The sequence below is a fragment of the Vidua macroura genome, unplaced genomic scaffold (genome assembly GCF_024509145.1).
Source record: "Vidua macroura isolate BioBank_ID:100142 unplaced genomic scaffold, ASM2450914v1 whyUn_scaffold_122, whole genome shotgun sequence".
NCBI lineage: Eukaryota > Metazoa > Chordata > Aves > Passeriformes > Viduidae > Vidua > Vidua macroura.
Window position 1 is genome coordinate 233,259 of NW_026530544.1, and position 71,115 is coordinate 304,373.

Below are 71,115 nucleotides of genomic sequence, written 5' to 3' on the forward strand. Positions count from 1 at the left end.
TGATCTTTGCCTCCAGGGGCCTGTGGCCCTGAAATGGCCGGACACCTCCAAAAATCCAAACGATCGAAGATGTGTCGCAGACCCAAGCTGCCCCCACCTCAAACCTGTGCTGCCCTGACAGTCCCAAGGGAACCCTACAAACTGACATCAGGAACCTGGGCTGGCCACTTTTCTTTCCCAGGGAAAAGGACCGGTCTGTGTCTCCAGGGGCCTGTGGCCCTGAACTGGCCGGACACCTCCAAAAATCCAAACGATCGAAGATGTGTCGCAGACCCAAGCTGCCCCCACCTCAAACCTGTGCAGCCCTGACAGTCCCAAGGGAACCCTACAAACTGACATCAGGAACCTGGGCTGGCCACTTTTCTTTCCCAAGGAAAATGGCTGATCTTTGCCTCCAGGGGCCTGTGGCCCTGAGTGGCCGGACACCTGCAAAAATCCAAACGATCGAGGATGTGTCGCAGACCCAAGCTGCCCCCACCTCAAACCTGTGCTGCCCTGACAGTCCCAAGGGAACCCTACAAACTGACATCAGGAACCTGGGCTGGCCACTTTTCTTTCCCAGGGAAAATGACGGGTCTGTGTCTCCAGGGGCCTGTGGCCCTGAAGTGGCCGGACACCTCCAAAAATCCAAACGATCAAAGATGTGTCGCAGACCCAAGCTGCCCCCAGCTCAAACCTGTGCTGCCCTGACAGTCCCAAGGGAACCCTACAAACTGACATCAGGAACCTGGGCTGGCCACTTTTCTTTCCCAGGGAAAAGGACCGGTCTTTGTCTCCAGGGGCCTGTGGCCCTGAGTGGCCGGACACCTCCAAAAATCCAAACGATCGAGGATGTATCGCAGACCCAAGCTGCCCCCAGCTCAAACCTGTGCAGCCCTGACAGTCCCAAGGGAACCCTACAAACTGACATCAGGAACCTGGGCTGGCCACTTTTCTTTCCCAGGTAAAATGACGGGTCTGTGTCTCCAGGGGCCTGTGGCCCTGAAGTGGCCGGACACCTCCAAAAATCCAAACGATCGAGGATGTGTCGCAGACCCAAGCTGCCCCCAGCTCAAACCTGTGCAGCCCTGACAGTCCCAAGGGAACCCTACAAACTGACATCAGGAACCTGGGCTGGCCACTTTTCTTTCCCAGGGAAAAGGACCGGTCTGTGTCTCCAGGGGCCTGTGGCCCTGAACTGGCCGGACACCTCCAAAAATCCAAACGATCGAAGATGTGTCGCAGACCCAAGCTGCCCCCACCTCAAACCTGTGCAGCCCTGACAGTCCCAAGGGAACCCTACAAACTGACATCAGGAACCTGGGCTGGCCACTTTTCTTTCCAAAGCAAAAAAGCTGATAATTGTTTCCGTGGGGCTGTGGCCCTCAGTGGCCAGCTACGTCCTAAATTCCGAACGATCGAGGATGTGTCGCAGACCCAAGCTGCCCCCACCTCAAACCTGTGCTGCCCTGACAGTCCCAAGGGAACCCTACAAACTGACATCAGGAACCTGGGCTGGCCACTTTTCTTTCCCAGGGAAAAAGGCTAAACTTTGCCTCCAGGGGCCTGTGGCCCTCAGTGGCCAGCTACGTCCTAAATTCCGAACGATCGAGGATGTGTCGCAGACCCAAGCTGCCCCCAGCTCAAACCTGTGCTGCCCTGACAGTCCCAAGGGAACCCTACAAACTGACATCAGGAACCTGGGCTGGCCACTTTTCTTTCCCAGGGAAAAAGGCTAAACTTTGCCTCCAGGGGCCTGTGGCCCAGAGTGGCCAGACACCTCCAAAAATCCAAACGATCGAAGATGTGTCGCAGACCCAAGCTGCCCCCACCTCAAACCTGTGCTGCCCTGACAGTCCCAAGGGAACCCTACAAACTGACATCAGGAACCTGGGCTGGCCACTTTTCTTTCCCAGGGAAAAGGACCGGTCTGTGTCTCCAGGGGCCTGTGGCCCTGAAGTGGCCGGACACCTCCAAAAATCCAAACGATCGAAGATGTGTCGCAGACCCAAGCTGCCCCCAGCTCAAACCTGTGCTGCCCTGACAGTCCCAAGGGAACCCTACAAACTGACATCAGGAACCTGGGCTGGCCACTCTTCTTTCCCAAGGAAAAAGGCTGATCTTTGCCTCCGGGGGCCTGTGGCCCTGAAGTGGCCGGACACCTCCAAAAATCCAAACGATCGAAGATGTGTCACAGACCCAAGCTGCCCCCAGCTCAAACATGTGCTGCCCTGACAGTCCCAAGGGAACCCTACAAACTGACATCAGGAACCTGGGCTGGCCACTTTTCTTTCCCAAGGAAAAAGGCTGATCTTTGCCTCCAGGGGTCTGTGGCCCTGAAGTGGCCGGACACCTCCAAAAATCCAAACGATCGAAGATGTGTCGCAGACCCAAGCTGCCCCCAGCTCAAACCTGTGCTGCCCTGACAGTCCCAAGGGAACCCTACAAACTGACATCAGGAACCTGGGCTGGCCACTTTTCTTTCCCAGGGAAAAGGACCGGTCTGTGTCTCCAGGGGCCTGTGGCCCTGAAGTGGCCGGACACCTCCAAAAATCCAAACGATCGAGGATGTGTCGCAGACCCAAGCTGCCCCCACCTCAAACCTGTGCTGCTTTGACAGTCCCAAGGGAACCCTACAAACTGACATCAGGAACCTGGGCTGGCCACTTTTCTTTCCCAAGGAAAAAGGCTGATCTTTGCCTCCAGGGGCCTGTGGCCCTGAAGTGGCCGGACACCTCCAAAAATCCAAACGATCGAAGATGTGTCGCAGACCCAAGCTGCCCCCACCTCAAACCTGTGCTGCCCTGACAGTCCCAAGGGAACCCTACAAACTGACATCAGGAACCTGGGCTGGCCACTTTTCTTTCCCAAGGAAAAAGGCTGATCTTTGCCTCCAGGGGCCTGTGGCCCTGAGTGGCCGGACACCTCCAAAAATCCAAACGATCGAAGATGTGTCGCAGACCCAAGCTGCCCCCAGCTCAAACCTGTGCTGCCCTGACAGTCCCAAGGGAACCCTACAAACTGACATCAGGAACCTGGGCTGGCCACTTTTCTTTCCCAGGGAAAAAGGCTGATCTTTGTCTCCAGGGGCCTGTGGCCCTGAGTGGCCGGACACCTCCAAAAATCCAAACGATCGAAGATGTGTCGCAGACCCAAGCTGCCCCCAGCTCAAACCTGTGCTGCCCTGACAGTCCCAAGGGAACCCTACAAACTGACATCAGGAACCTGGGCTGGCCACTTTTCTTTCCCAGGGAAAAGGACCGGTCTTTCTCTCCAGGGGCCTGTGGCCCTGAAGTGGCCCGACACCTCCAAAAATCCAAACGATCGAAGATGTGTCGCAGACCCAAGCTGCCCCCAGCTCAAACCTGTGCTGCCCTGACAGTCCCAAGGGAACCCTACAAACTGACATCAGGAACCTGGGCTGGCCACTTTTCTTTCCCAGGGAAAAGGACCGGTCTGTGTCTCCAGGGGCCTGTGGCCCTGAAGTGGCCGGACACCTCCAAAAATCCAAACGATCGAAGATGTGTCGCAGACCCAAGCTGCCCCCAGCTCAAACCTCTGCTGCTTTGACAGTCCCAAGGGAACCCTACAAACTGACATCAGGAACCTGGGCTGGCCACTTTTCTTTCCCAGGGAAAAAGGCTGATCTTTGTCTCCAGGGGCCTGTGGCCCTGAGTGGCCGGACACCTCCAAAAATCCAAACGATCGAAGATGTGTCGCAGACCCAAGCTGCCCCCAGCTCAAACCTGTGCTGCCCTGACAGTCCCAAGGGAACCCTACAAACTGACATCAGGAACCTGGGCTGGCCACTTTTCTTTCCCAGGGAAAAGGACCGGTCTTTCTCTCCAGGGGCCTGTGGCCCTGAAGTGGCTGGACACCTCCAAAAATCCAAACGATCGAAGATGTGTTGCAGACCCAAGCTGCCCCCAGCTCAAACCTGTGCTGCCCTGACAGTCCCAAGGGAACCCTACAAACTGACATCAGGAACCTGGGCTGGCCACTTTTCTTTCCCAGGGAAAAAGGCTGATCTTTGCCTCCAGGGTCCTGTGGCCCTGAAATGGCCGGACACCTCCAAAAATCCAAACAATCGAAGATGTGTCGCAGACCCAAGCTGCCCCCAGCTCAAACCTGTGCTGCCCTGACAGTCCCAAGGGAACCCTACAAACTGACATCAGGAACCTGGGCTGGCCACTTTTCTTTCCCAGGGAAAAGGACCGGTCTGTGTCTCCAGGGGCCTGTGGCCCTGAAGTGGCCGGACACCTCCAAAAATCCAAACGATCGAAGATGTGTCGCAGACCCAAGCTGCCCCCAGCTCAAACCTGTGCTGCTTTGACAGTCCCAAGGGAACCCTACAAACTGACATCAGGAACCTGGGCTGGCCACTTTTCTTTCCCAGGGAAAAAGGCTGATCTTTGCCTCCAGGGGTCTGTGGCCCTGAGTGGCCGGACACCTCCAAAAATCCAAACGATCGAAGATGTGTCGCAGACCCAAGCTGCCCCCACCTCAAACCTGTGCTGCCCTGACAGTCCCAAGGGAACCCTACAAACTGACATCAGGAACCTGGGCTGGCCACTTTTCTTTCCCAGGGAAAAAGGCTGATCTTTCCCTCCAGGGGTCTGTGGCCCTGAGTGGCCGGACACCTACAAAAATCCAAATGATCGAAGATGTGTCGCAGACCCAACCTGCCCCCACCTCAAACCTGTGCTGCCCTGACAGTCCCAAGGGAACCCTACAAACTGACATCAGGAACCTGGGCTGGCCACTTTTCTTTCCCAAGGAAAAAGGCTGATCTTTGCCTCCAGGGGCCTGTGGCCCTGAAATGGCCGGACACCTCCAAAAATCCAAACGATCGAAGATGTGTCGCAGACCCAAGCTGCCCCCAGCTCAAACCTGTGCTGCCCTGACAGTCCCAAGGGAACCCTACAAACTGACATCAGGAACCTGGGCTGGCCACTTTTCTTTCCCAGGGAAAAGGACCGGTCTGTGTCTCCAGGGGCCTGTGGCCCTGAAGTGGCCGGACACCTCCAAAAATCCAAACGATCGAGGATGTGTCGCAGACCCAAGCTGCCCCCACCTCAAACCTGTGCTGCTTTGACAGTCCCAAGGGAACCCTACAAAGTGACATCAGGAACCTGGGCTGGCCACTTTTCTTTCCCAAGGAAAAAGGCTGATCTTTGCCTCCAGGGGCCTGTGGCCCTGAAGTGGCCGGACACCTCCAAAAATCCAAACGATCGAAGATGTGTCGCAGACCCAAGCTGCCCCCACGTCAAACCTGTGCTGCCCTGACAGTCCCAAGGGAACCCTACAAACTGACATCAGGAACCTGGGCTGGCCAGTTTTCTTTCCCAAGGAAAAAGGCTGATCTTTGCCTCCAGGGGCCTGTGGCCCTGAGTGGCCGGACACCTACAAAAATCCAAACGATCGAAGATGTGTCGCAGACCCAAGCTGCCCCCAGCTCAAACCTGTGCTGCCCTGACAGTCCCAAGGGAACCCTACAAACTGACATCAGGAACCTGGGCTGGCCACTTTTCTTTCCCAAGGAAAAAGGCTGATCTTTGCCTCCAGGGGCCTGTGGCCCTGAAGTGGCCGGACACCTCCAAAAATCTAAACGATCGAAGATGTGTCGCAGACCCAAGCTGCCCCCAGCTCAAACCTGTGCTGCCCTGACAGTCCCAAGGGAACCCTACAAACTGACATCAGGAACCTGGGCTGGCCACTTTTCTTTCCCAGGGAAAAGGACCGGTCTGTGTCTCCAGGGGCCTGTGGCCCTGAAGTGGCCGGACACCTCCAAAAATCCAAACGATCGAGGATGTGTCGCAGACCCAAGCTGCCCCCAGCTCAAACCTGTGCAGCCCTGACAGTCCCAAGGGAACCCTACAAAGTGACATCAGGAACCTGGGCTGGCCACTTTTCTTTCCAAGGGAAAATGACGGGTCTGTGTCTCCAGGGGCCTGTGGCCCTGAAGTGGCCGGACACCTCCAAAAATCCAAACGATCGAAGATGTGTCGCAGACCCAAGCTGCCCCCACCTCAAACCTGTGCTGCTTTGACAGTCCCAAGGGAACCCTACAAACTGACATCAGGAACCTGGGCTGGCCACTTTTCTTTCCCAGGGAAAAAGGCTGATCTTTGCCTCCAGGGGCCTGTGGCCCTGAAATGGCCGGACACCTCCAAAAATCCAAACGATCGAAGATGTGTCGCAGACCCAAGCTGCCCCCACCTCAAACCTGTGCTGCCCTGACAGTCCCAAGGGAACCCTACAAACTGACATCAGGAACCTGGGCTGGCCACTTTTCTTTCCCAGGGAAAAGGACCGGTCTGTGTCTCCAGGGGCCTGTGGCCCTGAGTGGCCGGACACCTCCAAAAATCCAAACGATCGAGGATGTATCGCAGACCCAAGCTGCCCCCAGCTCAAACCTGTGCAGCCCTGACAGTCCCAAGGGAACCCTACAAACTGACATCAGGAACCTGGGCTGGCCACTTTTCTTTCCCAGGGAAAAAGGCTGATCTTTGCCTCCAGGGGCCTGTGGCCCTGAAATGGCCGGACACCTCCAAAAATCCAAACGATCGAGGATGTGTTGCAGACCCAAGCTGCCCCCTGCTCAAACCTGTGCTGCCCTGACAGTCCCAAGGGAACCCTACAAACTGACATCAGGAACCTGGGCTGGCCACTTTTCTTTCCCAGGGAAAAGGACCGGTCTGTGTCTCCAGGGGCCTGTGGCCCTGAAGTGGCCGGACACCTCCAAAAATCCAAACGATCGAAGATGTGTCGCAGACCCAAGCTGCCCCCACCTCAAACCTGTGCAGCCCTGACAGTCCCAAGGGAACCCTACAAACTGACATCAGGAACCTGGGCTGGCCACTTTTCTTTCCCAAGGAAAATGGCTGATCTTTGCCTCCAGGGGCCTGTGGCCCTGAGTGGCCGGACACCTGCAAAAATCCAAACGATCGAGGATGTGTCGCAGACCCAAGCTGCCCCCAGCTCAAACCTGTGCTGCCCTGACAGTCCCAAGGGAACCCTACAAACTGACATCAGGAACCTGGGCTGGCCACTTTTCTTTCCCAGGGAAAATGACGGGTCTGTGTCTCCACGGGCCTGTGGCCCTGAAGTGGCCGGACACCTCCAAAAATCCAAACGATCAAAGATGTGTCGCAGACCCAAGCTGCCCCCAGCTCAAACCTGTGCTGCCCTGACAGTCCCAAGGGAACCCTACAAACTGACATCAGGAACCTGGGCTGGCCACTTTTCTTTCCAAAGCAAAAAAGCTGATAATTGTTTCCGTGGGGCTGTGGCCCTCAGTGGCCAGCTACGTCCTAAATTCCGAACGATCGAGGATGTGTCGCAGACCCAAGCTGCCCCCACCTCAAACCTGTGCTGCCCTGACAGTCCCAAGGGAACCCTACAAACTGACATCAGGAACCTGGGCTGGCCACTTTTCTTTCCCAGGGAAAATGACGGGTCTGTGTCTCCAGGGGCCTGTGGCCCTGAAGTGGCCGGACACCTCCAAAAATCCAAACGATCGAAGATGTGTCGCAGACCCAAGCTGCCCCCAGCTCAAACCTGTGCAGCCCTGACAGTCCCAAGGGAACCCTACAAACTGACATCAGGAACCTGGGCTGGCCACTTTTCTTTCCCAGGGAAAAAGGCTGATCTTTGCCTCCAGGGGCCTGTGGCCCTGAAATGGCCGGACACCTCCAAAAATCCAAATGATCGAGGATGTGTTGCAGACCCAAGCTGCCCCCACCTCAAACCTGTGCTGCCCTGACAGTCCCAAGGGAACCCTACAAACTGACATCAGGAACCTGGGATGGCCACTTTTCTTTCCAAAGCAAAAAAGCTGATAATTGTTTCCGTGGGGCTGTGGCCCTCAGTGGCCAGCTACGTCCTAAATTCCGAACGATCGAGGATGTGTCGCAGACCCAAGCTGCCCCCACCTCAAACCTGTGCTGCCCTGACAGTCCCAAGGGAACCCTACAAACTGACATCAGGAACCTGGGCTGGCCACTTTTCTTTCCCAAGGAAAATGGCTGATCTTTGTCTCCAGGGGCCTGTGGCCCTGAAGTGGCGCGACACCTCCAAAAATCCAAACGATCGAAGATGTGTCGCAGACCCAAGCTGCCCCCAGCTCAAACCTGTGCTGCCCTGACAGTCCCAAGGGAACCCTACAAACTGACATCAGGAACCTGGGCTGGCCACTTTTCTTTCCCAGGGAAAAGGACCGGTCTGTGTCTCCAGGGGCCTGTGGCCCTGAAGTGGCCGGACACCTCCAAAAATCCAAACGATCGAAGATGTGTCGCAGACCGAAGCTGCCCCCAGCTCAAACCTGTGCTGCCCTGACAGTCCCAAGGGAACCCTACAAACTGACATTAGGAACCTGGGCTGGCCACTTTTCTTTCCCAGGGAAAAAGGCTAAACTTTGCCTCCAGGGGCCTGTGGCCCAGAGTGGCCAGACACCTCCAAAAATCCAAACGATCGAAGATGTGTCACAGACCCAAGCTGCCCCCAGCTCAAACATGTGCTGCCCTGACAGTCCCAAGGGAACCCTACAAACTGACATCAGGAACCTGGGCTGGCCACTTTTCTTTCCAAAGCAAAAAAGCTGATAATTCTTTCCGTGGGGCTGTGGCACTCAGTGGCCAGCTACGTCCTATATTCCGAACGATCGAGGATGTGTCGCAGACCCAAGCTGCCCCCACCTCAAACCTGTGCTGCCCTGACAGTCCCAAGGGAACCCTACAAACTGACATCAGGAACCTGGGCTGGCCACTTTTCTTTCCCAAGGAAAATGGCTGATCTTTGTCTCCAGGGGCCTGTGGCCCTGAAGAGGCCGGACACCTCCAAAAATCCAAACGATCGAAGATGTGTCGCAGACCCAAGCTGCCCCCAGCTCAAACCTGTGCTGCCCTGACAGTCGCAAGGGAACCCTACAAACTGACATCAGGAACCTGGGCTGGCCACTTTTCTTTCCCAGGGAAAAGGACCGGTCTGTGTCTCCAGGGGCCTGTGGCCCTGAAGTGGCCGGACACCTCCAAAAATCCAAACGATCGAAGATGTGTCGCAGACCCAAGCTGCCCCCAGCTCAAACCTGTGCTGCTTTGACAGTCCCAAGGGAACCCTACAAACTGACATCAGGAACCTGGGCTGGCCACTTTTCTTTCCCAGGGAAAAAGGCTGATCTTTGCCTCCAGGGGCCTGTGGCCCTGAAATGGCCGGACACCTCCAAAAATCCAAACGATCGAAGATGTGTCGCAGACCCAAGCTGCCCCCAGCTCAAACCTGTGCTGCCCTGACAGTCCCAAGGGAACCCTACAAACTGACATCAGGAACCTGGGCTGGCCACTTTTCTTTCCCAAGGAAAAAGGCTGATCTTTGCCTCCAGGGGCCTGTGGCCCTGAAGTGGCCGGACACCTCCAAAAATCCAAACGATCGAAGATGTGTCGCAGACCCAAGCTGCCCCCACCTCAAACCTGTGCAGCCCTGACAGTCCCAAGGGAACCCTACAAACTGACATCAGGAACCTGGGCTGGCCACTTTTCTTTCCCAGGGAAAATGACGGGTCTTTGTCTCCAGGGGCCTGTGACCCTGAAGTGGCCGGACACCTCCAAAAATCCAAACGATCGAGGATGTGTCGCAGACCCAAGCTGCCCCCAGCTCAAACCTGTGCAGCCCTGACAGTCCCAAGGGAACCCTACAAACTGACATCAGGAACCTGGGCTGGCCACTTTTCTTTCCAAAGCAAAAAAGCTGATAATTGTTTCCGTGGGGCTGTGGCCCTCAGTGGCCAGCTACGTCCTAAATTCCGAACGATCGAGGATGTGTCGCAGACCCAAGCTGCCCCCACCTCAAACCTGTGCTGCCCTGACAGTCCCAAGGGAACCCTACAAACTGACATCAGGAACCTGGGCTGGCCACTTTTCTTTCCCAAGGAAAAAGGCTGATCTTTGCCTCCAGGGGCCTGTGGCCCTGAAGTGGCGCGACACCTCCAAAAATCCAAACGATCGCAGATGTGTCGCAGACCCAAGCTGCCCCCAGCTCAAACCTGTGCTGCCCTGACAGTCCCAAGGGAACCCTACAAACTGACATCAGGAACCTGGGCTGGCCACTTTTCTTTCCCAGGGAAAAAGGCTAAACTTTGCCTCCAGGGGCCTGTGGCCCTCAGTGGCCAGCTACGTCCTAAATTCCGAACGATCGAGGATGTGTCGCAGACCCAAGCTGCCCCCACCTCAAACCTGTGCTGCCCTGACAGTCCCAAGGGAACCCTACAAACTGACATCAGGAACCTGGGCTGGCCACTTTTCTTTCCCAGGGACAAAGGCTGATCTTTGCCTCCAGGGGTCTGTGGCCCTGAGTGGCCGGACACCTCCAAAAATCCAAACGATCGAAGATGTGTCGCAGACCCAAGCTGCCCCCACCTCAAACCTGTGCTGCCCTGACAGTCCCAAGGGAACCCTACAAACTGACATCAGGAACCTGGGCTGGCCACTTTTCTTTCCCAGGGAAAAGGACCGGTCTTTGTCTCCAGGGGCCTGTGGCCCTGAGTGGCCGGACACCTCCAAAAATCCAAACGATCGAGGATGTATCGCAGACCCAAGCTGCCCCCAGCTCAAACCTGTGCAGCCCTGACAGTCCCAAGGGAACCCTACAAACTGACATCAGGAACCTGGGCTGGCCACTTTTCTTTCCCAGGGAAAATGACGGGTCTGTGTCTCCAGGGGCCTGTGGCCCTGAAGTGGCCGGACACCTCCAAAAATCCAAACGATCGAGGATGTGTCGCAGACCCAAGCTGCCCCCAGCTCAAACCTGTGCAGCCCTGACAGTCCCAAGGGAACCCTACAAACTGACATCAGGAACCTGGGCTGGCCACTTTTCTTTCCCAGGGAAAAAGGCTGATCTTTCCCTCCAGGGGTCTGTGGCCCTGAGTGGCCGGACACCTACAAAAATCCAAATGATCGAAGATGTGTCGCAGACCCAAGCTGCCCCCACCTCAAACCTGTGCTGCCCTGACAGTCCCAAGGGAACCCTACAAACTGACATCAGGAACCTGGGCTGGCCACTTTTCTTTCCCAGGGAAAAAGGCTAAACTTTGCCTCCAGGGGCCTGTGGCCCAGAGTGGCCAGACACCTCCAAAAATCCAAACGATCGAAGATGTGTCGCAGACCCAAGCTGCCCCCACCTCAAACCTGTGCTGCCCTGACAGTCCCAAGGGAACCCTACAAACTGACATCAGGAACCTGGGCTGGCCACTTTTCTTTCCCAGGGAAAAGGACCGGTCTGTGTCTCTAGGGGCCTGTGGCCCTGAAGTGGCCGGACACCTCCAAAAATCCAAACGATCGAAGATGTGTCACAGACCCAAGCTGCCCCCACCTCAAACCTGTGCTGCTTTGACAGTCCCAAGGGAACCCTACAAACTGACATCAGGAACCTGGGCTGGCCACTTTTCTTTCCCAGGGAAAAGGACCGGTCTGTGTCTCCAGGGGCCTGTGGCCCTGAAGTGGCCGGACACCTCCAAAAATCCAAACGATCGAAGATGTGTCGCAGACCCAAGCTGCCCCCAGCTCAAACCTGTGCTGCCCTGACAGTCCCAAGGGAACCCTACAAACTGACATCAGGAACCTGGGCTGGCCACTTTTCTTTCCCAGGGAAAAAGGCTGATCTTTGCCTCCAGGGGTCTGTGGCCCTGAGTGGCCGGACACCTCCAAAAATCCAAACGATCAAAGATGTGTCGCAGACCCAAGCTGCCCCCACCTCAAACCTGTGCTGCCCTGACAGTCCCAAGGGAACCCTACAAACTGACATCAGGAACCTGGGCTGGCCACTTTTCTTTCCCAAGGAAAATGGCTGATCTTTGTCTCCAGGGGCCTGTGGCCCTGAAGTGGCCGGACACCTCCAAAAATCCAAACGATCGAAGATGTGTCGCAGACCCAAGCTGCCCCCACCTCAAACCTGTGCTGCCCTGACAGTCCCAAGGGAACCCTACAAACTGACATCAGGAACCTGGGCTGGCCACTTTTCTTTCCCAAGGAAAATGGCTGATCTTTGTCTCCAGGGGCCTGTGGCCCTGAAGTGGCCGGACACCTCCAAAAATCCAAACGATCGAAGATGTGTCGCAGACCCAAGCTGCCCCCAGCTCAAACCTGTGCTGCCCTGACAGTCCCAAGGGAACCCTACAAACTGACATCAGGAACCTGGGCTGGCCCCTTTTCTTTCCCAGGGAAAAGGACCGGTCTGTGTCTCCAGGGGCCTGTGGCCCTGAGTGGCTGGACACCTCCAAAAATCCAAACGATCGAAGATGTGTCGCAGACCCAAGCTGCCCCCACCTCAAACCTGTGCTGCCCTGACAGTCCCAAGGGAACCCTACAAACTGACATCAGGAACCTGGGCTGGCCACTTTTCTTTCCCAAGGAAAAAGGCTGATCTTTGCCTCCAGGGGCCTCTGGCCCGGAAGTGGCCGGACACCTCCAAAAATCTAAACGATCGAAGATGTGTCGCAGACCCAAGCTGCCCCCAGCTCAAACCTGTGCAGCCCTGACAGTCCCAAGGGAACCCTACAAACTGACATCAGGAACCTGGGCTGGCCACTTTTCTTTCCCAGGGAAAATGACGGGTCTTTGTCTCCAGGGGCCTGTGGCCCTGAAGTGGCCGGACACCTCCAAAAATCCAAACGATCGAGTATGTGTCGCAGACCCAAGCTGCCCCCAGCTCAAACCTGTGCAGCCCTGACAGTCCCAAGGGAACCCTACAAACTGACATCAGGAACCTGGGCTGGCCACTTTTCTTTCCCAGGGAAAAGGACCGGTCTGTGTCTCCAGGGGCCTGTGGCCCTGAAGTGGCCGGACACCTCCAAAAATCCAAACGATCGAAGATGTGTCGCAGACCGAAGCTGCCCCCACCTCAAACCTGTGCTGCCCTGACAGTCCCAAGGGAACCCTACAAACTGACATCAGGAACCTGGGCTGGCCACTTTTCTTTCCCAGGGAAAAGGGCTGATCTTTCCCTCCAGGGGTCTGTGGCCCTGAGTGGCCGGACACCTCCAAAAATCCAAATGATCGAAGATGTGTCACAGACCCAAGCTGCCCCCACCTCAAACCTGTGCTGCCCTGACAGTCCCAAGGGAACCCTACAAACTGACATCAGGAACCTGGGCTGGCCACTTTTCTTTCCCAGGGAAAAAGGCTGATCTTTGCCTCCAGGGGCCTGTGGCCCTGAGTGGCCGGACACCTCCAAAAATCCAAACGATCGAAGATGTGTCGCAGACCCAAGCTGCCCCCACCTCAAACCTGTGCTGCTTTGACAGTCCCAAGGGAACCCTACAAACTGACATCAGGAACCTGGGCTGGCCACTTTTCTTTCCCAGGGAAAAAGGCTGATCTTTGCCTCCAGGGGCCTGTGGCCCTGAAATGGCCGGACACCTCCAAAAATCCAAACGATCGAAGATGTGTCGCAGACCCAAGCTGCCCCCACCTCAAACCTGTGCTGCCCTGACAGTCCCAAGGGAACCCTACAAACTGACATCAGGAACCTGGGCTGGCCACTTTTCTTTCCCAGGGAAAAGGACCGGTCTGTGTCTCCAGGGGCCTGTGGCCCTGAACTGGCCGGACACCTCCAAAAATCCAAACGATCGAAGATGTGTCGCAGACCCAAGCTGCCCCCACCTCAAACCTGTGCAGCCCTGACAGTCCCAAGGGAACCCTACAAACTGACATCAGGAACCTGGGCTGGCCACTTTTCTTTCCCAAGGAAAATGGCTGATCTTTGCCTCCAGGGGCCTGTGGCCCTGAGTGGCCGGACACCTGCAAAAATCCAAACGATCGAGGATGTGTCGCAGACCCAAGCTGCCCCCACCTCAAACCTGTGCTGCCCTGACAGTCCCAAGGGAACCCTACAAACTGACATCAGGAACCTGGGCTGGCCACTTTTCTTTCCCAGGGAAAATGACGGGTCTGTGTCTCCAGGGGCCTGTGGCCCTGAAGTGGCCGGACACCTCCAAAAATCCAAACGATCAAAGATGTGTCGCAGACCCAAGCTGCCCCCAGCTCAAACCTGTGCTGCCCTGACAGTCCCAAGGGAACCCTACAAACTGACATCAGGAACCTGGGCTGGCCACTTTTCTTTCCCAGGGAAAAGGACCGGTCTTTGTCTCCAGGGGCCTGTGGCCCTGAGTGGCCGGACACCTCCAAAAATCCAAACGATCGAGGATGTATCGCAGACCCAAGCTGCCCCCAGCTCAAACCTGTGCAGCCCTGACAGTCCCAAGGGAACCCTACAAACTGACATCAGGAACCTGGGCTGGCCACTTTTCTTTCCCAGGTAAAATGACGGGTCTGTGTCTCCAGGGGCCTGTGGCCCTGAAGTGGCCGGACACCTCCAAAAATCCAAACGATCGAGGATGTGTCGCAGACCCAAGCTGCCCCCAGCTCAAACCTGTGCAGCCCTGACAGTCCCAAGGGAACCCTACAAACTGACATCAGGAACCTGGGCTGGCCACTTTTCTTTCCCAGGGAAAAGGACCGGTCTGTGTCTCCAGGGGCCTGTGGCCCTGAACTGGCCGGACACCTCCAAAAATCCAAACGATCGAAGATGTGTCGCAGACCCAAGCTGCCCCCACCTCAAACCTGTGCAGCCCTGACAGTCCCAAGGGAACCCTACAAACTGACATCAGGAACCTGGGCTGGCCACTTTTCTTTCCAAAGCAAAAAAGCTGATAATTGTTTCCGTGGGGCTGTGGCCCTCAGTGGCCAGCTACGTCCTAAATTCCGAACGATCGAGGATGTGTCGCAGACCCAAGCTGCCCCCACCTCAAACCTGTGCTGCCCTGACAGTCCCAAGGGAACCCTACAAACTGACATCAGGAACCTGGGCTGGCCACTTTTCTTTCCCAGGGAAAAAGGCTAAACTTTGCCTCCAGGGGCCTGTGGCCCTCAGTGGCCAGCTACGTCCTAAATTCCGAACGATCGAGGATGTGTCGCAGACCCAAGCTGCCCCCAGCTCAAACCTGTGCTGCCCTGACAGTCCCAAGGGAACCCTACAAACTGACATCAGGAACCTGGGCTGGCCACTTTTCTTTCCCAGGGAAAAAGGCTAAACTTTGCCTCCAGGGGCCTGTGGCCCAGAGTGGCCAGACACCTCCAAAAATCCAAACGATCGAAGATGTGTCGCAGACCCAAGCTGCCCCCACCTCAAACCTGTGCTGCCCTGACAGTCCCAAGGGAACCCTACAAACTGACATCAGGAACCTGGGCTGGCCACTTTTCTTTCCCAGGGAAAAGGACCGGTCTGTGTCTCCAGGGGCCTGTGGCCCTGAAGTGGCCGGACACCTCCAAAAATCCAAACGATCGAAGATGTGTCGCAGACCCAAGCTGCCCCCAGCTCAAACCTGTGCTGCCCTGACAGTCCCAAGGGAACCCTACAAACTGACATCAGGAACCTGGGCTGGCCACTCTTCTTTCCCAAGGAAAAAGGCTGATCTTTGCCTCCGGGGGCCTGTGGCCCTGAAGTGGCCGGACACCTCCAAAAATCCAAACGATCGAAGATGTGTCACAGACCCAAGCTGCCCCCAGCTCAAACATGTGCTGCCCTGACAGTCCCAAGGGAACCCTACAAACTGACATCAGGAACCTGGGCTGGCCACTTTTCTTTCCCAAGGAAAAAGGCTGATCTTTGCCTCCAGGGGTCTGTGGCCCTGAAGTGGCCGGACACCTCCAAAAATCCAAACGATCGAAGATGTGTCGCAGACCCAAGCTGCCCCCAGCTCAAACCTGTGCTGCCCTGACAGTCCCAAGGGAACCCTACAAACTGACATCAGGAACCTGGGCTGGCCACTTTTCTTTCCCAGGGAAAAGGACCGGTCTGTGTCTCCAGGGGCCTGTGGCCCTGAAGTGGCCGGACACCTCCAAAAATCCAAACGATCGAGGATGTGTCGCAGACCCAAGCTGCCCCCACCTCAAACCTGTGCTGCTTTGACAGTCCCAAGGGAACCCTACAAACTGACATCAGGAACCTGGGCTGGCCACTTTTCTTTCCCAAGGAAAAAGGCTGATCTTTGCCTCCAGGGGCCTGTGGCCCTGAAGTGGCCGGACACCTCCAAAAATCCAAACGATCGAAGATGTGTCGCAGACCCAAGCTGCCCCCACCTCAAACCTGTGCTGCCCTGACAGTCCCAAGGGAACCCTACAAACTGACATCAGGAACCTGGGCTGGCCACTTTTCTTTCCCAAGGAAAAAGGCTGATCTTTGCCTCCAGGGGCCTGTGGCCCTGAGTGGCCGGACACCTCCAAAAATCCAAACGATCGAAGATGTGTCGCAGACCCAAGCTGCCCCCAGCTCAAACCTGTGCTGCCCTGACAGTCCCAAGGGAACCCTACAAACTGACATCAGGAACCTGGGCTGGCCACTTTTCTTTCCCAGGGAAAAAGGCTGATCTTTGTCTCCAGGGGCCTGTGGCCCTGAGTGGCCGGACACCTCCAAAAATCCAAACGATCGAAGATGTGTCGCAGACCCAAGCTGCCCCCAGCTCAAACCTGTGCTGCCCTGACAGTCCCAAGGGAACCCTACAAACTGACATCAGGAACCTGGGCTGGCCACTTTTCTTTCCCAGGGAAAAGGACCGGTCTTTCTCTCCAGGGGCCTGTGGCCCTGAAGTGGCCCGACACCTCCAAAAATCCAAACGATCGAAGATGTGTCGCAGACCCAAGCTGCCCCCAGCTCAAACCTGTGCTGCCCTGACAGTCCCAAGGGAACCCTACAAACTGACATCAGGAACCTGGGCTGGCCACTTTTCTTTCCCAGGGAAAAGGACCGGTCTGTGTCTCCAGGGGCCTGTGGCCCTGAAGTGGCCGGACACCTCCAAAAATCCAAACGATCGAAGATGTGTCGCAGACCCAAGCTGCCCCCAGCTCAAACCTCTGCTGCTTTGACAGTCCCAAGGGAACCCTACAAACTGACATCAGGAACCTGGGCTGGCCACTTTTCTTTCCCAGGGAAAAAGGCTGATCTTTGTCTCCAGGGGCCTGTGGCCCTGAGTGGCCGGACACCTCCAAAAATCCAAACGATCGAAGATGTGTCGCAGACCCAAGCTGCCCCCAGCTCAAACCTGTGCTGCCCTGACAGTCCCAAGGGAACCCTACAAACTGACATCAGGAACCTGGGCTGGCCACTTTTCTTTCCCAGGGAAAAGGACCGGTCTTTCTCTCCAGGGGCCTGTGGCCCTGAAGTGGCTGGACACCTCCAAAAATCCAAACGATCGAAGATGTGTTGCAGACCCAAGCTGCCCCCAGCTCAAACCTGTGCTGCCCTGACAGTCCCAAGGGAACCCTACAAACTGACATCAGGAACCTGGGCTGGCCACTTTTCTTTCCCAGGGAAAAAGGCTGATCTTTGCCTCCAGGGTCCTGTGGCCCTGAAATGGCCGGACACCTCCAAAAATCCAAACAATCGAAGATGTGTCGCAGACCCAAGCTGCCCCCAGCTCAAACCTGTGCTGCCCTGACAGTCCCAAGGGAACCCTACAAACTGACATCAGGAACCTGGGCTGGCCACTTTTCTTTCCCAGGGAAAAGGACCGGTCTGTGTCTCCAGGGGCCTGTGGCCCTGAAGTGGCCGGACACCTCCAAAAATCCAAACGATCGAAGATGTGTCGCAGACCCAAGCTGCCCCCAGCTCAAACCTGTGCTGCTTTGACAGTCCCAAGGGAACCCTACAAACTGACATCAGGAACCTGGGCTGGCCACTTTTCTTTCCCAGGGAAAAAGGCTGATCTTTGCCTCCAGGGGTCTGTGGCCCTGAGTGGCCGGACACCTCCAAAAATCCAAACGATCGAAGATGTGTCGCAGACCCAAGCTGCCCCCACCTCAAACCTGTGCTGCCCTGACAGTCCCAAGGGAACCCTACAAACTGACATCAGGAACCTGGGCTGGCCACTTTTCTTTCCCAGGGAAAAAGGCTGATCTTTCCCTCCAGGGGTCTGTGGCCCTGAGTGGCCGGACACCTACAAAAATCCAAATGATCGAAGATGTGTCGCAGACCCAACCTGCCCCCACCTCAAACCTGTGCTGCCCTGACAGTCCCAAGGGAACCCTACAAACTGACATCAGGAACCTGGGCTGGCCACTTTTCTTTCCCAAGGAAAAAGGCTGATCTTTGCCTCCAGGGGCCTGTGGCCCTGAAATGGCCGGACACCTCCAAAAATCCAAACGATCGAAGATGTGTCGCAGACCCAAGCTGCCCCCAGCTCAAACCTGTGCTGCCCTGACAGTCCCAAGGGAACCCTACAAACTGACATCAGGAACCTGGGCTGGCCACTTTTCTTTCCCAGGGAAAAGGACCGGTCTGTGTCTCCAGGGGCCTGTGGCCCTGAAGTGGCCGGACACCTCCAAAAATCCAAACGATCGAGGATGTGTCGCAGACCCAAGCTGCCCCCACCTCAAACCTGTGCTGCTTTGACAGTCCCAAGGGAACCCTACAAAGTGACATCAGGAACCTGGGCTGGCCACTTTTCTTTCCCAAGGAAAAAGGCTGATCTTTGCCTCCAGGGGCCTGTGGCCCTGAAGTGGCCGGACACCTCCAAAAATCCAAACGATCGAAGATGTGTCGCAGACCCAAGCTGCCCCCACGTCAAACCTGTGCTGCCCTGACAGTCCCAAGGGAACCCTACAAACTGACATCAGGAACCTGGGCTGGCCAGTTTTCTTTCCCAAGGAAAAAGGCTGATCTTTGCCTCCAGGGGCCTGTGGCCCTGAGTGGCCGGACACCTACAAAAATCCAAACGATCGAAGATGTGTCGCAGACCCAAGCTGCCCCCAGCTCAAACCTGTGCTGCCCTGACAGTCCCAAGGGAACCCTACAAACTGACATCAGGAACCTGGGCTGGCCACTTTTCTTTCCCAGGGAAAAGGACCGGTCTGTGTCTCCAGGGGCCTGTGGCCCTGAAGTGGCCGGACACCTCCAAAAATCCAAACGATCGAAGATGTGTCGCAGACCCAAGCTGCCCCCAGCTCAAACCTGTGCTGCCCTGACAGTCCCAAGGGAACCCTACAAACTGACATCAGGAACCTGGGCTGGCCACTTTTCTTTCCCAGGGAAAAAGGCTGATCTTTGCCTCCAGGGGTCTGTGGCCCTGAGTGGCCGGACACCTCCAAAAATCCAAACGATCGAAGATGTGTCGCAGACCCAAGCTGCCCCCACCTCAAACCTGTGCTGCCCTGACAGTCCCAAGGGAACCCTACAAACTGACATCAGGAACCTGGGCTGGCCACTTTTCTTTCCCAAGGAAAAAGGCTGATATTTGCCTCCAGGGGCCTGTGGCCCTGAAATGGCCGGACACCTCCAAAAATCCAAACGATCGAAGATGTGTCGCAGACCCAAGCTGCCCCCAGCTCAAACCTGTGCTGCCCTGACAGTCCCAAGGGAACCCTACAAACTGACATCAGGAACCTGGGCTGGCCACTTTTCTTTCCCAGGGAAAAAGGCTGATCTTTGTCTCCAGGGGCCTGTGGCCCTGAGTGGCCGGACACCTCCAAAAATCCAAACGATCGAAGATGTGTCGCAGACCCAAGCTGCCCCCAGCTCAAACCTGTGCTGCCCTGACAGTCCCAAGGGAACCCTACAAACTGACATCAGGAACCTGGGCTGGCCACTTTTCTTTCCCAGGGAAAAGGACCGGTCTTTCTCTCCAGGGGCCTGTGGCCCTGAAGTGACCCGACACCTCCAAAAATCCAAACGATCGAAGATGTGTTGCAGACCCAAGCTGCCCCCAGCTCAAACCTGTGCTGCCCTGACAGTCCCAAGGGAACCCTACAAACTGACATCAGGAACCTGGGCTGGCCACTTTTCTTTCCCAGGGAAAAAGGCTGATCTTTGCCTCCAGGGTCCTGTGGCCCTGAAATGGCCGGACACCTCCAAAAATCCAAACAATCGAAGATGTGTCGCAGACCCAAGCTGCCCCCAGCTCAAACCTGTGCTGCCCTGACAGTCCCAAGGGAACCCTACAAACTGACATCAGGAACCTGGGCTGGCCACTTTTCTTTCCCAGGGAAAAGGACCGGTCTGTGTCTCCAGGGGCCTGTGGCCCTGAAGTGGCCGGACACCTCCAAAAATCCAAACGATCGAAGATGTGTCGCAGACCCAAGCTGTCCCCAGCTCAAACCTGTGCTGCCCTGACAGTCCCAAGGGAACCCTACAAACTGACATCAGGAACCTGGGCTGGCCACTTTTCTTTCCCAGGGAAAAAGGCTGATCTTTGCCTCCAGGGGTCTGTGGCCCTGAGTGGCCGGACACCTCCAAAAATCCAAACGATCGAAGATGTGTCGCAGACCCAAGCTGCCCCCAGCTCAAACCTGTGCTGCCCTGACAGTCCCAAGGGAACCCTACAAACTGACATCAGGAACCTGGGCTGGCCACTTTTCTTTCCCAGGGAAAAAGGCTGATCTTTGTCTCCAGGGGCCTGTGGCCCTGAGTGGCCGGACACCTCCAAAAATCCAAACGATCGAAGATGTGTCGCAGACCCAAGCTGCCCCCACCTCAAACCTGTGCTGCCCTGACAGTCCCAAGGGAACCCTACAAACTGACATCAGGAACCTGGGCTGGCCACTTTTCTTTCCCAGGGTAAATGACGGGTCTGTGTCTCCAGGGGCCTGTGGCCCTGAAGTGGCCGGACACCTCCAAAAATCCAAACGATCGAAGATGTGTCGCAGACCCAAGCTGCCCCCAGCTCAAACCTGTGCTGCTTTGACAGTCCCAAGGGAACCCTACAAACTGACATCAGGAACCTGGGCTGGCCACTTTTCTTTCCCAGGGAAAAAGGCTGATCTTTGTCTCCAGGGGCCTGTGGCCCTGAGTGGCCGGACACCTCCAAAAATCCAAACGATCGAAGATGTGTCGCAGACCCAAGCTGCCCCCAGCTCAAACCTGTGCTGCCCTGACAGTCCCAAGGGAACCCTACAAACTGACATCAGGAACCTGGGCTGGCCACTTTTCTTTCCCAAGGAAAAAGGCTGATATTTGCCTCCAGGGGCAGTTGGCCCTGAAATGGCCGGACACCTCCAAAAATCCAAACGATCGAAGATGTGTCGCAGACCCAAGCTGCCCCCAGCTCAAACCTGTGCTGCCCTGACAGTCCCAAGGGAACCCTACAAACTGACATCAGGAACCTGGGCTGGCCACTTTTCTTTCCCAGGGAAAAGGACCGGTCTGTGTCTCCAGGGGCCTGTGGCCCTGAAGTGGCCGGACACCTCCAAAAATCCAAACGATCGAAGATGTGTCGCAGACCCAAGCTGCCCCCAGCTCAAACCTGTGCTGCTTTGACAGTCCCAAGGGAACCCTACAAACTGACATCAGGAACCTGGGCTGGCCACTTTTCTTTCCCAGGGAAAAAGGCTGATCTTTGCCTCCAGGTGTCTGTGGCCCTGAGTGGCCGGACACCTCCAAAAATCCAAACGATCGAAGATGTGTCGCAGACCCAAGCTGCCCCCACCTCAAACCTGTGCTGCCCTGACAGTCCCAAGGGAACCCTACAAACTGACATCAGGAACCTGGGCTGGCCACTTTTCTTTCCCAGGGTAAATGACGAGTCTGTGTCTCCAGGGGCCTGTGGCCCTGAAGTGGCCGGACACCTCCAAAAATCGAAACGATCGAAGATGTGTCGCAGACCCAAGCTGCCCCCAGCTCAAACCTGTGCTGCCCTGACAGTCCCAAGGGAACCCTACAAACTGACATCAGGAACCTGGGCTGGCCACTTTTCTTTCCCAGGGAAAAAGGCTGATCTTTGTCTCCAGGGGCCTGTGGCCCTGAGTGGCCGGACACCTCCAAAAATCCAAACGATCGAAGATGTGTCGCAGACCCAAGCTGCCCCCACCTCAAACCTGTGCTGCCCTGACAGTCCCAAGGGAACCCTACAAACTGACATCAGGAACCTGGGCTGGCCACTTTTCTTTCCCAAGGAAAATGGCTGATCTTTGCCTCCAGGGGCCTGTGGCCCTGAAGTGGCCGGACACCTCCAAAAATCCAAACGATCGAAGATGTGTCGCAGACCCAAGCTGCCCCCAGCTCAAACCTGTGCTGCCCTGACAGTCCCAAGGGAACCCTACAAACTGACATCAGGAACCTGCGCTGGCCACTTTTCTTTCCCAGGGAAAAGGACCGGTCTTTGTCTCCAGGGGCCTGTGGCCCTGAAGTGGCCGGACACCTCCAAAAATCCAAACGATCGAAGATGTGTCGCAGACCCAAGCTGCCCCCAGCTCAAACCTGTGCTGCTTTGACAGTCCCAAGGGAACCCTACAAACTGACATCAGGAACCTGGGCTGGCCACTTTTCTTTCCCAGGGAAAAAGGCTGATCTTTGCCTCCAGGGGTCTGTGGCCCTGAGTGGCCGGACACCTCCAAAAATCCAAACGATCGAAGATGTGTCGCAGACCCAAGCTGCCCCCAGCTCAAACCTGTGCTGCTTTGACAGTCCCAAGGGAACCCTACAAACTGACATCAGGAACCTGGGCTGGCCACTTTTCTTTCCCAGGGAAAAGGACCGGTCTGTGTCTCCAGGGGCCTGTGGCCCTGAAGTGGCCGGACACCTCCAAAAATCCAAACGATCGAAGATGTGTCGCAGACCCAAGCTGCCCCCACCTCAAACCTGTGCTGCCCTGACAGTCCCAAGGGAACCCTACAAACTGACATCAGGAACCTGGGCTGGCCACTTTTCTTTCCCAAGGAAAAAGGCTGATCTTTGTCTCCAGGGGCCTGTGGCCCTGAAGTGGCCGGACACCTCCAAAAATCCAAACGATCGAAGATGTGTCGCAGACCCAAGCTGCCCCCAGCTGAAACCTGTGCTGCCCTGACAGTCCCAAGGGAACCCTACAAACTGACATCAGGAACCTGGGCTGGCCACTTTTCTTTCCCAGGGAAAAGGACCGGTCTTTTTCTCCAGGGGCCTGTGGCCCTGAAGTGGCCGGACACCTCCAAAAATCGAAACGATCGAAGATGTGTCGCAGACCCAAGCTGCCCCCACCTCAAACCTGTGCTGCCCTGACAGTCCCAAGGGAACCCTACAAACTGACATCAGGAACCTGGGCTGGCCACTTTTCTTTCCCAGGGAAAAAGGCTGATCTTTGCCTCCAGGGGCCTGTGGCCCTGAGTGGCCGGACACCTCCAAAAATCCAAACGATCGAAGATGTGTCGCAGACCCAAGCTGCCCCCACCTCAAACCTCTGCTGCCCTGACAGTCCCAAGGGAACCCTACAAACTGACATCAGGAACCTGGGCTGGCCACTTTTCTTTCCCAAGGAAAAAGACCGGTCTGTCTCTCCAGGGGCCTGTGGCCCTGAAGTGGCCGGACACCTCCAAAAATCCAAACGATCGAAGATGTGTCGCAGACCCAAGCTGCCCCCACCTCAAACCTGTGCTGCCCTGACAGTCCCAAGGGAACCCTACAAACTGACATCAGGAACCTGGGCTGGCCACTTATCTTTCCCAGGAAAAAGGACCGGTCTTTGTCTCCAGGGGCCTGTGGCCCTGAGTGGCCGGACACCTCCAAAAATCCAAACGATCGAAGATGTGTCGCAGACCCAAGCTGCCCCCACCTCAAACCTGTGCTGCCCTGACAGTCCCAAGGGAACCCTACAAACTGACATCAGGAACCTGGGCTGGCCACTTTTCTTTCCCAGGGAAAAAGGCTAAACTTTGCCTCCAGGGTCCTGTGGCCCAGAGTCGCCAGACACCTCCAAAAATCCAAACGATCGAAGATGTGTCGCAGACCCAAGCTGCCCCCACCTCAAACCTCTGCTGCCCTGACAGTCCCAAGGGAACCCTACAAACTGACATCAGGAACCTGGGCTGGCCACTTTTCTTTCCCAAGGAAAATGGCTGATCTTTGTCTCCAGGGGCCTATGGCCCGGAAGTGGCCGGACACCTCCAAAAATCCAAACGATCGAAGATGTGTCGCAGACCCAAGCTGCCCCCAGCTCAAACCTGTGCTGCCCTGACAGTCCCAAGGGAACCCTACAAACTGACATCAGGAACCTGGGCTGGCCACTTTTCTTTCCCAGGTAAAAGGACCGGTCTGTGTCTCCAGGGGCCTGTGGCCCTGAAGTGGCCGGACACCTCCAAAAATCCAAACGATCGAAGATGTGTCGCAGACCCAAGCTGCCCCCACCTCAAACCTGTGCTGCCCTGACAGTCCCAAGGGAACCCTAGAAACTGACATTAAGAACGTGGGCTGGCCACTTTTCTTTCCCAAGGAAAAAGGCTGATCTTTGTCTCCAGGGGCCTGTGGCCCTCAGTGGCTGGACACCTCCAAAAATCCAAACGATCGAGGATGTGTCGCAGACACAAGCTGCCCCCACCTCAAACCTGTGCTGCCCTGACAGTCCCAAGGGAACCCTAGAAACTGACATCAGGAACCTGGGCTGGCCACTTTTCTTTCCAAGGGAAAAGGACCGGTCTGTCTCTCCAGGGGCCTGTGGCCCTGAAGTGGCCGGACACCTCCAAAAATCTAAACGATCGAAGATGTGTCGCAGACACAAGCTGCCCCCACCTCAAACCTGTGCTGCCCTGACAGTCCCAAGGGAACCCTACAAACTGACATCAGGAACCTGGGCTGGCCACTTTTCCTTCCCAGGGAAAAGGACCGGTCTGTGTCTCCAGGGGTCTGTGGCCCTGAGTGGCCGGACACCTCCAAAAATTCAAACGATCAAAGATGTGTCTCAGACCCAAGCTGCCCCCACCTCAAACCTGTGCTGCCCTGACAGTCCCAAGGGAACCCTACAAACTGACCTCAGGAACCTGGGCTGGCCACTTTTCTTTCCCAGGGAAAAAGGCTGATCTTTGCCTCCAGGGGCCTGTGGCCCTGAAGTGGCCGGACAACTCCAAAAATCCAAACGATTGAAGATGTGACACAGACCCAACCTGCCCCCACCTCAAACCTGTGCTGCCCTGACAGTCCCAAGGGAACCCTACAAACTGACATCAGGAACCTGGGCTGGCCTCTTTTCTTTGCCAAGGAAAAAGGCTGATCTTTGCCTCCAGGGCCCTGTGGCCCTGAGTGGCCGGACACGTCCAAAAAATCCCAACAAGCCAGGATGTGCCCTCCACTGGCACCTTTCCAAAGCATTGCACTAGATTCCAGTAATACTCTGCATTTCCAGTGGTTCAGCCTGTCTCACCCTCATCCTGACCCTTAAAATGCACTAAGGAATTTTAAAACAGCCCTTAGGAATGTGTAACAATGCCCTAAAAGACACCAGACAAGTCCTAAGAAGCCTTCCAAAATCCCCTAAATATTCCTAATGGTCCTGCAAAAACACTCAAGGAAACCTGCTCAGCCTCCAAAGCCTTCCTGGTGCTCTCTAGCCCACAGATGTCATCCCTACCTTTCTCCAGGGGGTCCTGTTGTCCTCTGAGGGTTCTGTCGTTGTCCTGGTGTGAGGGTCACTGCCTTGTCCTAGCGGGAGCGTTCCGGTGTGCTCTCGCTGTTAGGGTTGCTGTGTGGTGCTGCTGCTGGCAGGGCTGAAAAGGGAAAAGGCTCTTGTTAGGGGGGCTGCTTAGGCTGAGGTTAGGGCTGGGGGGAGAGGTGGTGCTCCTGTACCCTAACTTGCCTCCTAAGCTGTACCCTGTAGCCCTGATCTCCACTGCACTGTCCAGCCCTCAAGCCCTCGCCCTTTACCCCTCAACCTCTCCCTCTGCCCCCCAGCCCTCAGGCTCTGTGTGTCACCCTCGAGCCCCCCCTTTGCCCCTCAAGCCCCCTCTCAGCTGCCCCTCAGCTCCTGTGCATCACCCTTAATCCCTCTCCTTTGCCCCTCAGCCCCCAGCTTCTCTGTGTCATGCTCCAGCTGCCCCTGCCCCCCTCGGCATCTCTCTGTCACCCACTGTCCCCTCTCCCTGTGCCTCCCTCAGCTCCCAGCCTCTGTCACCCTCAAGCCCCCACAGTGCCCCTCAGCCTCTATGTGCTGTGCCATGAAAAAACATAAAATTTCCCTAAAAACCCCTCATCTTCAAAATGTTCTAAAAGCCCCACAAAAACATAAAAATAGCCTCAGAATACCCTTAAAATACAAGAAAAATACCCTACTTTTAAAAAAACCCTAAAACACACCTAAATATCCCTAAAAAACCTTTAAGAAATCCCTCAATATTCCTAAAAGAGCTCTAAAAATACCCCAAAAATACTTAAAATGCCCTGATAAGACCCTAAAAAAACCTAAAAGTTCCCTCAAAAGACCTAAAAATACCCTAGTCCTAAGAGTCCTCCACATACCCTCAATAGACCTAAAAAAGCCCCAAGAACACCCCAAAAAAAACCCATAAAAATTCTAATTAGTAGTAAGAAAGCCATGAAAATACCCTAAAAAAATCTTTTAAAAGCCCTAAAAAAGCCCTAAAAGTATCCTAAATAGTCACAGAAAATTCCTAAAAAGCTCCTGTGAAAAAAAAAAAACCCTAAAATATCTTTTTAAAGCTCTAAAAACCCCCTAAAAAAGTGCTCAGTCCCCAACCTCTACCAGTCACTCTCTAGCCAGCAAATATCATCCCTACCTTTTCATTAGGGTCACTGCCTGCAGCTGCTGGGAGGGTTCTGGGGCTGTCCCAGCATTAGGGTCACTGCCTGCAGCTGCTGTTGAGGAAAACTGGTGTTCTAGGGGTGTGTTTAGGGTGAGCTTAGGGTTGGGGTGAGGGCTGCTGCTGTACCCTAACCCTTCCTGGTACCCCGTGCCCTGTCCTTTGTACCCCTAACCCTCAGGGTCAGCTCTCCACCTGTCAAGTCCCCCCCTTTTTGCCCCTCAGCCCGCAATGTCTGTGTGTCACCCCAAGCCCCCCGACACTGTCCTGTGGCCCCCTAACCTCCACCGTGCACTTTCCACCCTTGTAGGGGTGGTTTTAAGGGTGGGGTTAAGGGTGCTGTGAGGGCTGGTTCACCTGTCACCCTCAGGCACCCCCCCCACTTTGTCCCTCAGGACAGCCCCTGCCTCTCAGCCTCCTTGTGTCACCCTCAGGTTCCCACCGCAGCCTCTCAGCGTCTCTCTGCCACCCTGGAGCCCCCCTTTTTGACTCCTAAAGACCCCTTCTGCCTCTCAGCTGCCCCCATCTTCTGTGTCACCCTCCAGCCCCCTCCCCTCAGCCCCAGGTGCCTTTGTGACACCGCGCGGCCCACAGACGCCGTCCCTGCCTGTTTTCTTTGGGTGTTGTCCTGCTGCGAGGGCCGCACTATCCCCACGAGTCCGGGCTCCCATGTCCTGCTGCAGGGACTCACACCTGGGGCATGGGAGGAGTGAGGGATGGGGCAGGGGTGGGATGGGGAGGGGTGAAGGGTGGAGAGAGACTGGGGAAGGGGTGGGCTGGAAGTACATGTAGGGGTGAGGGGTGGAGACGGGGACAGAGCAGAACAGGGCAGGGGGAAGAGGGACATTTGGAGGGGGCAGTCCACATATCCCAGACCAAAGGTGCAGCAAAATACAATTTTAGCGGACAGGGCAAAGCCAAACACCACCTGCAAATTGACATCAGGAACCAGGGCTGGCCACTTTTCTTTCCCAGGGAAAAGGGCATGTCACGGCCACAGACCCCTGGAGGCAAAGATAAACCTTTTTCCTTGGGAAAGAAAAGTGGCCAGCCCAGGTTCCTGATGTCAGTTTGTAGGGTTCCCTTGGGACTGTCAAAGCAGCACAGGTTTGAGGTGGGGGCAGCTTGGGTCTGCGACACATCCTCGATCGTTTGGATTTTTGGAGGTGTCCAGCCACTGAGGGCCACAGGCCCCTAGAGACAAAGATCAGCCTTTTTCCTTGGGAAAGAAAAGTGGCCAGCCCAGGTTCTTAATGTCAGTTTGTAGGGTTCCCTTGGGACTGTCAGGGCAGCACAGGTTTGAGGTGGGGGCAGCTTGGGTCTGCGACACATCCTCGATCGTTTGGATTTTTGGAGGTGTCCAGCCACTGAGGGCCACAGGCCCCTGGAGACAAAGATCAGCCTTTTTCCTTGGGAAAGAAAAGTGGCCAGCCCAGGTTCCTGAGGTCAGTTTGTAGGGTTCCCTTGGGACTGTCAGGGCAGCACAGGTTTGAGGTGGGGGCAGCTTAGGTCTGCGACACATCCTCGATCGTTTGGATTTGGGACGCAGCCGGCCACTGAGGGCCTAACCCTAAACCCTAAACCCAAACCCTAACCCCTAACCCTACAAGATGGTGGCACCCATGTGGTCACATGATGGGGAGTAAAATGGCAGCACATGTGTGGTCATGTGACAGGGAGCAAGATGGTGGCGCCCATAGGGTCACGTGATGGGGAGCAAGGTGGCGGTGTCTACATGGTGGGGGTGATGTGGGTAGTGGGTATTGTAATGTGCCAGGTGGAGCACTAATTAGGGGTTGTATAGGTATATATAAAAAAGAAGAAAAACTATATGTCCGGTGCAGCAGTAGAAAGTTTCAGGCTCCCGGGGAGTAAATTCTTTTTTTTTAAAATAATTATTAAAAGTTTGGTTTTTATTTTACTCCCAGGGAGCCTGAAACTTTCTACTGCTGCTTTTTGAAAGCTAGAAAGGGAAACAAAGTTAGAAAGGAAAAGATGGAAAGAAAGAAAAAGACAGACTTAAGAGCCCACTTAAGAGACCACTTAAGAGCCCACTTAAGAGCCCACTTAAGAGCCCACTTAAGAGACCACTTAAGAGACCACTTAAGAGACCACTTAAGAGACCACTTAAGAGACGAAAAGAAATAGGAAAAGAATGGCAAAGAGTAAAAAATGAGAAGGGTTACAGTGAAAAAGAAAGAGGGTGAGAGTGAAAAAGAGGACAAAAGAATAGAGAAAAAAAAGAAGAGAAGCTGGAGAGAAAAAGAAATAAAGAGTAAAAGCATCAACTACAGAGAAAAATAAATAGTTAGAAATAGTGAAACAGAGAAACAGAAGAAAAGACATACAGGGAAATAGAGAAGCAGAGAGAGAGAGAGTTAGAAACAGTGAGAAACAGAAACAAAGTTAGGGACGGACAGAAATGACGTGTCAGAAAGAAAACGAAGAGAAGAAGCAAAGGAAGAAATACAGTGGGGAAAAAAAAATGACTAAACCACACCAAAAAACACAGGAGCCAAAGGGGGAAGGGGAGGGAGCGGGGGGCATCATTATTAGGGTTGATTCAACTTTATTGAATATTTTTTTTTATTTACATTCCAGCAAAACACATGGAAACGATGTATACAAATGGGAACCCTGCAAACTGACATCAGGAACCTGGGCTGGCCACTTTTCTTTCCCAGGGAAAAAGGCTGATCTTTGTCTCCAGGGGCCTGTGGCCCTGAAGTGGCCGGACACCTCCAAAAATCCAAACGATCGAAGATGTGTCGCAGACCCAAGCTGCCCCCACCTCAAACCTGTGCTGCCCTGACAGTCCCAAGGGAACCCTACAAACTGACATCAGGAACCTGGGCTGGCCACTTTTCTTTCCCAGGGAAAAAGGCTGAATTTTGCCTCCAGGGGCCTGTGGCCCTGAAGTGGCCGGACACCTCCAAAAATCCAAACGATCGAAGATGTGTCGCAGACCCAAGCTGCCCCCAGCTCAAACCTGTGCTGCCCTGACAGTCCCAAGGGAACCCTACAAACTGACATCAGGAACCTGGGCTGGCCACTTTTCTTTCCCAGGGAAAAAGGCTGATATTTGCCTCCAGGGGCCTGTGGCCCTGAGTGGCCGGACACCTCCAAAAATCCAAACGATCGAAGATGTGTCGCAGACCCAAGCTGCCCCCACCGCAAACCTGTGCTGCCCTGACAGTCCCAAGGGAACCCTACAAACTGACATCAGGAACCTGGGCTGGCCACTTTTCTTTCCAAAGGAAAAAGCCTGATCTTTGCCTCCAGGGGCCTGTGGCCCTGAAGTGGCCGGACACCTCCAAAAATCCAAACGATCGAGGATGTGTCGCAGACCCAAGCTGCCCCCACCTCAAACCTGTGCTGCCCTGACAGTCCCAAGGGAACCCTACAAACTGACATCAGGAACCTGGGCTGGCCACTTTTCTTTCCCAGGGAAAATGGCTGATCTTTGTCTCCACGGGCCTGTGGCCCTGAAGTGGCCGGACACCTCCAAAAATCCAAACGATCGAAGATGTGTCGCAGACCCAAGCTGCCCCCACCGCAAACCTGTGCTGCCCTGACAGTCCCAAGGGAACCCTACAAACTGACATCAGGAACCTGGGCTGGCCACTTTTCTTTCCAAGGGAAAAGGACCGGTCTGTCTCTCCAGGGGCCTGTGGCCCTGAAGTGGCCCGACACCTCCAAAAATCCAAACGATCGAAGATGTGTCGCAGACCCAAGCTGCCCCCAGCTCAAACCTGTGCTGCCCTGACAGTCCCAAGGGAACCCTACAAACTGACATCAGGAACCTGGGCTGGCCACTTTTCTTTCCCAGGGAAAAAGGCTGATCTTTGCCTCCAGGGGCCTGTGGCCCTGAGTGGCCGGACACCTCCAAAAATCCAAACGATCGAAGATGTGTCGCAGACCCAAGCTGCCCCCACCTCAAACCTGTGCTGCTTTGACAGTCCCAAGGGAACCCTACAAACTGACATCAGGAACCTGGGCTGGCCACTTTTCTTTCCCAAGGAAAAAGGCTGATCTTTGCCTCCAGGGGCCTGTGGCCCTGAAGTGGCCGGACACCTCCAAAAATCCAAACGATCGAAGATGTGTCGCAGACCCAAGCTGCCCCCACCTCAAACCTGTGCTGCCCTGACAGTCCCAAGGGAACCCTACAAACTGACATCAGGAACCTGGGCTGGCCACTTTTCTTTCCCAGGGAAAAGGACCGGTCTGTGTCTCCAGGGGCCTGTGGCCCTGAGTGGCCGGACACCTCCAAAAATCCAAACGATCGAGGATGTGTCGCAGACCCAAGCTGCCCCCACCTCAAACCTGTGCTGCCCTGACAGTCCCAAGGGAACCCTACAAACTGACATCAGGAACCTGGGCTGGCCACTTTTCTTTCCCAGGGAAAATGGCTGAACTTTGCCTCCAGGGGCCTGTGGCCCTGAAGTGGCCGGACACCTCCAAAAATCCAAACGATCGAAGATGTGTCGCAGACCCAAGCTGCCCCCACCTCAAACCTCTGCTGCCCTGACAGTCCCAAGGGAACCCTACAAACTGACATCAGGAACCTGGGCTGGCCACTTTTCTTTCCCAGGGAAAAAGGCTGAATTTTGCCTCCAGGGGCCTGTGGCCCTGAAGTGGCCGGACACCTCCAAAAATCCAAACGATCGAAGATGTGTCGCAGACCCAAGCTGCCCCCAGCTCAAACCTGTGCTGCCCTGACAGTCCCAAGGGAACCCTACAAACTGACATCAGGAACCTGGGCTGGCCACTTTTCTTTCCCAAGGAAAAAGCCTGATCTTTGCCTCCAGGGGCCTGTGGCCCTGAAGTGGCCGGACACCTCCAAAAATCCAAACGATCAAAGATGTGTCGCAGACCCAAGCTGCCCCCACCTCAAACCTGTGCTGCCCTGACAGTCCCAAGGGAACCCTACAAACTGACATCAGGAACCTGGGCTGGCCACTTTTCTTTCCCAGGGAAAAGGACCGGTCTTTGTCTCCAGGGGCCTGTGGCCCTGAAGTGGCCGGACACCTCCAAAAATCCAAACGATCGAAGATGTGTCGCAGACCCAAGCTGCCCCCAGCTGAAACCTGTGCTGCCCTGACAGTCCCAAGGGAACCCTACAAACTGACATCAGGAACCTGGGCTGGCCACTTTTCTTTCCCTGGGAAATGGACCGGTCTTTGTCTCCAGGGGCCTGTGGCCCTGAAGTGGCCGGACACCTCCAAAAATCCAAACGATCGAAGATGTGTCGCAGACCCAAGCTGCCCCCACCTCAAACCTCTGCTGCCCTGACAGTCCCAAGGGAACCCTACAAACTGACATCAGGAACCTGGGCTGGCCACTTTTCTTTCCCAGGGAAAAAGGCTGATCTTTGCCTCCAGGGGCCTGTGGCCCTGAGTGGCCGGACACCTCCAAAAATCCAAACGATCGAAGATGTGTCGCAGACCCAAGCTGCCCCCACCTCAAACCTGTGCTGCCCTGACAGTCCCAAGGGAACCCTACAAACTGACATCAGGAACCTGGGCTGGCCACTTTTCTTTCCCAGGGAAAAAGGCTGAATTTTGCCTCCAGGGGCCTGTGGCCCTGAAGTGGCCGGACACCTCCAAAAATCCAAACGATCGAAGATGTGTCGCAGACCCAAGCTGCCCCCACCTCAAACCTCTGCTGCCCTGACAGTCCCAAGGGAACCCTACAAAGTGACATCAGGAACCTGGGCTGGCCACTTTTCTTTCCAAAGGAAAAAAGCTGATATTTGTTTCCATAGGCCTGTGGCCCTCAGTGGCCAGCTACGTCCAAAATTCCGAACGATCGAAGATGTGTCGCAGACCCAAGCTGCCCCCACCTCAAACCTGTGCTGCCCTGACAGTCCCAAGGGAACCCTACAAACTGACATCAGGAACCTGGGCTGGCCACTTTTCTTTCCAAAGGAAAAAAGCTGATATTTGTTTCCATAGGCCTGTGGCCCTGAAGTGGCCGGACACCTCCAAAAATCCAAACGATCGAAGATGTGTCACAGACCCAAGCTGCCCCCACCTCAAACCTGTGCTGCCCTGACAGTCCCAAGGGAACCCTACAAACTGACATCAGGAACCTGGGCTGGCCACTTTTCTTTCCCAGGGAAAAAGGCTGAATTTTGCCTCCAGGGGCCTGTGGCCCTGAAGTGGCCGGACACCTCCAAAAATCCAAACGATCGAAGATGTGTCGCAGACCCAAGCTGCCCCCACCTCAAACCTGTGCTGCCCTGACAGTCCCAAGGGAACCCTACAAACTGACATCAGGAACCTGGGCTGGCCACTTTTCTTTCCCAGGGAAAAGGACCGGTCTGTGTCTCCAGGGGCCTGTGGCCCTGAGTGGCCGGACACCTCCAAAAATCCAAACAATCGAGGATGTGTCGCAGACCCAAGCTGCCCCCAGCTCAAACCTGTGCTGCCCTGACAGTCCCAAGGGAACCCTACAAACTGACATCAGGAACCTGGGCTGGCCACTTTTCTTTCCCAGGGAAAAGGACCGGTCTGTGCCTCCAGGGGCCTGTGGCCCTGAAGTGGCAGGACACCTCCAAAAATCCAAACGATCGAAGATGTGTCGCAGACCCAAGCTGCCCCCACCTCAAACCTGTGCTGCCCTGACAGTCCCAAGGGAACCCTACAAACTGACATCAGGAACCTGGGCTGGCCACTTTTCTTTCCCAGGGAAAAGGACCGGTCTTTGTCTCCAGGGGCCTGTGGCCCTGAAGTGGCCGGACACCTCCAAAAATCCAAACGATCGAAGATGTGTCGCAGACCCAAGCTGCCCCCACCTCAAACCTGTGCTGCCCTGACAGTCCCAAGGGAACCCTACAAACTGACATCAGGAACCTGGGCTGGCCACTTTTCTTTCCCAGGGAAAATGGCTGAACTTTGCCTCCAGGGGCCTGTGGCCCTGAAGTGGCCGGACACCTCCAAAAATCCAAACGATCGAAGATGTGTCGCAGACCCAAGCTGCCCCCACCTCAAACCTGTGCTGCCCTGACAGTCCCAAGGGAACCCTACAAACTGACATCAGGAGCCTGGGCTGGCCACTTTTCTTTCCCAGGGAAAAGGTCCGGTCTGTGTCTCCAGCGGCCTGTGGCCCTGAAGTGGCCGGACACCTCCAAAAATCCAAACGATCGAAGATGTGTCACAGAACCAAGCTGCCCCCACCTCAAACCTGTGCTGCCCTGACAGTCCCAAGGGAACCCTACAAACTGACATCAGGAACCTGGGCTGGCCACTTTTCTTTCCCAGGGAAAAGGTCCGGTCTTTGTCTCCAGGGGCCTGTGGCCCTGAAGTGGCTGGACACCTCCAAAAATCCAAACGATCGAGGATGTGTCGCAGACCCAAGCTGCCCCCAGCTCAAACCTGTGCTGCCCTGACAGTCCCAAGGGAACCCTACAAACTGACATCAGGAACCTGGGCTGGCCACTTTTCTTTCCCAAGGAAAAAGGCTGATCTTTGCCTCCAGGGGCCTGTGGCCCTGAAGTGGCCGGACACCTCCAAAAATCCAAACGATCGAGGATGTGTCGCAGACCCAAGCTGCCCCCACCTCAAACCTGTGCTGCCCTGACAGTCCCAAGGGAACCCTACAAACTGACATCAGGAACCTGGGCTGGCCACTTTTCTTTCCCAGGGAAAAGGACCGGTCTTTGTCTCCAGGGGCCTGTGGCCCTGAAGTGGCCGGACACCTCCAAAAATCCAAACGATCGAGGATGTGTCACAGACCCAAGCTGCCCCCACCTCAAACCTGTGCTGCTTTGACAGTCCCAAGGGAACCCTACAAACTGACATCAGGAACCTGGGCTGGCCACTTTTCTTTCCCAGGGAAAAAGGCTGAATTTTGCCTCCAGGGGCCTGTGGCCCTGAAGTGGCCGGACACCTCCAAAAATCCAAACGATCGAAGATGTGTCGCAGACCCAAGCTGCCCCCACCTCAAACCTGTGCTGCCCTGACAGTCCCAAGGGAACCCTACAAACTGACATCAGGAACCTGGGCTGGCCACTTTTCTTTCCCAGGGAAAAGGACCGGTCTTTGTCTCCAGGGGCCTGTGGCCCTGAAGTGGCCGGACACCTCCAAAAATCCAAACGATCGAAGATGTGTCGCAGACCCAAGCTGCCCCCAGCTCAAACCTGTGCTGCCCTGACAGTCCCAAGGGAACCCTACAAAGTGACATCAGGAACCTGGGCTGGCCACTTTTCTTTCCCAGGGAAAAGGACCGGTCTTTGTCTCCAGGGGCCTGTGGCCCTGAAGTGGCTGGACACCTCCAAAAATCCAAACGATCGAGGATGTGTCGCAGACCCAAGCTGCCCCCAGCTCAAACCTGTGCTGCCCTGACAGTCCCAAGGGAACCCTACAAAGTGACATCAGGAACCTGGGCTGGCCACTTTTCTTTCCCAGGGAAAAGGACCGGTCTTTGTCTCCAGGGGCCTGTGGCCCTGAAGTGGCTGGACACCTCCAAAAATCCAAACGATCGAGGATGTGTCGCAGACCCAAGCTGCCCCCAGCTCAAACCTGTGCTGCCCTGACAGTCCCAAGGGAACCCTACAAACTGACATCAGGAACCTGGGCTGGCCACTTTTCTTTCCCAAGGAAAAAGGCTGATCTTTGCCTCCAGGGGCCTGTGGCCCTGAAGTGGCCGGACACCTCCAAAAATCCAAACGATCGAGGATGTGTCGCAGACCCAAGCTGCCCCCACCTCAAACCTGTGCTGCCCTGACAGTCCCAAGGGAACCCTACAAAGTGACATCAGGAACCTGGGCTGGCCACTTTTCTTTCCCAGGGAAAAGGACCGGTCTTTGTCTCCAGGGGCCTGTGGCCCTGAAGTGGCTGGACACCTCCAAAAATCCAAACGATCGAGGATGTGTCGCAGACCCAAGCTGCCCCCAGCTCAAACCTGTGCTGCCCTGACAGTCCCAAGGGAACCCTACAAACTGACATCAGGAACCTGGGCTGGCCACTTTTCTTTCCCAAGGAAAAAGGCTGATCTTTGCCTCCAGGGGCCTGTGGCCCTGAAGTGGCCGGACACCTCCAAAAATCCAAACGATCGAGGATGTGTCGCAGACCCAAGCTGCCCCCACCTCAAACCTGTGCTGCCCTGACAGTCCCAAGGGAACCCTACAAACTGACATCAGGAACCTGGGCTGGCCACTTTTCTTTCCCAGGGAAAAGGACCGGTCTTTGTCTCCAGGGGCCTGTGGCCCTGAAGTGGCCGGACACCTCCAAAAATCCAAACGATCGAAGATGTGTCGCAGACCCAAGCTGCCCCCACCTCAAACCTGTGCTGCCCTGACAGTCCCAAGGGAACCCTACAAACTGACATCAGGAACCTGGGCTGGCCACTTTTCTTTCCCAGGGAAAAAGGCTGAATTTTGCCTCCAGGGGCCTGTGGCCCTGAAGTGGCCGGACACCTCCAAAAATCCAAACGATCGAAGATGTGTCGCAGACCCAAGCTGCCCCCAGCTCAAACCTGTGCTGCCCTGACAGTCCCAAGGGAACCCTACAAACTGACATCAGGAACCTGGGCTGGCCACTTTTCTTTCCCAAGGAAAAAGGCTGATCTTTGCCTCCAGGGGCCTGTGGCCCTGAAGTGGCCGGACACCTCCAAAAATCCAAACGATCGAAGATGTGTCGCAGACCCAAGCTGCCCCCACCTCAAACCTGTGCTGCCCTGACAGTCCCAAGGGAACCCTACAAACTGACATCAGGAACCTGGGCTGGCCACTTTTCTTTCCCAGGGAAAAGGTCCGGTCTGTGTCTCCAGCGGCCTGTGGCCCTGAAGTGGCCGGACACCTCCAAAAATCCAAACGATCGAAGATGTGTCGCAGACCCAAGCTGCCCCCACCTCAAACCTGTGCTGCTTTGACAGTCCCAAGGGAACCCTACAAACTGCCATCAGGAACCTGGGCTGGCCACTTTTCTTTCCCAGGGAAAAGGACCGGTCTTTGTCTCCAGGGGCCTGTGGCCCTGAAGTGGCCGGACACCTCCAAAAATCCAAACGATCGAAGATGTGTCGCAGACCCAAGCTGCCCCCAGCTCAAACCTGTGCTGCCCTGACAGTCCCAAGGGAACCCTACAAACTGACATCAGGAACCTGGGCTGGCCACTTTTCTTTCCCAGGGAAAAGGACCGGTCTTTGTCTCCAGGGGCCTGTGGCCCTGAAGTGGCCGGACACCTCCAAAAATCCAAACGATCGAGGATGTGTCGCAGACCCAAGCTGCCCCCACCTCAAACCTGTGCTGCTTTGACAGTCCCAAGGGAACCCTACAAACTGACATCAGGAACCTGGGCTGGCCACTTTTCTTTCCCAGGGAAAATGGCTGAACTTTGCCTCCAGGGGCCTGTGGCCCTGAAGTGGCCGGACACCTCCAAATATCCAAACGATCGAAGATGTGTCGCAGACCCAAGCTGCCCCCACCTCAAACCTGTGCTGCCCTGACAGTCCCAAGGGAACCCTACAAACTGACATCAGGAACCTGGGCTGGCCACTTTTCTTTCCCAGGGAAAAGGACCGGTCTTTGTCTCCAGGGGCCTGTGGCCCTGAAGTGGCCGGACACCTCCAAAAATCCAAACGATCGAAGATGTGTCGCAGACCCAAGCTGCCCCCAGCTCAAACCTGTGCTGCCCTGACAGTCCCAAGGGAACCCTACAAAGTGACATCAGGAACCTGGGCTGGCCACTTTTCTTTCCCAGGGAAAACGACCGGTCTTTGTCTCCAGGGGCCTGTGGCCCTGAAGTGGCTGGACACCTCCAAAAATCCAAACGATCGAGGATGTGTCGCAGACCCAAGCTGCCCCCAGCTCAAACCTGTGCTGCTTTGACAGTCCCAAGGGAACCCTACAAACTGACATCAGGAACCTGGGCTGGCCACTTTTCTTTCCCAAGGAAAAAGGCTGATCTTTGCCTCCAGGGGCCTGTGGCCCTGAAGTGGCCGGACACCTCCAAAAATCCAAACGATCGAAGATGTGTCGCAGACCCAAGCTGCCCCCACCTCAAACCTGTGCTGCCCTGACAGTCCCAAGGGAACCCTACAAACTGACATCAGGAACCTGGGCTGGCCACTTTTCTTTCCCAGGGAAAAGGTCCGGTCTGTGTCTCCAGCGGCCTGTGGCCCTGAAGTGGCCGGACACCTCCAAAAATCCAAACGATCGAAGATGTGTCGCAGACCCAAGCTGCCCCCACCTCAAACCTGTGCTGCTTTGACAGTCCCAAGGGAACCCTACAAACTGCCATCAGGAACCTGGGCTGGCCACTTTTCTTTCCCAGGGAAAAGGACCGGTCTTTGTCTCCAGGGGCCTGTGGCCCTGAAGTGGCCGGACACCTCCAAAAATCCAAACGATCGAAGATGTGTCGCAGACCCAAGCTGCCCCCAGCTCAAACCTGTGCTGCCCTGACAGTCCCAAGGGAACCCTACAAACTGACATCAGGAACCTGGGCTGGCCACTTTTCTTTCCCAGGGAAAAGGACCGGTCTTTGTCTCCAGGGGCCTGTGGCCCTGAAGTGGCCGGACACCTCCAAAAATCCAAACGATCGAGGATGTGTCGCAGACCCAAGCTGCCCCCACCTCAAACCTGTGCTGCTTTGACAGTCCCAAGGGAACCCTACAAACTGACATCAGGAACCTGGGCTGGCCACTTTTCTTTCCCAGGGAAAATGGCTGAACTTTGCCTCCAGGGGCCTGTGGCCCTGAAGTGGCCGGACACCTCCAAAAATCCAAACGATCGAAGATGTGTCGCAGACCCAAGCTGCCCCCACCTCAAACCTGTGCTGCTTTGACAGTCCCAAGGGAACCCTACAAACTGACATCAGGAACCTGGGCTGGCCACTTTTCTTTCCCAGGGAAAAAGGCTGAATTTTGCCTCCAGGGGCCTGTGGCCCTGAAGTGGCCGGACACCTCCAAAAATCCAAACGATTGAAGATGTGTCGCAGACCCAAGCTGCCCCCACCTCAAACCTGTGCTGCCCTGACAGTCCCAAGGGAACCCTACAAACTGACATCAGGAACCTGGGCTGGCCACTTTTCTTTCCCTGGGAAAAGGACCGGTCTTTGTCTCCAGGGGCCTGTGGCCCTGACTGGCCGGACACCTCCAAAAATCCAAACGATCGAAGATGTGTCACAGACACAAGCTGCCCCCACCTCAAACCTGTGCTGCCCTGACAGTCCCAAGGGAACCCTACAAACTGACATCAGGAACCTGGGCTGGCCACTTTTCTTTCCCAAGGAAAAAGGACCGGTCTGTGTCTCCAGGGGCCCGTGGCCCTGAAGTGGCCAACAGCCTCCAAAAATCCAAACGATCGAGGATGTGTCACAGACCCAAGCTGCCCCCACCTCAAACCTGTGCTGCCCTGACAGTCCCAAGGGAACCCTACAAACTGACATCAGGAACCTGGGCTGGCCACTTTTCTTTCCCAGGGAAAAAGGCTGATCTTTGCCTCCAGGGGCCTGTGGCCCTGAGTGGCCGGACACCTCCAAAAATCCAAACGATCGAAGATGTGTCGCAGACCCAAGCTGCCCCCAGCTCAAACCTGTGCTGCCCTGACAGTCCCAAGGGAACCCTACAAACTGACATCAGGAACCTGGGCTGGCCACTTTTCTTTCCCAAGGAAAAAGGACCGGTCTGTGTCTCCAGGGGCCTGTGGCCCTGAGTGGCCGGACACCTCCAAAAATCCAAACGATCGAAGATGTGTCGCAGACACAAGCTGCCCCCACCTCAAACCTGTGCTGCCCTGACAGTCCCAAGGGAACCCTACAAACTGACATCAGGAACCTGGGCTGGCCACTTTTCTTTCCCAAGGAAAAAGGCTGATCTTTGCCTCCAGGGGCCTGTGGCCCTGACCGGCCGGACACCTCCAAAAATCCAAACGATCGAGGATGTGTCGCAGACCCAAGCTGCCACCACCTCAAACCTGTGCTGCCCTGACAGTCCCAAGGGAACCCTACAAACTGACATCAGGAACCTGGGCTGGCCACTTTTCTTTCCCAGGGAAAAGGACCGGTCTGTGTCTCCAGGGGCCTGTGGCCCTGAAGTGGCCGACAGCCTCCAAAAATCCAAACGATCGAAGATGTGTCGCAGACCCAAGCTGCCCCCACCTCAAACCTGTGCTGCCCTGACAGTCCCAAGGGAACCCTACAAACTGACATCAGGAACCTGGGCTGGCCACTTTTCTTTCCCAGGGAAAAGGACCGGTCTGTGTCTCCAGGGGCCTGTGGCCCTGAGTGGCCGGACACCTCCAAAAATCCAAACGATCGAGGATGTGTCGCAGACCCAAGCTGCCCCCACCTCAAACCTCTGCTGCCCTGACAGTCCCAAGGGAACCCTACAAACTGACATCAGGAACCTGGGCTGGCCACTTTTCTTTCCCAAGGAAAAAGCCTGATCTTTGCCTCCAGGGGCCTGTGGCCCTGAAGTGGCCGGACACCTCCAAAAATCCAAACGATCGAAGATGTGTCGCAGACCCAAGCTGCCCCCACCTCAAACCTGTGCTGCCCTGACAGTCCCAAGGGAACCCTACAAACTGACCTCAGGAACCTGGGCTGGCCACTTTTCTTTGCCAAGGAAAAAGGACCGGTCTGTGTCCCCAGGGGCCTGTGGCCCTGACTGGCCGGACACCTCCAAAAATCCAAACGATCGAAGATGTGTCGCAGACCCAAGCTGCCCCCACCTCAAACCTGTGCTGCCCTGACAGTCCCAAGGGAACCCTACAAACTGACATCAGGAACCTGGGCTGGCCACTTTTCTTTCCCAAGGAAAAAGGCTGATCTTTGCCTCCAGGGGCCTGTGGCCCTGAGTGGCCGGACACCTCCAAAAATCCAAACGATCGAAGATGTGTCGCAGACCCAAGCTGCCCCCAGCTCAAACCTGTGCTGCCCTGACAGTCCCAAGGGAACCCTACAAACTGACATCAGGAACCTGGGCTGGCCACTTTTCTTTCCCAGGGAAAAGGACCGGTCCTTGTCTCCAGGGGCCTGTGGCCCTGAAGTGGCCGGACACCTCCAAAAATCCAAACGATCGAAGATGTGTCGCAGACCCAAGCTGCCCCCACCTCAAACCTGTGCTGCCCTGACAGTCCCAAGGGAACCCTACAAACTGACCTCAGGAACCTGGGCTGGCCACTTTTCTTTCCCAAGGAAAAAGGCTGATCTTTGCCTCCAGGGTCCTGTGGCCCTGACTGGCCGGACACCTCCAAAAATCCAAACGATCGAAGATGTGTTGCAGACCCAAGCTGCCCCCACCTCAAACCTGTGCTGCCCTGACAGTCCCAAGGGAACCCTACAAACTGACATCAGGAACCTGGGCTGGCCACTTTTCTTTCCCAGGGAAAAAGGCTGATCTTTGCCTCCAGGGGCCTGTGGCCCTGAGTGGCCGGACACCTCCAAAAATCCAAACGATCGAAGATGTGTCGCAGACCCAAGCTGCCCCCACCTCAAACCTCTGCTGCCCTGACAGTCCCAAGGGAACCCTACAAACTGACATCAGGAACCTGGGCTGGCCACTTTTCTTTCCCAGGGAAAAGAACCGGTCTGTGTCTCCAGGGGCCTGTGGCCCTGAGTGGCCGGACACCTCCAAAAATCCAAACGATCGAGGATGTGTCGCAGACCCAAGCTGCCCCCAGCTCAAACCTGTGCTGCCCTGACAGTCCCAAGGGAACCCTACAAACTGACATCAGGAACCTGGGCTGGCCACTTTTCTTTCCCAGGGAAAAGGACCGGTCTTTCTCTCCAGGGGCCTGTGGCCCTGAAGTGGCTGGACACCTCCAAAAATCCAAACGATCGAAGATGTGTTGCAGACCCAAGCTGCCCCCAGCTCAAACCTGTGCTGCCCTGACAGTCCCAAGGGAACCCTACAAACTGACATCAGGAACCTGGGCTGGCCACTTTTCTTTCCCAGGGAAAAAGGCTGATCTTTGCCTCCAGGGTCCTGTGGCCCTGAAATGGCCGGACACCTCCAAAAATCCAAACAATCGAAGATGTGTCGCAGACCCAAGCTGCCCCCAGCTCAAACCTGTGCTGCCCTGACAGTCCCAAGGGAACCCTACAAACTGACATCAGGAACCTGGGCTGGCCACTTTTCTTTCCCAGGGAAAAGGACCGGTCTGTGTCTCCAGGGGCCTGTGGCCCTGAAGTGGCCGGACACCTCCAAAAATCCAAACGATCGAAGATGTGTCGCAGACCCAAGCTGCCCCCAGCTCAAACCTGTGCTGCCCTGACAGTCCCAAGGGAACCCTACAAACTGACATCAGGAACCTGGGCTGGCCACTTTTCTTTCCCAGGGAAAAAGGCTGATCTTTGCCTCCAGGGGTCTGTGGCCCTGAGTGGCCGGACACCTCCAAAAATCCAAACGATCGAAGATGTGTCGCAGACCCAAGCTGCCCCCAGCTCAAACCTGTGCTGCCCTGACAGTCCCAAGGGAACCCTACAAACTGACATCAGGAACCTGGGCTGGCCACTTTTCTTTCCCAAGGAAAAAGGCTGATATTTGCCTCCAGGGGCCTGTGGCCCTGAAATGGCCGGACACCTCCAAAAATCCAAACGATCGAAGATGTGTCGCAGACCCAAGCTGCCCCCAGCTCAAACCTGTGCTGCCCTGACAGTCCCAAGGGAACCCTACAAACTGACATCAGGAACCTGGGCTGGCCACTTTTCTTTCCCAGGGAAAAGGACCGGTCTGTGTCTCCAGGGGCCTGTGGCCCTGAAGTGGCCGGACACCTCCAAAAATCCAAACGATCGAAGATGTGTCGCAGACCCAAGCTGCCCCTAGCTCAAACCTCTGCTGCTTTGACAGTCCCAAGGGAACCCTACAAACTGACATCAGGAACCTGGGCTGGCCACTTTTCTTTCCCAGGGAAAAAGGCTGATCTTTGTCTCCAGGGGCCTGTGGCCCTGAGTGGCCGGACACCTCCAAAAATCCAAACGATCGAAGATGTGTCGCAGACCCAAGCTGCCCCCAGCTCAAACCTGTGCTGCCCTGACAGTCCCAAGGGAACCCTACAAACTGACATCAGGAACCTGGGCTGGCCACTTTTCTTTCCCAGGGAAAAGGACCGGTCTTTCTCTCCAGGGGCCTGTGGCCCTGAAGTGACCCGACACCTCCAAAAATCCAAACGATCGAAGATGTGTTGCAGACCCAAGCTGCCCCCAGCTCAAACCTGTGCTGCCCTGACAGTCCCAAGGGAACCCTACAAACTGACATCAGGAACCTGGGCTGGCCACTTTTCTTTCCCAGGGAAAAAGGCTGATCTTTGCCTCCAGGGTCCTGTGGCCCTGAAATGGCCGGACACCTCCAAAAATCCAAACGATCGAAGATGTGTCGCAGACCCAAGCTGCCCCCACCTCAAACCTGTGCTGCCCTGACAGTCCCAAGGGAACCCTACAAACTGACATCAGGAACCTGGGCTGGCCACTTTTCTTTCCCAGGGAAAAAGGCTGATCTTTGCCTCCAGGGGTCTGTGGCCCTGAGTGGCCGGACACCTCCAAAAATCCAAACGATCGAAGATGTGTCGCAGACCCAAGCTGCCCCCAGCTCAAACCTGTGCTGCCCTGACAGTCCCAAGGGAACCCTACAAACTGACATCAGGAACCTGGGCTGGCCACTTTTCTTTCCCAGGGAAAAAGGCTGATCTTTGTCTCCAGGGGCCTGTGGCCCTGAGTGGCCGGACACCTCCAAAAATCCAAACGATCGAAGATGTGTCGCAGACCCAAGCTGCCCCCACCTCAAACCTGTGCTGCCCTGACAGTCCCAAGGGAACCCTACAAACTGACATCAGGAACCTGGGCTGGCCACTTTTCTTTCCCAGGGTAAATGACGGGTCTGTGTCTCCAGGGGCCTGTGGCCCTGAAGTGGCCGGACACCTCCAAAAATCCAAACGATCGAAGATGTGTCGCAGACCCAAGCTGCCCCCACCTCAAACCTGTGCTGCCCTGACAGTCCCAAGGGAACCCTACAAACTGACATCAGGAGCCTGGGCTGGCCACTTTTCTTTCCCAGGGAAAAGGACCGGTCTGTGTCTCCAGGGGCCTGTGGCCCTGAAGTGGCCGGACACCTCCAAAAATCCAAACGATCGAAGATGTGTCGCAGACCCAAGCTGCCCCCAGCTCAAACCTGTGCTGCTTTGACAGTCCCAAGGGAACCCTACAAACTGACATCAGGAACCTGGGCTGGCCACTTTTCTTTCCCAGGGAAAAAGGCTGATCTTTGCCTCCAGGTGTCTGTGGCCCTGAGTGGCCGGACACCTCCAAAAATCCAAACGATCGAAGATGTGTCGCAGACCCAAGCTGCCCCCACCTCAAACCTGTGCTGCCCTGACAGTCCCAAGGGAACCCTACAAACTGACATCAGGAACCTGGGCTGGCCACTTTTCTTTCCCAGGGTAAATGACGAGTCTGTGTCTCCAGGGGCCTGTGGCCCTGAAGTGGCCGGACACCTCCAAAAATCGAAACGATCGAAGATGTGTCGCAGACCCAAGCTGCCCCCAGCTCAAACCTGTGCTGCCCTGACAGTCCCAAGGGAACCCTACAAACTGACATCAGGAACCTGGGCTGGCCACTTTTCTTTCCCAGGGAAAAAGGCTGATCTTTGTCTCCAGGGGCCTGTGGCCCTGAGTGGCCGGACACCTCCAAAAATCCAAACGATCGAAGATGTGTCGCAGACCCAAGCTGCCCCCACCTCAAACCTGTGCTGCCCTGACAGTCCCAAGGGAACCCTACAAACTGACATCAGGAACCTGGGCTGGCCACTTTTCTTTCCCAAGGAAAATGGCTGATCTTTGCCTCCAGGGGCCTGTGGCCCTGAAGTGGCCGGACACCTCCAAAAATCCAAACGATCGAAGATGTGTCGCAGACCCAAGCTGCCCCCAGCTCAAACCTGTGCTGCCCTGACAGTCCCAAGGGAACCCTACAAACTGACATCAGGAACCTGCGCTGGCCACTTTTCTTTCCCAGGGAAAAGGACCGGTCTTTGTCTCCAGGGGCCTGTGGCCCTGAAGTGGCCGGACACCTCCAAAAATCCAAACGATCGAAGATGTGTCGCAGACCCAAGCTGCCCCCAGCTCAAACCTGTGCTGCTTTGACAGTCCCAAGGGAACCCTACAAACTGACATCAGGAACCTGGGCTGGCCACTTTTCTTTCCCAGGGAAAAAGGCTGATCTTTTCCTCCAGGGGTCTGTGGCCCTGAGTGGCCGGACACCTCCAAAAATCCAAACGATCGAAGATGTGTCGCAGACCCAAGCTGCCCCCAGCTCAAACCTGTGCTGCTTTGACAGTCCCAAGGGAACCCTACAAACTGACATCAGGAACCTGGGCTGGCCACTTTTCTTTCCCAGGGAAAAGGACCGGTCTGTGTCTCCAGGGGCCTGTGGCCCTGAAGTGGCCGGACACCTCCAAAAATCCAAACGATCGAAGATGTGTCGCAGACCCAAGCTGCCCCCACCTCAAACCTGTGCTGCCCTGACAGTCCCAAGGGAACCCTACAAACTGACATCAGGAACCTGGGCTGGCCACTTTTCTTTCCCAAGGAAAAAGGCTGATCTTTGTCTCCAGGGGCCTGTGGCCCTGAAGTGGCCGGACACCTCCAAAAATCCAAACGATCGAAGATGTGTCGCAGACCCAAGCTGCCCCCAGCTGAAACCTGTGCTGCCCTGACAGTCCCAAGGGAACCCTACAAACTGACATCAGGAACCTGGGCTGGCCACTTTTCTTTCCCAGGGAAAAGGACCGGTCTTTTTCTCCAGGGGCCTGTGGCCCTGAAGTGGCCGGACACCTCCAAAAATCGAAACGATCGAAGATGTGTCGCAGACCCAAGCTGCCCCCACCTCAAACCTGTGCTGCCCTGACAGTCCCAAGGGAACCCTACAAACTGACATCAGGAACCTGGGCTGGCCACTTTTCTTTCCCAGGGAAAAGGACCGGTCTGTCTCTCCAGGGGACTGTGGCCCTGAAGTGGCCGGACACCTCCAAAAATCCAAACGATCGAGGATGTGTCGCAGACCCAAGCTGCCCCCACCTCAAACCTGTGCTGCCCTGACAGTCCCAAGGGAACCCTACAAACTGACATCAGGAACCTGGGCTGGCCACTTTTCTTTCCCAGGGAAAAAGGCTGATCTTTGCCTCCAGGGGCCTGTGGCCCTGAGTGGCCGGACACCTCCAAAAATCCAAACGATCGAAGATGTGTCGCAGACCCAAGCTGCCCCCACCTCAAACCTCTGCTGCCCTGACAGTCCCAAGGGAACCCTACAAACTGACATCAGGAACCTGGGCTGGCCACTTTTCTTTCCCAAGGAAAAAGACCGGTCTGTCTCTCCAGGGGCCTGTGGCCCTGAAGTGGCCGGACACCTCCAAAAATCCAAACGATCGAAGATGTGTCGCAGACCCAAGCTGCCCCCACCTCAAACCTCTGCTGCCCTGACAGTCCCAAGGGAACCCTACAAACTGACATCAGGAACCTGGGCTGGCCACTTATCTTTCCCAGGAAAAAGGACCGGTCTTTGTCTCCAGGGGCCTGTGGCCCTGAGTGGCCGGACACCTCCAAAAATCCAAACGATCGAAGATGTGTCGCAGACCCAAGCTGCCCCCACCTCAAACCTGTGCTGCCCTGACAGTCCCAAGGGAACCCTACAAACTGACATCAGGAACCTGGGCTGGCCACTTTTCTTTCCCAGGGAAAAAGGCTAAACTTTGCCTCCAGGGGCCTGTGGCCCAGAGTCGCCAGACACCTCCAAAAATCCAAACGATCGAAGATGTGTCGCAGACCCAAGCTGCCCCCACCTCAAACCTCTGCTGCCCTGACAGTCCCAAGGGAACCCTACAAACTGACATCAGGAACCTGGGCTGGCCACTTTTCTTTCCCAAGGAAAATGGCTGATCTTTGTCTCCAGGGGCCTATGGCCCGGAAGTGGCCGGACACCTCCAAAAATCCAAACGATCGAAGATGTGTCGCAGACCCAAGCTGCCCCCAGCTCAAACCTGTGCTGCCCTGACAGTCCCAAGGGAACCCTACAAACTGACATCAGGAACCTGGGCTGGCCACTTTTCTTTCCCAGGTAAAAGGACCGGTCTGTGTCTCCAGGGGCCTGTGGCCCTGAAGTGGCCGGACACCTCCAAAAATCCAAACGATCGAAGATGTGTCGCAGACCCAAGCTGCCCCCACCTCAAACCTGTGCTGCCCTGACAGTCCCAAGGGAACCCTAGAAACTGACATTAAGAACGTGGGCTGGCCACTTTTCTTTCCCAAGGAAAAAGGCTGATCTTTGTCTCCAGGGGCCTGTGGCCCTCAGTGGCTGGACACCTCCAAAAATCCAAACGATCGAGGATGTGTCGCAGACACAAGCTGCCCCCACCTCAAACCTGTGCTGCCCTGACAGTCCCAAGGGAACCCTAGAAACTGACATCAGGAACCTGGGCTGGCCACTTTTCTTTCCAAGGGAAAAGGACCGGTCTGTCTCTCCAGGGGCCTGTGGCCCTGAAGTGGCCCGACACCTCCAAAAATCTAAACGATCGAAGATGTGTCGCAGACACAAGCTGCCCCCACCTCAAACCTGTGCTGCCCTGACAGTCCCAAGGGAACCCTACAAACTGACATCAGGAACCTGGGCTGGCCACTTTTCCTTCCCAGGGAAAAGGACCGGTCTGTGTCTCCAGGGGTCTGTGGCCCTGAGTGGCCGGACACCTCCAAAAATTCAAACGATCAAAGATGTGTCTCAGACCCAAGCTGCCCCCACCTCAAACCTGTGCTGCCCTGACAGTCCCAAGGGAACCCTACAAACTGACCTCAGGAACCTGGCCTGGCCACTTTTCTTTCCCAGGGAAAAAGGCTGATCTTTGCCTCCAGGGGCCTGTGGCCCTGAAGTGGCCGGACAACTCCAAAAATCCAAACGATTGAAGATGTGACACAGACCCAACCTGCCCCCACCTCAAACCTGTGCTGCCCTGACAGTCCCAAGGGAACCCTACAAACTGACATCAGGAACCTGGGCTGGCCACTTTTCTTTCCCAGGGAAAAGGACCGGTCTGTCTCTCCAGGGGACTGTGGCCCTGAAGTGGCCGGACACCTCCAAAAATCCAAACGATCGAAGATGTGTCGCAGACCCAAGCTGCCCCCACCTCAAACCTGTGCTGCCCTGACAGTCCCAAGGGAACCCTACAAACTGACATCAGGAACCTGGGCTGGCCTCTTTTCTTTGCCAAGGAAAAAGGCTGATCTTTGCCTCCAGGGCCCTGTGGCCCTGAGTGGCCGGACACGTCCAAAAAATCCCAACAAGCCAGGATGTGCCCTCCACTGGCACCTTTCCAAAGCATTGCACTAGATTCCAGTAATACTCTGCATTTCCAGTGGTTCAGCCTGTCTCACCCTCATCCTGACCCTTAAAATGCACTAAGGAATTTTAAAACAGCCCTTAGGAATGTGTAACAATGCCCTAAAAGACACCAGACAAGTCCTAAGAAGCCTTCCAAAATCCCCTAAATATTCCTAATGGTCCTGCAAAAACACTCAAGGAAACCTGCTCAGCCTCCAAAGCCTTCCTGGTGCTCTCTAGCCCACAGATGTCATCCCTACCTTTCTCCAGGGGGTCCTGTTGTCCTCTGAGGGTTCTGTCGTTGTCCTGGTGTGAGGGTCACTGCCTTGTCCTAGCGGGAGCGTTCCGGTGTGCTCTCGCTGTTAGGGTTGCTGTGTGGTGCTGCTGCTGGCAGGGCTGAAAAGGGAAAAGGCTCTTGTTAGGGGGGCTGCTTAGGCTGAGGTTAGGGCTGGGGGGAGAGGTGGTGCTCCTGTACCCTAACTTGCCTCCTAAGCTGTACCCTGTAGCCCTGATCTCCACTGCACTGTCCAGCCCTCAAGCCCTCGCCCTTTACCCCTCAACCTCTCCCTCTGCCCCCCAGCCCTCAGGCTCTGTGTGTCACCCTCGAGCCCCCCCTTTGCCCCTCAAGCCCCCTCTCAGCTGCCCCTCAGCTCCTGTGCATCACCCTTAATCCCTCTCCTTTGCCCCTCAGCCCCCAGCTTCTCTGTGTCATGCTCCAGCTGCCCCTGCCCCCCTCGGCATCTCTCTGTCACCCACTGTCCCCTTTCCCCGTGCCTCCCTCAGCTCCCAGCCTCTGTCACCCTCAAGCCCCCACAGTGCCCCTCAGCCTCTATGTGCTGTGCCATGAAAAAACATAAAATTTCCCTAAAAACCCCTCATCTTCAAAATGTTCTAAAAGCCCCACAAAAACATAAAAATAGCCTCAGAATACCCTTAAAATACAAGAAAAATACCCTACTTTTAAAAAAACCCTAAAACACACCTAAATATCCCTAAAAAACCTTTAAGAAATCCCTCAATATTCCTAAAAGAGCTCTAAAAATACCCCAAAAATACTTAAAATGCCCTGATAAGACCCTAAAAAAACCTAAAAGTTCCCTCAAAAGACCTAAAAATACCCTAGTCCTAAGAGTCCTCCACATACCCTCAATAGACCTAAAAAAGCCCCAAGAACACCCCAAAAAAAACCCATAAAAATTCTAATTAGTAGTAAGAAAGCCATGAAAATACCCTAAAAAAATCTTTTAAAAGCCCTAAAAAAGCCCTAAAAGTATCCTAAATAGTCACAGAAAATTCCTAAAAAGCTCCTGTGAAAAAAAAAAACCCTAAAATATCTTTTTAAAGCCCTAAAAACCCCCTAAAAAAGTGCTCAGTCCCCAACCTCTACCAGTCACTCTCTAGCCAGCAAATATCATCCCTACCTTTTCATTAGGGTCACTGCCTGCAGCTGCTGGGAGGGTTCTGGGGCTGTCCCAGCATTAGGGTCACTGCCTGCAGCTGCTGTTGAGGAAAACTGGTGTTCTAGGGGTGTGTTTAGGGTGAGCTTAGGGTTGGGGTGAGGGCTGCTGCTGTACCCTAACCCTTCCTGGTACCCCGTGCCCTGTCCTTTGTACCCCTAACCCTCAGGGTCAGCTCTCCACCTGTCAAGTCCCCCCCTTTTTGCCCCTCAGCCCGCAATGTCTGTGTGTCACCCCAAGCCCCCCGACACTGTCCTGTGGCCCCCTAACCTCCACCGTGCACTTTCCACCCTTGTAGGGGTGGTTTTAAGGGTGGGGTTAAGGGTGCTGTGAGGGCTGGTTCACCTGTCACCCTCAGGCACCCCCCACTTTGTCCCTCAGGACAGCCCCTGCCTCTCAGCCTCCTTGTGTCACCCTCAGGTTCCCACCGCAGCCTCTCAGCGTCTCTCTGCCACCCTGGAGCCCCCCTTTTTGACTCCTAAAGACCCCTTCTGCCTCTCAGCTGCCCCCATCTTCTGTGTCACCCTCCAGCCCCCTCCCCTCAGCCCCAGGTGCCTTTGTGACACCGCGCGGCCCACAGACGCCGTCCCTGCCTGTTTTCTTTGGGTGTTGTCCTGCTGCGAGGGCCGCACTATCCCCACGAGTCCGGGCTCCCATGTCCTGCTGCAGGGAGTCACACCTGGGGCATGGGAGGAGTGAGGGATGGGGCAGGGGTGGGATGGGGAGGGGTGAAGGGTGGAGAGAGACTGGGGAAGGGGTGGGCTGGAAGTACATGTAGGGGTGAGGGGTGGAGACGGGGACAGAGCAGAACAGGGCAGGGGGAAGAGGGACATTTGGAGGGGGCAGTCCACATATCCCAGACCAAAGGTGCAGCAAAATACAATTTTAGCGGACAGGGCAAAGCCAAACACCACCTGCAAATTGACATCAGGAACCAGGGCTGGCCACTTTTCTTTCCCAGGGAAAAGGGCATGTCACGGCCACAGACCCCTGGAGGCAAAGATAAACCTTTTTCCTTGGGAAAGAAAAGTGGCCAGCCCAGGTTCCTGATGTCAGTTTGTAGGGTTCCCTTGGGACTGTCAAAGCAGCACAGGTTTGAGGTGGGGGCAGCTTGGGTCTGCGACACATCCTCGATTGTTTGGATTTTTGGAGGTGTCCAGCCACTGAGGGCCACAGGCCCCTAGAGACAAAGATCAGCCTTTTTCCTTGGGAAAGAAAAGTGGCCAGCCCAGGTTCTTAATGTCAGTTTGTAGGGTTCCCTTGGGACTGTCAGGGCAGCACAGGTTTGAGGTGGGGGCAGCTTGGGTCTGCGACACATCCTCGATCGTTTGGATTTTTGGAGGTGTCCAGCCACTGAGGGCCACAGGCCCCTGGAGACAAAGATCAGCCTTTTTCCTTGGGAAAGAAAAGTGGCCAGCCCAGGTTCCTGAGGTCAGTTTGTAGGGTTCCCTTGGGACTGTCAGGGCAGCACAGGTTTGAGGTGGGGGCAGCTTAGGTCTGCGACACATCCTCGATCGTTTGGATTTGGGACGCAGCCGGCCACTGAGGGCCTAACCCTAAACCCTAAACCCAAACCCTAACCCCTAACCCTACAAGATGGTGGCACCCATGTGGTCACATGATGGGGAGTAAAATGGCAGCACATGTGTGGTCATGTGACAGGGAGCAAGATGGTGGCGCCCATAGGGTCACGTGATGGGGAGCAAGGTGGCGGTGTCTACATGGTGGGGGTGATGTGGGTAGTGGGTATTGTAATGTGCCAGGTGGAGCACTAATTAGGGGTTGTATAGGTATATATAAAAAAGAAGAAAAACTATATGTCCGGTGCAGCAGTAGAAAGTTTCAGGCTCCCGGGGAGTAAATTCTTTTTTTTTAAAATAATTATTAAAAGTTTGGTTTTTATTTTACTCCCAGGGAGCCTGAAACTTTCTACTGCTGCTTTTTGAAAGCTAGAAAGGGAAACAAAGTTAGAAAGGAAAAGATGGAAAGAAAGAAAAAGACAGACTTAAGAGCCCACTTAAGAGACCACTTAAGAGCCCACTTAAGAGCCCACTTAAGAGCCCACTTAAGAGACCACTTAAGAGACCACTTAAGAGACCACTTAAGAGACGAAAAGAAATAGGAAAAGAATGGCAAAGAGTAAAAAATGAGAAGGGTTACAGTGAAAAAGAAAGAGGGTGAGAGTGAAAAAGAGGACAAAAGAATAGAGAAAAAAAAGAAGAGAAGCTGGAGAGAAAAAGAAATAAAGAGTAAAAGCATCAACTACAGAGAAAAATAAATAGTTAGAAATAGTGAAACAGAGAAACAGAAGAAAAGACATACAGGGAAATAGAGAAGCAGAGAGAGAGAGAGTTAGAAACAGTGAGAAACAGAAACAAAGTTAGGGACGGACAGAAATGACGTGTCAGAAAGAAAACGAAGAGAAGAAGCAAAGGAAGAAATACAGTGGGGAAAAAAAAATGACTAAACCACACCAAAAAACACAGGAGCCAAAGGGGGAAGGGGAGGGAGCGGGGGGCATCATTATTAGGGTTGATTCAAATTTATTGAATATTTTTTTTTATTTACATTCCAGCAAAACACATGGAAACGATGTATACAAATGGGAACCCTGCAAACTGACATCAGGAACCTGGGCTGGCCACTTTTCTTTCCCAGGGAAAAAGGCTGATCTTTGTCTCCAGGGGCCTGTGGCCCTGAAGTGGCCGGACACCTCCAAAAATCCAAACGATCGAAGATGTGTCGCAGACCCAAGCTGCCCCCACCTCAAACCTGTGCTGCCCTGACAGTCCCAAGGGAACCCTACAAACTGACATCAGGAACCTGGGCTGGCCACTTTTCTTTCCCAGGGAAAAAGGCTGAATTTTGCCTCCAGGGGCCTGTGGCCCTGAAGTGGCCGGACACCTCCAAAAATCCAAACGATCGAAGATGTGTCGCAGACCCAAGCTGCCCCCACCTCAAACCTGTGCTGCCCTGACAGTCCCAAGGGAACCCTACAAACTGACATCAGGAACCTGGGCTGGCCACTTTTCTTTCCCAGGGAAAAAGGCTGATATTTGCCTCCAGGGGCCTGTGGCCCTGAGTGGCCGGACACCTCCAAAAATCCAAACGATCGAAGATGTGTCGCAGACCCAAGCTGCCCCCACCGCAAACCTGTGCTGCCCTGACAGTCCCAAGGGAACCCTACAAACTGACATCAGGAACCTGGGCTGGCCACTTTTCTTTCCAAAGGAAAAAGCCTGATCTTTGCCTCCAGGGGCCTGTGGCCCTGAAGTGGCCGGACACCTCCAAAAATCCAAACGATCGAGGATGTGTCGCAGACCCAAGCTGCCCCCACCTCAAACCTGTGCTGCCCTGACAGTCCCAAGGGAACCCTACAAACTGACATCAGGAACCTGGGCTGGCCACTTTTCTTTCCCAAGGAAAAAGGCTGATATTTGCCTCCAGGGGCCTGTGGCCCTGAGTGGCCGGACACCTCCAAAAATCCAAACGATCGAAGATGTGTCGCAGACCCAAGCTGCCCCCACCTCAAACCTCTGCTGCCCTGACAGTCCCAAGGGAACCCTACAAACTGACATCAGGAACCTGGGCTGGCCACTTTTCTTTCCCAGGGAAAAAGGCTGATCTTTGCCTCCAGGGGCCTGTGGCCCTGAGTGGCCGGACACCTCCAAAAATCCAAACGATCGAAGATGTGTCGCAGACCCAAGCTGCCCCCACCTCAAACCTGTGCTGCTTTGACAGTCCCAAGGGAACCCTACAAACTGACATCAGGAACCTGGGCTGGCCACTTTTCTTTCCCAAGGAAAAAGGCTGATCTTTGCCTCCAGGGGCCTGTGGCCCTGAAGTGGCCGGACACCTCCAAAAATCCAAACGATCGAAGATGTGTCGCAGACCCAAGCTGCCCCCACCTCAAACCTGTGCTGCCCTGACAGTCCCAAGGGAACCCTACAAACTGACATCAGGAACCTGGGCTGGCCACTTTTCTTTCCCAGGGAAAAGGACCGGTCTGTGTCTCCAGGGGCCTGTGGCCCTGAGTGGCCGGACACCTCCAAAAATCCAAACGATCGAGGATGTGTCGCAGACCCAAGCTGCCCCCACCTCAAACCTGTGCTGCCCTGACAGTCCCAAGGGAACCCTACAAACTGACATCAGGAACCTGGGCTGGCCACTTTTCTTTCCAAAGGAAAAAAGCTGATATTTGTTTCCATGGGCCTGTGGCCCTCAGTGGCCAGCTACGTCCAAAATTCCTAACGATCGAAGATGTGTCGCAGACCCAAGCTGCCCCCAGCTCAAACCTGTGCTGCCCTGACAGTCCCAAGGGAACCCTACAAACTGACATCAGGAACCTGGGCTGGCCACTTTTCTTTCCCAGGGAAAAAGGCTGAATTTTGCCTCCAGGGGCCTGTGGCCCTGAAGTGGCCGGACACCTCCAAAAATCCAAACGATCGAAGATGTGTCGCAGACCCAAGCTGCCCCCACCTCAAACCTGTGCTGCCCTGACAGTCCCAAGGGAACCCTACAAACTGACCTCAGGAACCTGGGCTGGCCACTTTTCTTTCCCAGGGAAAAGGTCCGGTCTGTGTCTCCAACGGCCTGTGGCCCTGAAGTGGCCGGACACCTCCAAAAATCCAAACGATCGAAGATGTGTCGCAGACCCAAGCTGCCCCCAGCTGAAACCTGTGCTGCCCTGACAGTCCCAAGGGAACCCTACAAACTGACATCAGGAACCTGGGCTGGCCACTTTTCTTTCCCTGGGAAATGGACCGGTCTTTGTCTCCAGGGGCCTGTGGCCCTGAGTGGCCGGACACCTCCAAAAATCCAAACGATCGAAGATGTGTCGCAGACCCAAGCTGCCCCCACCTCAAACCTGTGCTGCCCTGACAGTCCCAAGGGAACCCTACAAACTGACATCAGGAACCTGGGCTGGCCACTTTTCTTTCCAAAGGAAAAAAGCTGATATTTGTTTCCATAGGCCTGTGGCCCTCAGTGGCCAGCTACGTCCAAAATTCCGAACGATCGAAGATGTGTCGCAGACCCAAGCTGCCCCCACCTCAAACCTGTGCTGCCCTGACAGTCCCAAGGGAACCCTACAAACTGACATCAGGAACCTGGGCTGGCCACTTTTCTTTCCAAAGGAAAAAAGCTGATATTTGTTTCCATAGGCCTGTGGCCCTGAAGTGGCCGGACACCTCCAAAAATCCAAACGATCGAAGATGTGTCACAGACCCAAGCTGCCCCCACCTCAAACCTGTGCTGCCCTGACAGTCCCAAGGGAACCCTACAAACTGACATCAGGAACCTGGGCTGGCCACTTTTCTTTCCCAGGGAAAATGGCTGATCTTTGTCTCCAGGGGCCTGTGGCCCTGAAGTGGCCGGACACCTCCAAAAATCCAAACGATCGAAGATGTGTCGCAGACCCAAGCTGCCCCCACCTCAAACCTGTGCTGCCCTGACAGTCCCAAGGGAACCCTACAAACTGACATCAGGAACCTGGGCTGGCCACTTTTCTTTCCCAGGGAAAAGGACCGGTCTGTGTCTCCAGGGGCCTGTGGCCCTGAGTGGCCGGACACCTCCAAAAATCCAAACAATCGAGGATGTGTCGCAGACCCAAGCTGCCCCCAGCTCAAACCTGTGCTGCCCTGACAGTCCCAAGGGAACCCTACAAACTGACATCAGGAACCTGGGCTGGCCACTTTTCTTTCCCAGGGAAAATGGCTGAACTTTGCCTCCAGGGGCCTGTGGCCCTGAAGTGGCCGGACACCTCCAAAAATCCAAACGATCGAAGATGTGTCGCAGACCCAAGCTGCCCCCACCTCAAACCTGTGCTGCCCTGACAGTCCCAAGGGAACCCTACAAACTGACATCAGGAGCCTGGGCTGGCCACTTTTCTTTCCCAGGGAAAAGGTCCGGTCTGTGTCTCCAGCGGCCTGTGGCCCTGAAGTGGCCGGACACCTCCAAAAATCCAAACGATCGAAGATGTGTCACAGAACCAAGCTGCCCCCACCTCAAACCTGTGCTGCCCTGACAGTCCCAAGGGAACCCTACAAACTGACATCAGGAACCTGGGCTGGCCACTTTTCTTTCCCAGGGAAAAGGTCCGGTCTTTGTCTCCAGGGGCCTGTGGCCCTGAAGTGGCTGGACACCTCCAAAAATCCAAACGATCGAGGATGTGTCGCAGACCCAAGCTGCCCCCAGCTCAAACCTGTGCTGCCCTGACAGTCCCAAGGGAACCCTACAAACTGACATCAGGAACCTGGGCTGGCCACTTTTCTTTCCCAAGGAAAAAGGCTGATCTTTGCCTCCAGGGGCCTGTGGCCCTGAAGTGGCCGGACACCTCCAAAAATCCAAACGATCGAGGATGTGTCGCAGACCCAAGCTGCCCCCACCTCAAACCTGTGCTGCCCTGACAGTCCCAAGGGAACCCTACAAACTGACATCAGGAACCTGGGCTGGCCACTTTTCTTTCCCAGGGAAAAGGACCGGTCTTTGTCTCCAGGGGCCTGTGGCCCTGAAGTGGCCGGACACCTCCAAAAATCCAAACGATCGAGGATGTGTCACAGACCCAAGCTGCCCCCACCTCAAACCTGTGCTGCTTTGACAGTCCCAAGGGAACCCTACAAACTGACATCAGGAACCTGGGCTGGCCACTTTTCTTTCCCAGGGAAAAAGGCTGAATTTTGCCTCCAGGGGCCTGTGGCCCTGAAGTGGCCGGACACCTCCAAAAATCCAAACGATCGAAGATGTGTCGCAGACCCAAGCTGCCCCCACCTCAAACCTGTGCTGCCCTGACAGTCCCAAGGGAACCCTACAAACTGACATCAGGAACCTGGGCTGGCCACTTTTCTTTCCCAGGGAAAAAGGCTGAATTTTGCCTCCAGGGGCCTGTGGCCCTGAAGTGGCCGGACACCTCCAAAAATCCAAACGATCGAAGATGTGTCACAGAACCAAGCTGCCCCCACCTCAAACCTGTGCTGCCCTGACAGTCCCAAGGGAACCCTACAAACTGACATCAGGAACCTGGGCTGGCCACTTTTCTTTCCCAGGGAAAAAGGCTGAATTTTGCCTCCAGGGGCCTGTGGCCCTGAAGTGGCCGGACACCTCCAAATATCCAAACGATCGAAGATGTGTCGCAGACCCAAGCTGCCCCCACCTCAAACCTGTGCTGCCCTGACAGTCCCAAGGGAACCCTACAAACTGACATCAGGAACCTGGGCTGGCCACTTTTCTTTCCCAGGGAAAAGGACCGGTCTTTGTCTCCAGGGGCCTGTGGCCCTGAAGTGGCCGGACACCTCCAAAAATCCAAACGATCGAAGATGTGTCGCAGACCCAAGCTGCCCCCAGCTCAAACCTGTGCTGCCCTGACAGTCCCAAGGGAACCCTACAAAGTGACATCAGGAACCTGGGCTGGCCACTTTTCTTTCCCAGGGAAAAGGACCGGTCTTTGTCTCCAGGGGCCTGTGGCCCTGAAGTGGCTGGACACCTCCAAAAATCCAAACGATCGAGGATGTGTCGCAGACCCAAGCTGCCCCCAGCTCAAACCTGTGCTGCCCTGACAGTCCCAAGGGAACCCTACAAACTGACATCAGGAACCTGGGCTGGCCACTTTTCTTTCCCAAGGAAAAAGGCTGATCTTTGCCTCCAGGGGCCTGTGGCCCTGAAGTGGCCGGACACCTCCAAAAATCCAAACGATCGAGGATGTGTCGCAGACCCAAGCTGCCCCCACCTCAAAGCTGTGCTGCCCTGACAGTCCCAAGGGAACCCTACAAACTGACATCAGGAACCTGGGCTGGCCACTTTTCTTTCCCAGGGAAAAGGACCGGTCTTTGTCTCCAGGGGCCTGTGGCCCTGAAGTGGCCGGACACCTCCAAAAATCCAAACGATCGAAGATGTGTCGCAGACCCAAGCTGCCCCCACCTCAAACCTGTGCTGCCCTGACAGTCCCAAGGGAACCCTACAAACTGACATCAGGAACCTGGGCTGGCCACTTTTCTTTCCCAGGGAAAAAGGCTGAATTTTGCCTCCAGGGGCCTGTGGCCCTGAAGTGGCCGGACACCTCCAAAAATCCAAACGATCGAAGATGTGTCGCAGACCCAAGCTGCCCCCAGCTCAAACCTGTGCTGCCCTGACAGTCCCAAGGGAACCCTACAAACTGACATCAGGAACCTGGGCTGGCCACTTTTCTTTCCCAAGGAAAAAGGCTGATCTTTGCCTCCAGGGGCCTGTGGCCCTGAAGTGGCCGGACACCTCCAAAAATCCAAACGATCGAAGATGTGTCGCAGACCCAAGCTGCCCCCACCTCAAACCTGTGCTGCCCTGACAGTCCCAAGGGAACCCTACAAACTGACATCAGGAACCTGGGCTGGCCACTTTTCTTTCCCAGGGAAAAGGTCCGGTCTGTGTCTCCAGCGGCCTGTGGCCCTGAAGTGGCCGGACACCTCCAAAAATCCAAACGATCGAAGATGTGTCGCAGACCCAAGCTGCCCCCACCTCAAACCTGTGCTGCTTTGACAGTCCCAAGGGAACCCTACAAACTGCCATCAGGAACCTGGGCTGGCCACTTTTCTTTCCCAGGGAAAAGGACCGGTCTTTGTCTCCAGGGGCCTGTGGCCCTGAAGTGGCCGGACACCTCCAAAAATCCAAACGATCGAAGATGTGTCGCAGACCCAAGCTGCCCCCAGCTCAAACCTGTGCTGCCCTGACAGTCCCAAGGGAACCCTACAAACTGACATCAGGAACCTGGGCTGGCCACTTTTCTTTCCCAGGGAAAAGGACCGGTCTTTGTCTCCAGGGGCCTGTGGCCCTGAAGTGGCCGGACACCTCCAAAAATCCAAACGATCGAGGATGTGTCGCAGACCCAAGCTGCCCCCACCTCAAACCTGTGCTGCTTTGACAGTCCCAAGGGAACCCTACAAACTGACATCAGGAACCTGGGCTGGCCACTTTTCTTTCCCAGGGAAAAAGGCTGAATTTTGCCTCCAGGGGCCTGTGGCCCTGAAGTGGCCGGACACCTCCAAATATCCAAACGATCGAAGATGTGTCGCAGACCCAAGCTGCCCCCACCTCAAACCTGTGCTGCCCTGACAGTCCCAAGGGAACCCTACAAACTGACATCAGGAACCTGGGCTGGCCACTTTTCTTTCCCAGGGAAAAGGACCGGTCTTTGTCTCCAGGGGCCTGTGGCCCTGAAGTGGCCGGACACCTCCAAAAATCCAAACGATCGAAGATGTGTCGCAGACCCAAGCTGCCCCCACCTCAAACCTGTGCTGCCCTGACAGTCCCAAGGGAACCCTACAAACTGACATCAGGAACCTGGGCTGGCCACTTTTCTTTCCCAGGGAAAAAGGCTGAATTTTGCCTCCAGGGGCCTGTGGCCCTGAAGTGGCCGGACACCTCCAAAAATCCAAACGATCGAAGATGTGTCGCAGACCCAAGCTGCCCCCAGCTCAAACCTGTGCTGCCCTGACAGTCCCAAGGGAACCCTACAAACTGACATCAGGAACCTGGGCTGGCCACTTTTCTTTCCCAAGGAAAAAGGCTGATCTTTGCCTCCAGGGGCCTGTGGCCCTGAAGTGGCCGGACACCTCCAAAAATCCAAACGATCGAAGATGTGTCGCAGACCCAAGCTGCCCCCACCTCAAACCTGTGCTGCCCTGACAGTCCCAAGGGAACCCTACAAACTGACATCAGGAACCTGGGCTGGCCACTTTTCTTTCCCAGGGAAAAGGTCCGGTCTGTGTCTCCAGCGGCCTGTGGCCCTGAAGTGGCCGGACACCTCCAAAAATCCAAACGATCGAAGATGTGTCGCAGACCCAAGCTGCCCCCACCTCAAACCTGTGCTGCTTTGACAGTCCCAAGGGAACCCTACAAACTGCCATCAGGAACCTGGGCTGGCCACTTTTCTTTCCCAGGGAAAAGGACCGGTCTTTGTCTCCAGGGGCCTGTGGCCCTGAAGTGGCCGGACACCTCCAAAAATCCAAACGATCGAAGATGTGTCGCAGACCCAAGCTGCCCCCACCTCAAACCTGTGCTGCTTTGACAGTCCCAAGGGAACCCTACAAACTGACATCAGGAACCTGGGCTGGCCACTTTTCTTTCCCAGGGAAAAAGGCTGAATTTTGCCTCCAGGGGCCTGTGGCCCTGAAGTGGCCGGACACCTCCAAAAATCCAAACGATTGAAGATGTGTCGCAGACCCAAGCTGCCCCCACCTCAAACCTCTGCTGCCCTGACAGTCCCAAGGGAACCCTACAAACTGACATCAGGAACCTGGGCTGGCCACTTTTCTTTCCCTGGGAAAAGGACCGGTCTTTGTCTCCAGGGGCCTGTGGCCCTGAAGTTGCCGGACACCTCCAAAAATCCAAACGATCGAGGATGTGTCGCAGACCCAAGCTGCCCCCAGCTCAAACCTGTGCTGCTTTGACAGTCCCAAGGGAACCCTACAAAGTGACATCAGGAACCTGGGCTGGCCACTTTTCTTTCCCAGGGAAAAAGGCTGATATTTGCCTCAAGGGGCCTGTGGCCCTGAGTGGCCGGACACCTCCAAAAATCCAAACGATCGAAGATGTGTCACAGACACAAGCTGCCCCCACCTCAAACCTGTGCTGCCCTGACAGTCCCAAGGGAACCCTACAAACTGACATCAGGAACCTGGGCTGGCCACTTTTCTTTCCCAAGGAAAAAGGACCGGTCTGTGTCTCCAGGGGCCCGTGGCCCTGAAGTGGCCAACAGCCTCCAAAAATCCAAACGATCGAGGATGTGTCACAGACCCAAGCTGCCCCCACCTCAAACCTGTGCTGCCCTGACAGTCCCAAGGGAACCCTACAAACTGACATCAGGAACCTGGGCTGGCCACTTTTCTTTCCCAGGGAAAAAGGCTGAATTTTGCCTCCAGGGGCCTGTGGCCCTGAAGTGGCCGGACACCTCCAAAAATCCAAACGATCGAAGATGTGTCGCAGACCCAAGCTGCCCCCACCTCAAACCTGTGCTGCCCTGACAGTCCCAAGGGAACCCTACAAACTGACCTCAGGAACCTGGGCTGGCCACTTTTCTTTCCCAGGGAAAAAGCCTGATCTTTGCCTCCAGGGGCCTGTGGCCCTGAGTGGCCGGACACCTCCAAAAATCCAAACGATCGAAGATGTGTCGCAGACCCAAGCTGCCCCCAGCTCAAACCTGTGCTGCCCTGACAGTCCCAAGGGAACCCTACAAACTGACATCAGGAACCTGGGCTGGCCACTTTTCTTTCCCAAGGAAAAAGGAGCGGTCTGTGTCTCCAGGGGCCTGTGGCCCTGAGTGGCCGGACACCTCCAAAAATCCAAACGATCGAGGATGTGTCGCAGACCCAAGCTGCCCCCACCTCAAACCTCTGCTGCCCTGACAGTCCCAAGGGAACCCTACAAACTGACATCAGGAACCTGGGCTGGCCACTTTTCTTTCCCAAGGAAAAAGCCTGATCTTTGCCTCCAGGGGCCTGTGGCCCTGAAGTGGCCGGACACCTCCAAAAATCCAAACGATCGAAGATGTGTCGCAGACCCAAGCTGCCCCCACCTCAAACCTGTGCTGCCCTGACAGTCCCAAGGGAACCCTACAAACTGACCTCAGGAACCTGGGCTGGCCACTTTTCTTTGCCAAGGAAAAAGGACCGGTCTGTGTCCCCAGGGGCCTGTGGCCCTGACTGGCCGGACACCTCCAAAAATCCAAACGATCGAAGATGTGTCGCAGACCCAAGCTGCCCCCACCTCAAACCTGTGCTGCCCTGACAGTCCCAAGGGAACCCTACAAACTGACATCAGGAACCTGGGCTGGCCACTTTTCTTTCCAAAGGAAAAAAGCTGATATTTGTTTCCATGGGCCTGTGGCCCTCAGTGGCCAGCTACGTCCAAAATTCCGAACGATCGAAGATGTGTCGCAGACCCAAGCTGCCCCCACCTCAAACCTGTGCTGCCCTGACAGTCCCAAGGGAACCCTACAAACTGACATCAGGAACCTGGGCTGGCCACTTTTCTTTCCCAAGGAAAAAGGCTGATCTTTGCCTCCAGGGGCCTGTGGCCCTGAGTGGCCGGACACCTCCAAAAATCCAAACGATCGAAGATGTGTCGCAGACCCAAGCTGCCCCCAGCTCAAACCTGTGCTGCCCTGACAGTCCCAAGGGAACCCTACAAACTGACATCAGGAACCTGGGCTGGCCACTTTTCTTTCCCAGGGAAAAGGACCGGTCCTTGTCTCCAGGGGCCTGTGGCCCTGAAGTGGCCGGACACCTCCAAAAATCCAAACGATCGAAGATGTGTCGCAGACCCAAGCTGCCCCCACCTCAAACCTGTGCTGCCCTGACAGTCCCAAGGGAACCCTACAAACTGACCTCAGGAACCTGGGCTGGCCACTTTTCTTTCCCAAGGAAAAAGGCTGATCTTTGCCTCCAGGGTCCTGTGGCCCTGACTGGCCGGACACCTCCAAAAATCCAAACGATCGAAGATGTGTTGCAGACCCAAGCTGCCCCCACCTCAAACCTGTGCTGCCCTGACAGTCCCAAGGGAACCCTACAAACTGACATCAGGAACCTGGGCTGGCCACTTTTCTTTCCCAGGGAAAAAGGCTGATCTTTGCCTCCAGGGGCCTGTGGCCCTGAGTGGCCGGACACCTCCAAAAATCCAAACGATCGAAGATGTGTCGCAGACCCAAGCTGCCCCCACCTCAAACCTCTGCTGCCCTGACAGTCCCAAGGGAACCCTACAAACTGACATCAGGAACCTGGGCTGGCCACTTTTCTTTCCCAGGGAAAAGAACCGGTCTGTGTCTCCAGGGGCCTGTGGCCCTGAGTGGCCGGACACCTCCAAAAATCCAAACGATCGAGGATGTGTCGCAGACCCAAGCTGCCCCCACCTCAAACCTCTGCTGCCCTGACAGTCCCAAGGGAACCCTACAAACTGACATCAGGAACCTGGGCTGGCCACTTTTCTTTCCCAAGGAAAAAGCCTGATCTTTGCCTCCAGGGGCCTGTGGCCCTGAAGTGGCCGGACACCTCCAAAAATCCAAACGATCGAAGATGTGTCGCAGACCCAAGCTGCCCCCAGCTCAAACCTGTGCTGCCCTGACAGTCCCAAGGGAACCCTACAAACTGACATCAGGAACCTGGGCTGGCCACTTTTCTTTCCCAGGGAAAAAGGCTGATATTTGCCTCCAGGGGCCTGTGGCCCTGAGTGGCCGGACACCTCCAAAAATCCAAACGATCGAAGATGTGTCGCAGACCCAAGCTGCCCCCACCTCAAACCTGTGCTGCCCTGACAGTCCCAAGGGAACCCTACAAACTGACATCAGGAACCTGGGCTGGACACTTTTCTTTCCCAGGGAAAAAGCCTGATCTTTGCCTCCAGGGGCCTGTGGCCCTGAAGTGGCCGGACACCTCCAAAACTCCAAACGATCGAAGATGTGCCACAGACACAAGCTGCCCCCACCTCAAACCTGTGCTGCCCTGACAGTCCCAAGGGAACCCTACAAACTGACATCAGGAACCTGGGCTGGCCACTTTTCTTTCCCAAGGAAAAAGGACCGGTCTGTGTCTCCAGGGGCCCGTGGCCCTGAAGTGGCCAACAGCCTCCAAAAATCCAAACGATCGAAGATGTGTCGCAGACCCAAGCTGCCCCCACCTCAAACCTGTGCTGCCCTGACAGTCCCAAGGGAACCCTACAAACTGACCTCAGGAACCTGGGCTGGCCACTTTTCTTTGCCAAGGAAAAAGGACCGGTCTGTGTCTCCAGGGGCCTGTGGCCCTGAAGTGGCCGGACACCTCCAAAAATCCAAACGATCGAAGATGTGTCGCAGACCCAAGCTGCCCCCACCTCAAACCTGTGCTGCCCTGACAGTCCCAAGGGAACCCTACAAACTGACATCAGGAACCTGGGCTGGCCACTTTTCTTTCCCAGGGAAAAGGTCCGGTCTGTGTCTCCAGCGGCCTGTGGCCCTGAAGTGGCCGGACACCTCCAAAAATCCAAACGATCGAAGATGTGTCGCAGACCCAAGCTGCCCCCACCTCAAACCTGTGCTGCTTTGACAGTCCCAAGGGAACCCTACAAACTGCCATCAGGAACCTGGGCTGGCCACTTTTCTTTCCCAGGGAAAAGGACCGGTCTTTGTCTCCAGGGGCCTGTGGCCCTGAAGTGGCCGGACACCTCCAAAAATCCAAACGATCGAAGATGTGTCGCAGACCCAAGCTGCCCCCAGCTCAAACCTGTGCTGCCCTGACAGTCCCAAGGGAACCCTACAAACTGACATCAGGAACCTGGGCTGGCCACTTTTCTTTCCCAGGGAAAAGGACCGGTCTTTGTCTCCAGGGGCCTGTGGCCCTGAAGTGGCCGGACACCTCCAAAAATCCAAACGATCGAGGATGTGTCGCAGACCCAAGCTGCCCCCACCTCAAACCTGTGCTGCTTTGACAGTCCCAAGGGAACCCTACAAACTGACATCAGGAACCTGGGCTGGCCACTTTTCTTTCCCAGGGAAAAAGGCTGAATTTTGCCTCCAGGGGCCTGTGGCCCTGAAGTGGCCGGACACCTCCAAATATCCAAACGATCGAAGATGTGTCGCAGACCCAAGCTGCCCCCACCTCAAACCTGTGCTGCCCTGACAGTCCCAAGGGAACCCTACAAACTGACATCAGGAACCTGGGCTGGCCACTTTTCTTTCCCAGGGAAAAGGACCGGTCTTTGTCTCCAGGGGCCTGTGGCCCTGAAGTGGCCGGACACCTCCAAAAATCCAAACGATCGAAGATGTGTCGCAGACCCAAGCTGCCCCCACCTCAAACCTGTGCTGCCCTGACAGTCCCAAGGGAACCCTACAAACTGACATCAGGAACCTGGGCTGGCCACTTTTCTTTCCCAGGGAAAAAGGCTGAATTTTGCCTCCAGGGGCCTGTGGCCCTGAAGTGGCCGGACACCTCCAAAAATCCAAACGATCGAAGATGTGTCGCAGACCCAAGCTGCCCCCAGCTCAAACCTGTGCTGCCCTGACAGTCCCAAGGGAACCCTACAAACTGACATCAGGAACCTGGGCTGGCCACTTTTCTTTCCCAAGGAAAAAGGCTGATCTTTGCCTCCAGGGGCCTGTGGCCCTGAAGTGGCCGGACACCTCCAAAAATCCAAACGATCGAAGATGTGTCGCAGACCCAAGCTGCCCCCACCTCAAACCTGTGCTGCCCTGACAGTCCCAAGGGAACCCTACAAACTGACATCAGGAACCTGGGCTGGCCACTTTTCTTTCCCAGGGAAAAGGTCCGGTCTGTGTCTCCAGCGGCCTGTGGCCCTGAAGTGGCCGGACACCTCCAAAAATCCAAACGATCGAAGATGTGTCGCAGACCCAAGCTGCCCCCACCTCAAACCTGTGCTGCTTTGACAGTCCCAAGGGAACCCTACAAACTGCCATCAGGAACCTGGGCTGGCCACTTTTCTTTCCCAGGGAAAAGGACCGGTCTTTGTCTCCAGGGGCCTGTGGCCCTGAAGTGGCCGGACACCTCCAAAAATCCAAACGATCGAAGATGTGTCGCAGACCCAAGCTGCCCCCACCTCAAACCTGTGCTGCTTTGACAGTCCCAAGGGAACCCTACAAACTGACATCAGGAACCTGGGCTGGCCACTTTTCTTTCCCAGGGAAAAAGGCTGAATTTTGCCTCCAGGGGCCTGTGGCCCTGAAGTGGCCGGACACCTCCAAAAATCCAAACGATTGAAGATGTGTCGCAGACCCAAGCTGCCCCCACCTCAAACCTCTGCTGCCCTGACAGTCCCAAGGGAACCCTACAAACTGACATCAGGAACCTGGGCTGGCCACTTTTCTTTCCCTGGGAAAAGGACCGGTCTTTGTCTCCAGGGGCCTGTGGCCCTGAAGTTGCCGGACACCTCCAAAAATCCAAACGATCGAGGATGTGTCGCAGACCCAAGCTGCCCCCAGCTCAAACCTGTGCTGCTTTGACAGTCCCAAGGGAACCCTACAAAGTGACATCAGGAACCTGGGCTGGCCACTTTTCTTTCCCAGGGAAAAAGGCTGATATTTGCCTCAAGGGGCCTGTGGCCCTGAGTGGCCGGACACCTCCAAAAATCCAAACGATCGAAGATGTGTCACAGACACAAGCTGCCCCCACCTCAAACCTGTGCTGCCCTGACAGTCCCAAGGGAACCCTACAAACTGACATCAGGAACCTGGGCTGGCCACTTTTCTTTCCCAAGGAAAAAGGACCGGTCTGTGTCTCCAGGGGCCCGTGGCCCTGAAGTGGCCAACAGCCTCCAAAAATCCAAACGATCGAGGATGTGTCACAGACCCAAGCTGCCCCCACCTCAAACCTGTGCTGCCCTGACAGTCCCAAGGGAACCCTACAAACTGACATCAGGAACCTGGGCTGGCCACTTTTCTTTCCCAGGGAAAAAGGCTGAATTTTGCCTCCAGGGGCCTGTGGCCCTGAAGTGGCCGGACACCTCCAAAAATCCAAACGATCGAAGATGTGTCGCAGACCCAAGCTGCCCCCACCTCAAACCTGTGCTGCCCTGACAGTCCCAAGGGAACCCTACAAACTGACCTCAGGAACCTGGGCTGGCCACTTTTCTTTCCCAGGGAAAAAGCCTGATCTTTGCCTCCAGGGGCCTGTGGCCCTGAGTGGCCGGACACCTCCAAAAATCCAAACGATCGAAGATGTGTCGCAGACCCAAGCTGCCCCCAGCTCAAACCTGTGCTGCCCTGACAGTCCCAAGGGAACCCTACAAACTGACATCAGGAACCTGGGCTGGCCACTTTTCTTTCCCAAGGAAAAAGGAGCGGTCTGTGTCTCCAGGGGCCTGTGGCCCTGAGTGGCCGGACACCTCCAAAAATCCAAACGATCGAGGATGTGTCGCAGACCCAAGCTGCCCCCACCTCAAACCTCTGCTGCCCTGACAGTCCCAAGGGAACCCTACAAACTGACATCAGGAACCTGGGCTGGCCACTTTTCTTTCCCAAGGAAAAAGCCTGATCTTTGCCTCCAGGGGCCTGTGGCCCTGAAGTGGCCGGACACCTCCAAAAATCCAAACGATCGAAGATGTGTCGCAGACCCAAGCTGCCCCCACCTCAAACCTGTGCTGCCCTGACAGTCCCAAGGGAACCCTACAAACTGACCTCAGGAACCTGGGCTGGCCACTTTTCTTTGCCAAGGAAAAAGGACCGGTCTGTGTCCCCAGGGGCCTGTGGCCCTGACTGGCCGGACACCTCCAAAAATCCAAACGATCGAAGATGTGTCGCAGACCCAAGCTGCCCCCACCTCAAACCTGTGCTGCCCTGACAGTCCCAAGGGAACCCTACAAACTGACATCAGGAACCTGGGCTGGCCACTTTTCTTTCCAAAGGAAAAAAGCTGATATTTGTTTCCATGGGCCTGTGGCCCTCAGTGGCCAGCTACGTCCAAAATTCCGAACGATCGAAGATGTGTCGCAGACCCAAGCTGCCCCCACCTCAAACCTGTGCTGCCCTGACAGTCCCAAGGGAACCCTACAAACTGACATCAGGAACCTGGGCTGGCCACTTTTCTTTCCCAAGGAAAAAGGACCGGTCTGTGTCTCCAGGGGCCTGTGGCCCTGAGTGGCCGGACACCTCCAAAAATCCAAACGATCGAAGATGTGTCGCAGACCCAAGCTGCCCCCACCTCAAACCTGTGCTGCCCTGACAGTCCCAAGGGAACCCTACAAACTGACATCAGGAACCTGGGCTGGCCACTTTTCTTTCCCAAGGAAAAAGGCTGATCTTTGCCTCCAGGGGCCTGTGGCCCTGAGTGGCCGGACACCTCCAAAAATCCAAACGATCGAAGATGTGTCGCAGACCCAAGCTGCCCCCAGCTCAAACCTGTGCTGCCCTGACAGTCCCAAGGGAACCCTACAAACTGACATCAGGAACCTGGGCTGGCCACTTTTCTTTCCCAGGGAAAAGGACCGGTCCTTGTCTCCAGGGGCCTGTGGCCCTGAAGTGGCCGGACACCTCCAAAAATCCAAACGATCGAAGATGTGTCGCAGACCCAAGCTGCCCCCACCTCAAACCTGTGCTGCCCTGACAGTCCCAAGGGAACCCTACAAACTGACCTCAGGAACCTGGGCTGGCCACTTTTCTTTCCCAAGGAAAAAGGCTGATCTTTGCCTCCAGGGTCCTGTGGCCCTGACTGGCCGGACACCTCCAAAAATCCAAACGATCGAAGATGTGTTGCAGACCCAAGCTGCCCCCACCTCAAACCTGTGCTGCCCTGACAGTCCCAAGGGAACCCTACAAACTGACATCAGGAACCTGGGCTGGCCACTTTTCTTTCCCAGGGAAAAAGGCTGATCTTTGCCTCCAGGGGCCTGTGGCCCTGAGTGGCCGGACACCTCCAAAAATCCAAACGATCGAAGATGTGTCGCAGACCCAAGCTGCCCCCACCTCAAACCTCTGCTGCCCTGACAGTCCCAAGGGAACCCTACAAACTGACATCAGGAACCTGGGCTGGCCACTTTTCTTTCCCAGGGAAAAGAACCGGTCTGTGTCTCCAGGGGCCTGTGGCCCTGAGTGGCCGGACACCTCCAAAAATCCAAACGATCGAGGATGTGTCGCAGACCCAAGCTGCCCCCACCTCAAACCTCTGCTGCCCTGACAGTCCCAAGGGAACCCTACAAACTGACATCAGGAACCTGGGCTGGCCACTTTTCTTTCCCAAGGAAAAAGCCTGATCTTTGCCTCCAGGGGCCTGTGGCCCTGAAGTGGCCGGACACCTCCAAAAATCCAAACGATCGAAGATGTGTCGCAGACCCAAGCTGCCCCCAGCTCAAACCTGTGCTGCCCTGACAGTCCCAAGGGAACCCTACAAACTGACATCAGGAACCTGGGCTGGCCACTTTTCTTTCCCAGGGAAAAAGGCTGATATTTGCCTCCAGGGGCCTGTGGCCCTGAGTGGCCGGACACCTCCAAAAATCCAAACGATCGAAGATGTGTCGCAGACCCAAGCTGCCCCCACCTCAAACCTGTGCTGCCCTGACAGTCCCAAGGGAACCCTACAAACTGACATCAGGAACCTGGGCTGGACACTTTTCTTTCCCAGGGAAAAAGCCTGATCTTTGCCTCCAGGGGCCTGTGGCCCTGAAGTGGCCGGACACCTCCAAAACTCCAAACGATCGAAGATGTGCCACAGACACAAGCTGCCCCCACCTCAAACCTGTGCTGCCCTGACAGTCCCAAGGGAACCCTACAAACTGACATCAGGAACCTGGGCTGGCCACTTTTCTTTCCCAAGGAAAAAGGACCGGTCTGTGTCTCCAGGGGCCCGTGGCCCTGAAGTGGCCAACAGCCTCCAAAAATCCAAACGATCGAAGATGTGTCGCAGACCCAAGCTGCCCCCACCTCAAACCTGTGCTGCCCTGACAGTCCCAAGGGAACCCTACAAACTGACCTCAGGAACCTGGGCTGGCCACTTTTCTTTGCCAAGGAAAAAGGACCGGTCTGTGTCTCCAGGGGCCTGTGGCCCTGAAGTGGCCGGACACCTCCAAAAATCCAAACGATCGAAGATGTGTCGCAGACCCAAGCTGCCCCCACCTCAAACCTGTGCTGCCCTGACAGTCCCAAGGGAACCCTACAAACTGACATCAGGAACCTGGGCTGGACACTTTTCTTTCCCAGGGAAAAAGCCTGATCTTTGCCTCCAGGGGCCTGTGGCCCTGAAGTGGCCGGACACCTCCAAAAATCCAAACGATCGAAGATGTGTCGCAGACCCAAGCTGCCCCCACCTCAAACCTGTGCTGCCCTGAAAGTCCCAAGGGAACCCTACAAACTGACCTCAGGAACCTGGGCTGGCCACTTTTCTTTGCCAAGGAAAATGGCTGATCTTTGCCTCCAGGGTCCTGTGGCCCTGAGTGGCCGGACACCTCCAAAAATCCAAACGATCGAAGATGTGTCGCAGACCCAAGCTGCCCCCACCTCAAACCTGTGCTGCCCTGACAGTCCCAAGGGAACCCTACAAACTGACCTCAGGAACCTGGGCTGGCCACTTTTCTTTGCCAAGGAAAAAGGACCGGTCTGTGTCCCCAGGGGCCTGTGGCCCTGACTGGCCGGACACCTCCAAAAATCCAAACGATCGAAGATGTGTCGCAGACCCAAGCTGCCCCCACCTCAAACCTGTGCTGCCCTGACAGTCCCAAGGGAACCCTACAAACTGACATCAGGAACCTGGGCTGGCCACTTTTCTTTCCAAAGGAAAAAAGCTGATATTTGTTTCCATGGGCCTGTGGCCCTCAGTGGCCAGCTACGTCCAAAATTCCGAACGATCGAAGATGTGTCGCAGACCCAAGCTGCCCCCACCTCAAACCTGTGCTGCCCTGACAGTCCCAAGGGAACCCTACAAACTGACATCAGGAACCTGGGCTGGCCACTTTTCTTTCCCAAGGAAAAAGGACCGGTCTGTGTCTCCAGGGGCCTGTGGCCCTGAGTGGCCGGACACCTCCAAAAATCCAAACGATCGAAGATGTGTCGCAGACCCAAGCTGCCCCCACCTCAAACCTGTGCTGCCCTGACAGTCCCAAGGGAACCCTACAAACTGACATCAGGAACCTGGGCTGGCCACTTTTCTTTCCCAAGGAAAAAGGCTGATCTTTGCCTCCAGGGGCCTGTGGCCCTGAGTGGCCGGACACCTCCAAAAATCCAAACGATCGAAGATGTGTCGCAGACCCAAGCTGCCCCCAGCTCAAACCTGTGCTGCCCTGACAGTCCCAAGGGAACCCTACAAACTGACATCAGGAACCTGGGCTGGCCACTTTTCTTTCCCAGGGAAAAGGACCGGTCCTTGTCTCCAGGGGCCTGTGGCCCTGAAGTGGCCGGACACCTCCAAAAATCCAAACGATCGAAGATGTGTCGCAGACCCAAGCTGCCCCCACCTCAAACCTGTGCTGCCCTGACAGTCCCAAGGGAACCCTACAAACTGACCTCAGGAACCTGGGCTGGCCACTTTTCTTTCCCAAGGAAAAAGGCTGATCTTTGCCTCCAGGGTCCTGTGGCCCTGACTGGCCGGACACCTCCAAAAATCCAAACGATCGAAGATGTGTTGCAGACCCAAGCTGCCCCCACCTCAAACCTGTGCTGCCCTGACAGTCCCAAGGGAACCCTACAAACTGACATCAGGAACCTGGGCTGGCCACTTTTCTTTCCCAGGGAAAAAGGCTGATCTTTGCCTCCAGGGGCCTGTGGCCCTGAGTGGCCGGACACCTCCAAAAATCCAAACGATCGAAGATGTGTCGCAGACCCAAGCTGCCCCCACCTCAAACCTCTGCTGCCCTGACAGTCCCAAGGGAACCCTACAAACTGACATCAGGAACCTGGGCTGGCCACTTTTCTTTCCCAGGGAAAAGAACCGGTCTGTGTCTCCAGGGGCCTGTGGCCCTGAGTGGCCGGACACCTCCAAAAATCCAAACGATCGAGGATGTGTCGCAGACCCAAGCTGCCCCCACCTCAAACCTCTGCTGCCCTGACAGTCCCAAGGGAACCCTACAAACTGACATCAGGAACCTGGGCTGGCCACTTTTCTTTCCCAAGGAAAAAGCCTGATCTTTGCCTCCAGGGGCCTGTGGCCCTGAAGTGGCCGGACACCTCCAAAAATCCAAACGATCGAAGATGTGTCGCAGACCCAAGCTGCCCCCAGCTCAAACCTGTGCTGCCCTGACAGTCCCAAGGGAACCCTACAAACTGACATCAGGAACCTGGGCTGGCCACTTTTCTTTCCCAGGGAAAAAGGCTGATATTTGCCTCCAGGGGCCTGTGGCCCTGAGTGGCCGGACACCTCCAAAAATCCAAACGATCGAAGATGTGTCGCAGACCCAAGCTGCCCCCACCTCAAA